General features: G+C 42.8%; 2 protein-coding genes across 2 annotated transcripts; both read left to right on the forward strand.

The window, feature by feature from the left end:
* Positions 1 to 1,924: 1,924 nt before the first annotated feature.
* On the forward strand, positions 1,925 to 7,467 carry clic3 (chloride intracellular channel 3; the record flags this gene model as incomplete). Its single annotated transcript, XM_080847790.1, has 6 exons — positions 1,925 to 1,960; positions 5,906 to 6,015; positions 6,352 to 6,477; positions 6,699 to 6,805; positions 7,001 to 7,176; positions 7,303 to 7,467. 6 exons carry the CDS (start codon positions 1,925 to 1,927, stop codon positions 7,465 to 7,467), a joined length of 720 nt encoding a protein of 239 aa, XP_080703916.1.
* Positions 7,468 to 13,803: 6,336 nt separating this feature from the next.
* On the forward strand, positions 13,804 to 57,565 carry LOC308372557 (patatin-like phospholipase domain-containing protein 7). The gene is made up of 35 exons (XM_080847748.1): positions 13,804 to 13,883; positions 14,636 to 14,734; positions 15,139 to 15,226; positions 15,466 to 15,548; positions 15,940 to 16,028; positions 16,414 to 16,554; positions 16,787 to 16,946; positions 17,432 to 17,512; positions 17,787 to 17,915; positions 18,768 to 18,848; positions 22,006 to 22,147; positions 22,355 to 22,435; positions 22,839 to 22,921; positions 23,118 to 23,270; positions 24,861 to 24,938; positions 25,219 to 25,424; positions 28,403 to 28,534; positions 28,881 to 29,004; positions 34,755 to 34,868; positions 35,451 to 35,517; positions 35,796 to 35,945; positions 39,193 to 39,256; positions 40,488 to 40,656; positions 42,196 to 42,378; positions 48,296 to 48,414; positions 49,723 to 49,879; positions 50,326 to 50,442; positions 50,636 to 50,705; positions 50,878 to 50,994; positions 51,616 to 51,764; positions 53,259 to 53,411; positions 53,706 to 53,822; positions 54,664 to 54,748; positions 54,938 to 55,050; positions 55,673 to 57,565. The coding sequence occupies exons 2-35, from the start codon at positions 14,636 to 14,638 to the stop codon at positions 55,820 to 55,822; spliced, it is 4,044 nt and encodes a 1,347-aa protein (XP_080703874.1). The 5' UTR covers positions 13,804 to 13,883; the 3' UTR covers positions 55,823 to 57,565.
* The last annotated feature ends 14,524 nt before the right edge of the window (positions 57,566 to 72,089 follow it).

Here is a 72,089-nt window from a genome sequence, read left to right on the forward strand (position 1 = left end):
CACCATTTAAAGAGTTTCAGACCTCTCTGGCAGCATCTGGTGTAAATGTACATGGGTCTACAATGTAGTTTGTTTAGAGGATGTCTCAGATGATCGGTTTGCTCAATTGACTAAATAATCACCCAAATAAGTTTCACTGAATCTGTTACCTGCTTGACTTTACCAATTCAGCTGGGGGTTCACTTACTTTTGAAATGGACTAATTCCATGTTTCATGTAGTTTTTCGGCTACTCAAACAATTTCCTCTAAACAAGTACATGCAAATGATAAACATAAACCTGACATTTCATCTATGGAAAATTGGTGATAAAAAAATGAAAAATCATGGTAAAACAACAGAAAACGCTTAAGTGCTCAAGGGGTTCACATACTTTCAAGTGGCACTGTACAACTCACAAACAATACATGAATACAAAACACCAGCGCTATGAAAAAGCTGCCACTTGCGTTGGCGCTAGAAAGATGAAAGATGAAAACCATTCTCCTTGCTTTTCCACTGGGAACTTCCCAGGTGGAGCAAACATTTATAGGAATAGCCCCCTAATCGGCCCTTTCAGACTTTCTGTTTCCATTGCGTGTGTAGCCTTATATTCTAACATTAGTAATGTAGTAGTACCTGCACACAGACTGGGTCATTATTGATAGTTGTCTTGAAGTGTGTGACATCATGAAGAACTCTCCCAAAAAAAAAAAATAATAATCCAAATAGTTCTTATTCACCTGTGGTACTTTGTGGACTTGAAGGCCCAATTCACAACTTAATCCCATACACTTTTTGTCAGATTAACTTTTTGTCTAATGAGGCGCTCAAACCTTCAAATCTGAAAAACTCCCATACATAACCAGGTCCTGGAAAGGATGAAAGGTAGCCTGTTCCTTTTTAAACAAACCAGAGAATGTATTGTAATAAATTGTATTACCACTAGAGGGCACTATTAGCCTAATACAGTGAACAACAGGTTATGCTGCCACTACTTTTAATTCTAACCCAGCCTGTTTCTCGAGATCACTCAATGCACAAACAACTAGATAATATTAAGCAATAAAGTAATTTTATTAAATAACAATTTCATTTTAAAAACAAAGATACAATGAGCAGCAAGTAGCACACAGTACCGTTCCACATATACTCAATAATACAAAATATATAAATATGTTCACACTCATGGACTCACAGACTTTGAGTCGGGTTCATACTAAATCTGTGAGGGTTAAGGGCTGTCCCACTGTCAAATCCTCAAGTGCATTGGGGCTCTCTGTCAAAAGTACTGTATATACATTATACACTAAGATATTCTGAAGTACCCCTCAGAGTGTTCTATCTATTGTTATAATTTATAATAATTATAAAAATAGAAATTATAAAAATAGAAGCATTTTCAGTAGTGGTCTCAGACCTTTGGACCACACATATGCGCTTACTTAACTACAAACAAAATAAGTGACACATGGATTTATCTTTAGTACATTGACATCTTGTTTTATCGTGCAAATTGTTTTCTGTCAAAGCGTCTGATTAATCACTCACAACCGATGTAAATGACACTACAAGAATGTGTTTGTGTGTGTATGCAAGGTTACACAAGTAGGACAGGTTTGCCCAGTGGATGCATGCTAAAGACAGCTGGGTGTGTCAAACAAGGAGGGCGTATGAAAGAAAGAAATCCAGAGAGAGAAAGAGAGGAAGACTGACAGAAAAGGAATAATTGATCACAAAGAACGAAAGGAGAAAAAACTACAGTGACATTAAAGTGGCCGGAGGAAGCCTTCATCCCAGTATCCACGCAGGTCACTGGTGTGCAGTAAATGCAGGGTATTGGCTGAAAGACTCTCGTTCTTGTTGGTGTGTGGAGGCTCTCTGTGAAGCGGACAGGTGATAAAACAAGCAGAAGTCGGAGGAAACGAAAAGGGGGAACAGAAGAAATGGCAGAATCACCCAAGATTGAACTTTTCATCAAGGTAACGAGTTAAGTGTAAAGGGCAAAACACTGACATTTGTTGTCATTTGTGGATAGCCTACTTAAGATTGCATTGCTTTCTAACATTCGACTCAAAATTGCTTTCAGCCTGTTTTTAAAGAGGTTAGACTTAGTTCTTAAAATGTTTCTTTGTACTGGCATCAACAATTACCTAATTGTTCATGCTGCCCTGTATAACATTTTACCTTAGCTGAATAGGAGGAACTTGGCAAGAACCTTGAGCTCAAAAGGAACAGGTCAAACCACCTTTTGTCCTTCCTTATTGCTGTATCAACCAAAAGAAAGTGCTAGTTTGCATTGGCCTACATGCCTGGATCATCCATTTAGACAAATATGAAATTGATTTGATTCTGATGGCATGGTGATCTGATGATCTTATGGCATGGTGTGTGTCAGTATTACACATGAAACAAACTACACATGCAGCATAGTTTGGTGGTGAGACATGACACACTGTTCCATCATTGTTCCTTGTCAAATCTAGTTTCAGTGTTATCAGATCCTCACTGTGCAGGAAACCCAAAGGGTGCGTGCCTGAAGAACTGTTCAGAGAAAGCATACAAAAGAAAGAACAGAACCAAAACAACTCTGACTCAATGCCAGGGAGCCCACTCTAGAAAACGGAATTGCAGAATTGCTCATTATATGTAGGCTATGAGCACAGAAACCGATCAGAAGGAGGCTCAACCCATCTGAGTTGATCTACGTGGCTTCCTCCCTCAGTGGAAATGCCTGTATTTCCTTGCATACCAGTGACACGTGAATAGCTTTTGGCGTCTGTGATGAAGTTCATAGCTACCTAAAGCTACCCAGGTATACATGAACGTTGTTGATCTGCATAATCCAGTGAAGGGTAGAGTAAACGTCTGTTTTAGCAAGCCAGAGGCAAACACAAATATTTAGATGTCTGTTATTGAAAAGGGATGCTTCAAGCAGTTTTATTTGGGTTTCAGGGGACCAAGAAGGACATCTCAGTTGTGGGGTTAATAGCTTGGCAGCTCATGCAGGCAGGTGCTTCGGAAAGAAGACAGATCAGAAATTAACAAAATCTCCAGCCTGAAATCTGTTTTGGAGCTGTAAACTTAATGACATTGCCGAACTGTGATGAAACACATCAATGCTGATGTTAATATTTACAATATAATTATATTATACAACATTTTGTAGTTGGGACGAAAGTAACAGTTTTTAATTTTGTATCATTTACAAATAGATTGTAGCCTATGAGACTAGAAATATTTTGTGATTAACAACCTGCATCTGTCCTCTGTCAAATACAGTTGCATTTACAGACCTGGAAAAAAAAAACATTTAGGCAGGCTATAATTACAGTTGAACAACTGCAATATTTTGCCCCTTCTCATTGGGATACATACACATGCAAAGTAACACACATGCGTACAAACATAGGCCTACAGTTAAAATCATGTGAACCCCCCACAATGCCAGCATTTTATAACAGATCACCATTCTTAAAGTGTATGGGCCCTATCTTGCACCCAGCGCAATTGACATTGTCACCGACGCATGTATCATTCCTATCTTGCACCCGGCGCACAGCGCGATTTTCCCTCCAGAGGCGCGCTTCGAAATGAACTTGCGTCGACATGGGCGGGGGCGGAACAGAGAAGGCGTTTCTCTGGCGCAAGTGGTATTTTGCAGTTTCAAAACAACGCCGTGCGCCGTGCGCCATTGACCAAAAAAAAGCTGGTCTAATGTGAGGCGCAATGTCTAAAGTCTGTAACGCATATTCAGAACGCTATTTTAAGGGCGCATGTGCTTGCCCGCACAGTATAGGACCTGTAGGCTACACTTTACTTCTGTCGTCTTCACGAGAGATTTACACCAATTGTTTGGCAAGACATATATAATTAAAAGGAAAATGAAGGATTTACCACATGAGGAAATCATTGTGATATCCGTATCCAAGACATTTAAAAACTAGGCATACATCTAGCGTACACAATTGACCCAAATGATTCAGGTTAATTGAAGCTGCGTGACATTTGATTTATTGTATGGCTTTGTTGCATTTATTTAATGCCAGTATTGTTATAAATCTTGTAAACTCATCTCTGTGTATGTGGACTTTATTTATGTACCTTGGGTTTGGTCAGCTGGTGCACTGGCTTGGGTGCCGATTTCCATGCCCCCAAATCCCTGCACGCTCTCAGGCGTGAGGGTAGACGTGGCGATGTCCTCTGCTGCCGTCAGATCCTGGGTCGAGGCAGATCCACCTCCCGTGAAGACACGAGAACGTGTGTTACCTTCCAGCTTGGATGTCCCACGTCTCCGGACGTCATTATAGCGTTTTCGGCAACGTTTTCGGGTGCCCCGTTGCAGAAACAATCACGGCAATATCTTGACATGCTTGCTTGACTGCTTACTTTTGGAGGGTTTCTCGCATCCCCATATATATCTATCTCCCGGCTTTTTACAAAGCCATACAATAAATCAAATGTCACGCAGCTTCAATTAACCTGAATCATTTGGGTCAATGTGTAGGCTACATGTATGCTTATTTTTAAAATATCTTGGATATGGATATCACAATGATTTCCTCAAGTGGTAAATACTTTATTTTCCTTGTAATTATATATGGCCAAAAAATGTGTGTAAATCTCACGTCGGTCTCCTCGGCTGTGAACTTCTCCGGTCTTCCACCAGGTAATTCCGCCATCAAAATAACAAGCCGCTATGGACTATGCGCTTCTCGCTCTTAAAGGGAATGTGAAATGACGCTCGGATTGGTTTATTGCATATTACGCCCAAACCACACCTATGGCATGAGTAACCTCCTTTGGACCAACCCTTTTGACACTTGCGCTGGACGCAAGTGTGTTTTTTCCGCCGTTAAAATAGCAACTGCGCCATAGAGCCGCCCACACAGCTACTTGCGCTTGGCGCCGTCCTACTTGCGTTTCTGATCGGCAAGATAGGGCCCTATGTCTGCAATTATCAATGACCCATACAACTTATCAGCAAGCTTGTAGCTGGTCATGGAAAGGATGCACTTTGGATGATTTTTTCTTCGATAGAACTGTAAGTCTTAGTCTCAATATTATTTAATTGTGTTTATTTGTCAAATGTTTCACAACCAAATAGGGAGCCCGTTGTGATCTTAGTCAATCTGTCGGTTATGGTCACTAAATCCCCCTACCTGATAGATAGTTATATCATACCACAACTGCTCTTCAATTTCTCACTTTCATAAAATACAGTATATTTCGTTATTTCTTCTATCATAGCCATTTGCCATTATAGCCTAGTTTGTATTCCATGTAAACAAGCATTCTATAAGAAAGTCTGGTATTGTGAATTACACGTAATGGACTAAATAATCATGAAGCTGAACCTTTACATGAAAAACCATCGTTAGTACTCAAAAAAATCAGATGAATTTTACATAGAACCAGTTGGGATCTTATGGTCATTGGCCGATTGAGACTCACCATTTACAAGAGTTTAGGCTCTCATGCCACCCCCAGCCCCAGCCCCTTGCCCACCTTTCAGCGTTTTTCAAAATGATGCAGTGGATCGAGTAGCTCAGAGCTGGGGGTTACACTTTAAACTTCTCACCAGAAGGTGACAGATTTTCATCAGACACTTGATGGAATTGATCTCATTCTGGCGATGTACTGAAACTGTGAATAAATACCTATATATGAATGAATATACTCAAGTAGGCTGGCAAAGTTGTATCTTCACACCAAATGTGGCATGAAGAAGCAACAACAGCTGTCATACCCTTTAAGTGCATTCAAGTTGTATGAAGGTTAAATTGCCACTATGAACTAAGCAAAGTTTTACTAACCATCTGGAAGTAAATTGCAACGATAAGCGAAATGTTTGTTATATGTTAGTACATGCAAATTAGCACGCGCCTTTTAACTCCTTTTCCTGGGCTTGCGTGTTTCTTTTGCAGGCGAGTGATGATGGGGAGGGAGTGGGAAACTGCCCATTCTGCCAGAGACTCTTCATGATCCTCTGGCTGAAAGGTGTTAATTTCACCCTCACCACTGTTGACATGAAGAGGTACGTACTGCTGTCACTGAGCAACACCCAGGCTGTCACATACTTTATCTTCAATCAATATATGGTTGTGCAGGATTGTATACTGAAGAGAAAACGTATTTGATGTATACTCAAATCTTACGTAAAACATTTTAAAGGTTCATCTTAACATCCTCAAAGATTCTGATATTTTTGTGTACTGTAGTCTGTTACAAAATAAGACCAAAATAAGAAGTTCTTAGTTATCCAGCATGTTGTATTATACCACTGATCACAAATGCTTACGCAATCTATTTTACATCTTATCAGCAACAGTACTTCCCTATGGAGTTTATAATAAGACTGATCTCATCTCAGGGCTCCAGAGGTGCTCAAAGATCTGGCTCCAGGATCCCAGCCCCCTTTTCTCATCTACAACGGAGAGGTACGCACTGACACCAACAAGATTGAAGAGTTTCTGGAGGACACACTGGCACCCCCTCAGTAAGTGAGGAGACATGCATGCATGCTGCCTCCCACACCTCACAGCATATTGTACAAGTCTGTCTAAAAGGATTTTCATTAAGTACAACACTAACACAGGCACAGATGACTTCCATGCCTTTTTAAACATTGGTCATCACGCACCTCTAAACTATATGAATAGGAATCTGAGTTATTTCGTGTTCTGTATCCTTCTGCTGACATCGTATTCTAATGGACAGATACCCCAAGCTGTGCTGCCGCTACAAGGAATCCAATGGTGCCGGAGATGATATCTTCCACAAGTTCTCTGCATACATCAAGAACCCTAATCCAGGACTCAATGACAGTAAGGGTCTTTCTGGGCCACTGATCTATGACAAGTGCGCCAAAAGTTAAAGATCAAAACACTTGATCACAAAGATAGTGGAACTTTCTGTATACCAGTCACAGTATTAATTTCAAAGAGTGGTCCTGAAAGAAAATGCATTGTGATGCTGAGATGTTCTGTGGTGCACCTGTGGTGTTCTGTGTTGTTCTTCAGTGTTGGAGAAGAAATTCCTGAAGAGTCTGATGAAGCTGGATCAGTACCTTCTGACTTCTGTCCCCTATGAGCTGGACCAGAACCCAGATTCATCTGTGTCAACTAGAGATTACCTGGATGGAAACTCTTTCAGTCTTGCTGATTGCAACTTGTTACCCAAGCTGCATATAGTAAAGGTTCCGTCACGCTGCTTTCAATTTTATTCTCTGAGCACAACCTAAGTTTAAATCTCTCTTTCATCAAATGCAAACTATATTAATGGTCTTACTCAATACCCATATGTACCTCTTCTTGTTTAATAGGTGGTGTGTAAAAAGTACCGGAGTTTTGAAATCCCTGCTGCCCTGGCTGGTTTGACTCGCTATCTGGAGAAGGCTTACAAACGGGATGAGTTTCGCCACACCTGTCCTAATGACTCAGAGATTTTGATGGCCTATCGCTCTGTGGCCAAATACCTCAACAAGTGAGTCAGGATCAGGGCATGGTCAGGGAGGAACAGGAAGACCTTGGAATGTACAGGACATCATAAGCAACAACAATAATAACAGTAATAATAATAGAGTATTGCAGTTTGATATTTTTGATTAAATCTGTAATTTAGTCTTCCCTGAGTGATATCTACACCAATACTGTTCTCATTAAATGTACGATACGAGCACAGTGTAATTAAGTAAAACGACTAACATTTTCATGGTGGTGCACTGAACTTTTATCACACTATGCAAATGTGTATCTTATTGTAGTGCCCCGTAGGCCATATACCTGCTACTACAGGGGATGGTCTGGGTTTCTTTTGTCAACCCAATAAATTAATTTAAATCTCACTGTTTGCTGTCTGTATTGTGTCCTATCTGTTTCTATAGTGGTGGCCAAAATTATTAAAACACTAGGCATATTTAAGAGGTTTCAGTTGTTTTTGTTGAATTGACCATTAAAATTAACAAATGAAATATCTTCAAAGTCATCATTATGCTCTATAAACCATAGAATAGAGCCATCATAAGTAGATTTAGGCCAAATTCCTTACAAAAACAAGCTAGGCTTATTTCACTGTCAATGTCACACAATCATGTTCCTTCGCAGAATAAGCCAAATTACGTGTGTAATCATTGTCAGGTGTGACTGTGGTTAAACTGATGGTGATGCAAGAGTCTTATGAAACAGCTGTGTGATTCTTTTGAATGTACAAGGCCTATCCTGCTCATTAAGTGATTGGTAACATCAGGGTTTTGTCTCTGAGGCCACGCCACCAATTGGTATAAATTCAAAGCCTCTAGAAGCAGTCTTGAAGCACATGTTGATCTTTGAACATGGCTTAGGTGAAGAATGAGCTAATGAGTGAGCAAAGGGTTCGAGAAAAAAAAGGCCCTTTTTGATGCTGGCTGGAGTTACCGCCGCATAGCCAAGGACTTGAGATGCAGTCCAAGCACTGTAAAGTACACTTAAGACCACCATGACACCAGAACCGAAAGGGGAGAGGTTGAAAAAAGAAACTTTCAGACAGACAAGTGAAGCATCTCAAAATGCGCAGTCTTAAGGACCGAAGAAAGACTTCACGAGAACTGTGTGACGAGATCAACACCACAATAACTAATGGTTCAATAGTGTCTTCAAGAACTGTGCGTCGGAAACTGTCAGAAGAAGGACTTTTTGGCTGAATAGCAGCACAGAAACATTACTGAAAGAGAAAAATAGAGTGAAACGCCTGAAATTTGCAAAAGAACATAACAAATGGACGATTGGAAGGAAGATTGGTATAAAGTGTTGTGGACTGAGTCCAGGTTTGAATAGTTTGGCAACAAGCGAAGAGTGTATGTTCGATGAAGTGAGGGGGAGAGATATAAAAATGAGTGTCTCTTCCAACAGTTAAACAAGGAGGGGGTAGTATTATGGTGTGGAATGCCATTTAATCCTCAGGAACAGGTGACTCTGGCGAAATTGATGGCATCATGGATAAGAAAGTATACCACAACATTCTGGTGAGGCACGGAGTACCTTCTGGGAGTCATCTTATTGGGCCTGGATTTATTTTCCGAGAAGACAATGACCCTTAACATTCTTCTAACTATTGTCAGTACTACCTGCAACAGAAGGAATCTGCTGGAACATTGAAAATGATGGACTGGCCCTCTCAAAGTCTGAACCTCAAACCCATCAAGCAAATATCGGGCGAGTTGGAAAATAAACTGGACAGATTGTACATTCAAAGGAAAGCCTTTGGCTTGAGTTGCAGAAGGCATTAGATAACATTAGTGATGAAATTCTCAAGAAATATATTGACTCTATGCCAGAGAGATGTGCTGCTGTAATTGCTGCAAAAGGTGGGCGTACCACATATTTAATAGTTTATATATAGTATTTAATAGTTTAAAGTGGATAAAAACAGTAGGATTCACTTCATCTGATATTTGTTGTGCTCAGAACAACCATCTGCATGTTTCATGAACATTATGAAATTAAACCATGCTTTGAGGACAAAAAAAGGTCAATATTCAAATATTCTAATAATTTTGGCCACCACTCCACAACTCATGTGAAGGATGAGGCTCGATCAGCAAATGAAAACTACAGATGCATTTCCGCAAGGAAGTATATGACTGCACAGCAGCAGCTAATTCTAAAGTTGACTCCCCTACCACCTGTTTAATGAGTAATAAATATAATTTAACAAGGCCCAGGACAGTGATTCTCCAACACCAATGACCCACTGACACACAGACAACACACACTCTGCTATTCAAAAAGTGTGGCGAGCCAGAAAGACTAGAGGCAGACACAAATACCTCACATTTAAAGGCAAGTCCTGTGTCACATTTACCACATGAACCTGGGAAAATGTTGCTTTATTAGTGCACCTCCTGGACCCCATACATACACCGTGCGACCCTGGGAGTGCCAAAGACACACACTGAACACGGGAACAGATAGCAGGTCTTATACTCAAACATGACACTCATGGTGGACAGGTGAGCTAACAGAGGTGGGGCAAGAATAAGACATTAAACATCAAATACACCCAGGCAAAATGACACCAGTCATGCATGCTAATATACAGCCGCGGAAAAAATTAAGAGACCACTTCAAAATTATCAGTTTCTCTGGTTTTACTATTTATTGGTATGTGTTAAAGTAAAATGTACATTTTTGTTTTATTCTATAACCTACTGGCAACATTCCTACCAAATTTCAAATAAAAATATTGTCATTTAGATCATTTATTTGCAGAAAAATGACAATTGGTCAAAATAGCAAAAAAGATGCAGTGTCTTCAGATCTCGAATAATGCAAAGAAAACAAGCTCATTTTCATTTTTAAACTACACAATACTAATGCTTTAACTTAGGAAGAGTTCAGAAATCAATATTTGGTGGAATAACCTTGATTTAAAATCACAACTTTCATGTGTCTTGGCATGCTCTCCACCAGTCTTTCACATTGCCGTCGGGTGACTTTATGCTACTCCTGGCGCAAGAATTCAAGCAGCTCGGCTTCTTTTCATGGCTTGTGACCATCCATCTTCCTCTTGATCACATTTCAGAGTTTTTTTTATGGGATTCAGGTCTCAAAATTGGGCTGGCAATGACAGGGTCCTGATCTGGTGGTACTCCATCCACACCTTTACTGGCCTGGCTGTGTGGCATGGAGCATTGCCCTGCTGGAAAAAACACTTCTCAGAGTTGGGGAACATTGTCAGAGCAAAAGGAAGCAAGTTTTTCTTCCGGGACACCGTTGTACTTTGCCTGGCTGAGGTTTGTAAAAGACCATAATGATTGAACCAAAGCTGACTGGAGGTCCCTAAGTTCGTCTTCTCTGATGAGTCCAATCTCACAGTAGGTGCAAGACTCTGTGGCTTGTAGGCCTCTCCAGGTCTCAGTCTAACCATCAGACGACCATGTGTTGGGCAAAGCTGAAAATTGGACTCATCAGAGAAGACGAACTTAGGGACCTCCAGTCCGCTTTGCTTCAATCCTTATGGTCTTTTACAAACCTCAGCCAGGCAAAGTACAACGTTGTCCCGGAAGAAAAACTTGCTTCCTTTTGCTCTGACAATGTTCCCCAACTCTGAGAAGTGTTTTTTCCAGCAGGGCAATGCTCCATGCCACACAGCCAGGCCAGTAAACGTGTGGATGGAGTACCACCAGATCAGGACCCTGTCATGGCCAGCCCAATTTCGAGACCTGAATCCCATAAAAAACCTCTGAAATGTGATCAAGAGGAAGATGGATGGTCACAAGCCACGAAAAGAAGCCGAGCTGCTTGAATTCTTGCGCCAGGAGTAGCATAAAGTCACTCAACGGCAATGTGAAAGACTGGTGGAGAGCATGCCAAGACACATGAAAGTTGTGATTTTAAATCAAGGTTATTCCACCAAATATTGATTTCTGAACTCTTCCTAAGTTAAAGCATTAGTATTGTGTAGTTTAAAAATGAATATGAGCTTGTTTTCTTTGCATTATTCGAGATCTGAAGACACTGCATCTTTTTTGCTATTTTGACCAATTGTCATTTTTCTGCAAATAAATGATCTAAATGACAATATTTTTATTTGAAATTTGGTAGGAATGTTGCCAGTAGGTTATAGAATAAAACAAAAATGTACATTTTACTTTAACACATACCAATAAATAGTAAAACCAGATAAACTGATAATTTTGAAGTGGTCTCTTAATTTTTTCCGCGGCTGTATGAGCTGGAGTGCAGTGCACTGGATCCACCGGTGCTACTCACATCAGGTAGACCCCATACTCACTGCTCATGGGCCAGGCCCCAGATGCCCCCAAGGCTCCTCCAGGCCTGTAGTAAGCCCACCGGCTTCAGGACCGGCACCATGCAGCTCATTATTTTGCCCACTGGTATTCCTTAGAAATTAGGCCTATTATTATTATTATTATCCAGATGTAAATTGCCCCAGTGACATCCCTCTGTGCTTTTGAGGGAAACCAAGGGGCACTATCAATAGCCATGCAACGTGATATTCGCTACATGCTGTACATCAACAGAGATTGCACAGAGGGAGGGTGGGAAGGAGCTACGTGACGGTCTTCGTGTTCTGGAGCCGTGGAAAGCACAAGCTGTAGCTGAAAGTGGGGAAAAAAGTGACCTTTTATGTCATTGATTAAAAGAAGCATGAAAACAGTGTATGACTTGGCATGAGTTATCACGCCAGCCGATAACCTCAGAAGGTGTACTAGAAGTTACGCGTCTGATGTGTGAAGTGTATTAAAACGAGGCGACTAGGATGGTCTAGGTAAGAAAATCACAAACATTTCCGCGATGATACAAACGACAAAATGTAATGCAGTAGTAGGCTACTAATTTTATTATCAGACATGTGTTGTAAGTGATGTGACCAGGGGTGAATAATTGCAATCTAACCAGCTATCTACCACACATACGACATACCTTGAAGATGGTTATTGTAATGCAGTGTTTTGTGGTCAGTTCTTATAACTTAATTCAGCTAAATTGCTTTGTGAAGTTGTATTACTTAGCAAACAATTGCCTTACTGTAACGTAGTTAAGCTAGCTGTGTCATGTAAGGTAAATGTTAACAAATTAGCAAGCATTTACACCTTTACACTGGTTTTACTCTCATTATTACTCTTGAAATTTGTTAACGATAATATTGCGACTTACGAGGGAATCAGGGAATGCAAAATAGCTCGCTTCAGGAAATTGCTTCTATGTCGTTTTCTCACTGGTTTCATGCTGTATGACTGCCAGTGTTGTGCAAGTTCAGACCTCTCATGAACTAGTTCAAAGTTCAGTTCAAGTAAACATGAATAGTTCATGTTCATAGTTCACCATTTAAATTCTGAACTAGTTCATAGTTAATTTCATAGTTTTGAGGTGGAAAGTAGGAGGACACAATTTGCACAGAAAGGTAAGATTTTTACTGTCGGAATCATGCATGTGTCTAAAAATCCCGCAAATAATAATAAGGTGCATTGGATGTAGTCGCTGAGTCTGCGTCTCTGCTTTCACTGCACTACTGACTACCACAATACCATGATTAACTTTGTTCTTTCACGCTCAATGTTTTAGAAATGGATTCAGAATGTACGGGTTTTTCCTGTGAAGGACTTTCGTGCCCGGCTCGAAACGTTTGCAGAGGTACGGTGTGTAGCCTTAAATACAAAAATTATAATAATTGTAAATGTTGAAACACAAGTCATCACTCATCATAGCTATACCTCATATCATTATAAGATTTAGATAACGTTGTGACAATATTTATGGAATTTAGAACGCTGTCACGACCGCCTCCCATGCAGGTTGTGCAGGTTGCGAGTTCGAATCCGGTGCGGGACTGTGCTTGTCTACGGCGCAACAGAGGTAATTCTAGTGCAGAACAAGCCAACTATTACAGTCAAAGTCAAAAGCCTTTGCTTACCTACTTCAGAGAAGCTAGTCTTAAGTCTGATAGCCTAAAAAAATCCAAACCCTTCGCTTTTTTAACTTCTCCAACCCCTTGATGTCAATTTCAGTAGGCTGCAGTTTTTGCTGTAACCATATCTATTTTTCCGATGCAGCATAAATATTTCTCACAGAGAGTCTGTAACCACTTGACGACACTCTCACCTTTGCTTTGTTAACTCACCATGATCAATGAACTGTTGATGAACTGTTCTACAGTATTATTCTGTGTATCCTACACTAGCCCGCAGCAAAAGCTTCTATCGTAACGAGGGATACCAACAAGCTTGACTCTGATAGGATAACGCGGCACCGTCAACAACCAATAGGCATGCAACGTGATAACTGCTACCTTCTACATACTGTACATCAACAAAGATTGCACAGTGGGAGTGTGGGAAGTAGCCACATAAAGTTCTTCATGGTCTGAAGCCGTAGAAAGAACCCTTAAATAAGGGTTTGTAAGGTAAGGCTCTGCACTAGATATAGCTGAAAGTGGACAACATGTGACGTCACTGATTAAAGGAAGCATGAAAACTGTCAATGTGACTTGAGTGTTATCACGCCAGGCTAGCTGATTAGCTCAGAGGGTGTACCGCTAAAAGTTGAGCGCCTGTTAGCTTTTAACGCTAACTAAGTTTTAAGGGTAATAAACCAAGATGCGATGGGGATGATCTAGGTCTGAAAAAGCAAATATGTATCCGCATGTGTATCAACATGTAACGCACTACTGATGTGATTCTCAAACAATGTGTTGTCTTTATAAGTGAAGTTACCAGGGGGTGAATAACTGCAATATGCCAGCTAACAATCGCTAGCTAGCCACCAATCATACATCCGTACCTAACGTTACCTTGAAGATTGTTATTATAATGCAGTGTTCTGTGGTCAATTCTTATATATTATTTTATCTAAATTACTGTGAGAAGGTTTCTTACTTATCAAACAGCTGCCTTACTGTAACGTTGTTAATCTAACTGTCATGTAATTTAACGTTAAATGTGAACCTTTTCACTCGTTTTACTCTCATTATTACTCCCTTGAAATGGGTTGTATTCCCTTTCCGAGGGAACAAGAAACTGTTGCGACTTGCGAGGGAATGCAACATTCCTAGACTCATCGGAAAAATATAGTTTCTTTGTCGTTTTTTCACTGGTTCCGTGCGATATGACTGCCACAATGCCATTAATAACTTATTCGTTCTTTCACACTTCTAAGATGTTTACAGAAATGGATTTTGATTTGGCGGGTTCTCCCGTGAAGGACTTCAAAGCCCGGTTGCAAAAGTTTGTGGAGGAACGGATGCAGACCACAATGGTACTGGCTCCTGTTGCTCTGGGCACAATTTTTTTGACTGTGTGTAGCCTAAAATATGAAACTATAATTATTGTAAATGTTTACATTTCTCACTGTAGCCTATATGTATTATACATGTGTTTACACCAGTCATCACTTTTTATATCATTATAAGATTTGGATAATGTTTTGATGGTAAGCAGTGATTTTATTTATTTAAATTTGTATTTTCTTCTCATATCTCCACCAAAACCAAACCCGTTCCAAACCTCAAAATCAAACCCAAATCTCACCCATTCTTCACTTGTCAGTTTTAGGCACTCCAAATAAAGTCTATTATCAATTACAATCACACCCAGTCTGTACTAGACTGAGGGTCTCATTTACTGATGGTATGGAGTGTGTCTGTGTCTGTGTCTTTACAGCTGACCGGTGTGCTCATTGGTGCAGTGGTGGCAGTTTCACTGATTGGCATCGCTGTGCTCTTCCTCTACCGGAGATACAAACTGGCGAGTCAGTGTCTTACTGCACAGCCCCAAATTAAATTGTAACATCTGACAAAAAATACATAGAAGATATTCTACATGTTTTTTAAAAGCATACTGACTTTGAAGTGTTCAATTGAGCCAAACAAATACTTGTGGACAACATGATGTGGATTCATCTGGAGTATTAAGTAGGATCATACCATGATTCAATGCGGTTTTATTGCTGCCTCCCCTATTCATGTTCTTGTTGGTGTGTTGAAATAGGTGGGCAGTCACCCGGAGCCCCTCGATACCGTTTCAGAAAAAGAGATAAGGTGATGTTTTACGGAAGGAAGATCATGAGGAAAGTAAGTCTCAAGCATCACCCCCACTAAATAATTCCTCAGCACTCCTTGATTTGGACTTCAGATATGTAGTGACTGTTGAATTCCTGGAGTTTAGACGTTAACCAATTTCAGCATACCAAGAAATGCAGTCCTGTGTCCTTATCCAGCCTCCCGTAGTGATGGGAGCTGGCTGCTTTGAAGTAAATGACCCCCTCCCCCCCTTTCCTACCCCCGAACCTGTAATTGTACTACCACATCCTTTGTAGCTCAACCTTTTTATGTTGTTTCCTGCAATTCAGTTACTTATCTTCATATTCTAGTCTGTCACTGTTTTTTCCTGTCCAGTCAGTGCCCAGTTCCTGTCAGGCCTTTCTCTCGTCAATCTGTATTGATCCTTATTATCCTCTTGCAGGTTCAGACTCTGTCCTCAACCCCAGGGTCAACCTCCATGTCTAAGCAGCGTCCACGCAAAAGGCCCAAAGTTCTAAGCATTGCCCGCAGGTATCCAGCCCAACCACCCTACCCAGTCACCCCCTCCCTCTCTGCCTTAATCTCTAACCTGAACCTTAAGTAACTTTTTGCACAGGAATTAAAAAAAAGAACTCAAAACAAAAAGAAAGGTGTAGTGTTCAGCATGATGTAATGAGTTTTGTGCTCAAACCTATCTGACCATATGTGCTGCCTTATGCTTATGCTGTGAGCACCCCATGTTTAAATTTCAGTGATAATCCCAGAGTGAGAGATTCTGTCCCTTTTAATAAAGCAAGCCTGTTTCTTACGATGCCAGTCTGTTTTTAAAGAGGATTGGTGTGTTTGACATGAAGGGAGCAGTCAAAATCTTGTGTGTTATATTCATGATTCGTTTACTTGTGTGTTTGTGCTTCAGGATCCTGCGCATCAAGAAGGATCCCCCCACCCTGCAGCCGAAGGAGCCCCCTCCTTCTCTGCTGGAGGCCGACCTCACAGAGTTTGACGTGCAGAACTCCAATCTGCCCTCGGAGGTGCTGTACATGCTCAAGAACGTCAGGTCAGAGCACACGCATGCACACGTCTCAATCACCCACTTACTGACTCTCCCACAACTTTTGAGCCTCCTTGATGCACACATTTAGAGACAGATTTACACACACACACACACACACACACATGCACAAAAAGATCCTTCTCCTTTGTTTTGATGGTTATGGTCTTCACACAGACCTTATCTGTGTGATGTATGGGGCTTCTTTGACATATATGTCTGTATGTGTGCGCTATAGAGTCCTGGGTCACTTTGAGAAGCCGTTGTTCCTGGAGCTGTGCAGACACATGGTGTTTGTTGAGCTGCAGGAGGGGGAAGGGCTTTTCCGCCCAGGTGACGACGACGACAGCATCTACGTGGTGCAGGACGGACGCCTGGAGCTGTGCATCCATGAGAATGTGAGAACACAAACATTGGCTGTAGAGAAACCCAGACACATGGCACATGCACATGTTAACAGCAGCGCGCACAGAAAATATACTCTCAACTGAAATTAAATTGACTTTTTGCCTTGTATTTTATATGACAAAGTATGGACACGGTATGGACGACATTGTAGTTGTATTTCCTACGTATTGGGATGTAGACAAGTCGTCTTCTGAGCGTCAGGCTCGCTGCACAGGTCTGAAGACTAGAACAATTAGAAATACAAAGCCTCTAGCCTTTAAACTCTCTGACTGTCTTAAGAGGGGAGAGAACTGACTGAATGTGATCGTGCTGATAATTTTGTTACATGTTGTCGGGTGCCTCGTCCATTTTCTTCAGCTGGCTATTGGCATTTGAGTTAGGATGTACCCATGGGTGTAAAGACAAAGTATCCGCAAACTGTTTGTTTTCGTGAGTTGATAAGAAATGCTGTGTGTGTGTGTTTGTGTGATTAAAGGATGGCACTGAGGCAGTGGTAAAGGATGTCCATCCAGGAGACAGTGTGCACAGTTTGCTCAGCATTCTTGACATCATCACTGTGAGTCGTTCTCTTTATTATTCTAGAAGCCTCTGTCTATCAGTCTTTTTCTCATTTCAAACTATTCACATAGCCTCACTCTTTCTTTGGATATTTAAATTAAAATGTTCTGTGTAGGCATGACAAGAATTGTTTCTAATAGTTTTGTGTGTCTAAAACTATTCCCTCACTCTTGTCTTTTGTTTTCTGGTTGGTTTGACCTCCTTTCCTCTGTCTCATTTTCCATTTGAGTGTAACCATGGTTTTATTTGTCATTTTCATGTAATTAAATCAGGGTTACCCAGCTCCGTATAAGACAGTGTCAGCCCGTGCCGCTTCTCGCTCCACTATCCTGCGTCTGCCAGCCTCCGCCTTCCAGTCTGTCTTCAAGAAGTACCCCGACACCCTTGTGCGGGTCATACAGGTATGTATACACACACACACGCACACAAACACACTCATACAGACAAACACACACACATGCACGCAAACACACTCATACAGACACATACACACACACGCATGCAAACTCACTCATACAGACGCATACACACACACACACTCATACAGACACACACACACACACACACACATGCAAACACACTCATATACACACATACAAACATCTAAGACGCTTTAATGAACTGAGATGCTGTCACTGCCAGTTTGTGTAATTGTTAATCAAATTGTGCCTGGGCAGCCAAAGCAACATTCAAAATGTACTATTGTGTCTTTTGGAGCATTATACTTCAGTGTTACCTCTACCCTGAGACCACAGCATTGAGGTCTTGGAGTGGGTTCCACAACGTACTCACAGGCCTGATATACAAGCACAATGCCCTGGCCGTGTTCCAGATATTCAACCAGACGGTGTTCTTTACTCTTATTACATTTATGTGTAATGTAAATGTAATACAATACAAACACAATTGAGATGTTGTCTTGTGTTTCCCACTAACTGACATGAGTCTTTCCAAGTCTCTAAAGAGGTCTGAATGTCTTTGGGAGTGGTTGTTAAAGAGGCGAAATCAACTGAGTTTGAAAGTCTGTGTTAATCCACTGTGAGATTTAGCTGGCAGCCACAGTAGGCATGCACAAGAATGTCTGGGAGGATTTCACTGTGTGTGTGTGTGTGTGTGTGTGTGTGTGTGTGTGTGTGTGTGTGTGTGTGTGTGTGTGTGTGTGTGTGTGTGTGTGTGTCTGTGTCTGTGTCTGTGTCTGTGTCTGTGTGTCTGTGCGTTCCTGTGTGCGTGCGTGTGTGTGTTCCTGTGTGTAGATCATCATGGTTCGACTGCAGAGGGTCACCTTCCTGGCACTGCACAACTACCTGGGCCTAACCACTGAGCTCTTCAATCCAGTGAGTTACACCACATACACACCAATACCAGAGACGTTTTAAGGGATGAAATTATTAACTGTCAGGGAAATGAATGGGGGGAATCCGTAACACCAAACATGTGTAATTGGATTTGCAACTTGAAGTCCTGCTCTGTATTATAAAGAGCCAATCACATTGTTGCAAATGGCAGAACTGACGTTTCGTCTCATTTGAACGTTCTGTTTATTTCCACCGTTTCCGCAGCAATAGCCACGCCCCAATTTGGTGCATGCTTAGTGAGATTCTTTTTTTTAAGCTGTATGTGAGCGGTCAGATTTAAATACAGTGTGATGTCCTTTTAATGTAATTTTGACCATCCTATGTGGAGTTATACATAGCGCCCCATTCATTAGGGCACTGATCTTGTTAGCCCAAAATAGCTACATGGTACCAAGATGGCTGCCAAGCCAGATATTCTTATAAGGACTTTGCCTATAAGGACTTTGCCGATACACCCAAGCACACTTCTGTGATCTTTCTGTGTCATTATACTTTTCCTGCTCACAAATATATGGATATATTCTGGATATATTCCAAGCTGCTCTTAATACATGTTTGTTACATAGATAGATAGTCACACAGCATACACAAACCAGACACACACACACACAGGTGTACACACAGATACATGTCTGTACACACACAAGTCTGTCTTTTTTTCTCCCCCTCACAGTTTTCTCTCTGTTTCCCTCTTCCATTGTCCCCCCCTCTCCCTTTCCCTTTCTTTCACTGTGCTCCGCTCTCCCACATATAAACACAAACTGATTTCATGCAACATTAAGCGCTGCATCATAATCACTTCAAGGTAAGTGAAACGAAGGACAGGAAGAGTGTGTGTGTCTGGGTTTTGGGGGTAGGGGTGGGTGGGGTTTCTGTGTTTTCTCTCCATCAGCATTGTTTATGATGCTTACAGAATAGTTTAGAGGACTGCAAGGCCCACAGGCCTGAAATGCCATCAGATCTAAAGCAGCATGCTGTCGTTCACATACACATACACAGCTATGCAGTAAGTTAGACTCCATAGCAAACATACATTCACAACCAATAGTGGTTCAGGAGGTAGAGGAATCGTTCAGCAATAAGATGGGTTGCAGTTTGATCCCCACTCCTCCTCACCAACTATCGAAGTGTCCTTGAGCAAGACACTGAACCCCCAACTGCAATGTGCAGGTTGGCACTTTAGGTATTAGGCTCCACCGTCGGTCTGTGAATGGGTACGGTCTGAGGCATTTATTTTAGTTTTGAGTGCTCTATTGAGTAGTTAAGCGCCATATAAATGCAGTCCATTTACAGCCACATTTAACGCGTAAAACAGTAAGGTTGACTGAACTAGCTTCTGTAGTGAACCGACTGCATTTAGTGAGAAGTTAGTGGACTTATACAACCTCTATTTTTCACTACTGTTCAAAAGTTTGGGGTCACCCAGACAATTTCATGTTTTCCATGAAAACTCACACTTGTATTTATCAAATGAGTTGCAAAATTAATAGAAAATATAGTCAAGACATTGACAAGGTTGGAAATAATGATTTTTATTTGAAATATTAATTTTGTTCTTCAAACTTTGCTTTCGTCAAAAAAGGGTCAATTTGCAGTAATTACAGCATTGGAGACCTTTGGCATTCTAGCTATTCATTTGTTGAGGTAATCTGTAGAAATTTCACCCCACGCTTCCTGAAGCACCTCCCACAAGTTGGATTGGCTTGATGGGCACTTCTTGCGTACCATACGGCCAAGCTGCTCCCACAACAGCTCAATGGGGTTGAGATCTGGTGACTGCACTGGCCACCCCATTACAGGCAGCATACGAGCTGCCTGATTCTTCCCTATATAGTTCTTGCATAATTTGGAGATGCGCTTTGGGTCATTGTCCTGTTGTAGGAGGAAATTGGCTCCAATCAAGCGCTCTACACAGGGTATGGCATGGCGTTGCCAAATGGAGTGATAGCCTTCCCTAAAATTTAAAATCCCTTTTACTTGTACAAATCTCTTACTTTACCAGCACCAAAGCAGCACCAGACCATCACATTACCTCCACCATGCTTGACAGATGGCTTCAGGCACTCTTCCAGCATCTTTTCACCTGTTCTGCGTTTCACAAATGTTCTTCTGTATGATCCAAACAACTCAAACTTTAAATTCGTCCAGAACACTATTTTCCAATCTTCCTCTGTCCAATGTCTGTGTTCTTTTGCCCATATCAATCTTTTCTTTTTATTGGCCAGTCTCATTTATAGCTTTTTCTTTGCCACTCTGCCTTTAAGGCCAGCATCCCAGAGTCGCCTCTTCACTGTAGAAGGTGACACTGGCGTTTTGCGGGTAGCATTTAAAAAGCTGCCAGTTGAGGACCTGTGAGGCGTCTATTTCTTAAACTATACACTCTAATATACTTGTCTTCTTGCTGAGTTGTGCACCGGGCATCCCACTTCTCTTTCTACTCTGGTTAGAGCCCGTTTCTGCTTTAGTACGGAGTAGTACACACCGTTGTAGGAAAAGTTCAGTTTCTTCGCAATTTCTCGCATGGAATAGCCTTAATGTCTAAGAACAAGAATAGACTGGCGAGTTTCACATGAAAGTTATCTTTTTTGAGCCATTTTGAGAGTATAACCGAACCCACAAATGTGATTCTCCAGATACTCAACTAACTCAAATGAAGGCCAGTTTTATAGCTTCTCTCACCAGCAAAACAGTTTCCAGCTGTGCTAACATAATTGCACAAGGGTTTTCAAGGGTTTTGTAGTCATCCATGAGTCTTCTAAGGCGATAACACTGGAGTGATAGTTGCTGGAAATGGGCCTCTATACACCTATGTAGATATTTCATTAAAAACCAGGTATTTTCACCTAGATTAGTCATTTACCACATTAACAATGTATAGAGTGTATTTCTGAGTAATTTAATGTCATCTTCTTTGAAAAACAGTGCTTTTCTTTGAAAAATAAGGACATTTCTAAGTGACCCCAAACTTTTGAACGGTAGTGTATATAGTCGCATTGTCTTCTTAAGTGGATAGAAAATGCATGGATAGCCCATAAGTGTAAGAGACCCCGTTTTTAAAATGTGATTGTCCGACTTTGGCTTTGTAAACCTCTATGGGACTGAAAGACTGAAAAGGTCTTTGCTTGTGGCTTTATAGGAGAGACAGGCGGTCCCCCTGACGGCAGTGGCCAGTGTCCTTGGAGAGAGCAGTCCTGCCAGGTTGCCACGCCGACCACATTTCCAGCCCTCTCAGGATGACGAAAGTGTGGCAGGGTTGTCAGAGTCGCCATCAGACACAGGTCAGAAGTACACACACATGCATGCACACAAACACACACACGCACAAGCCATTCATTATGATAATTATCATTACATTTATGCATTTTCAAACTTCATTCAATCAAACTCGTATGAAGGTTATGTAAACTTCATGGCCGTGAAGCGTTAATGTATGTACGTTTACTTTTGTGTATACATTTGCTTTTGGGTGTGGATTCCTTGTTCAGATTCAGGTAAAGCTGGAGGAGTGGGAGATAACTCGAGCAACAGTCTTCGGAAGGGCCGCTCACTATCCACAGAAGGCACAGGTATGCTGCACGAAGCACACAAACACACTTAAGACTGGCTGACTTACAGGTAAGGCCACAGGCACAAAGATGCACATTGCGATAAGTGTGAGTAATGCCCCTGTGACACTTGTTGTGGCCGTGCAGGCCGGCCCAGTTCAGCTGCCACTGTCTGGGAATGAAGGCTTTCTCTGAGCACTGCAGTGTTGTTGGGTGGGGACCCTTACATACTAGCCTGTCATGCTCACATTTCCAAAGAGCTTTCTGTCTTTCTCTGTGCATTCCTACTGCTAATTCTACTATTAGCAAATAAGCCTTGCACACACGTTATGCACGTCCATGTAAATTAATTGATTGAATGCGGTGCATTCAGCTCAAACAGAACAGCTGTTTTGTCTCCATCTGTCTCTCTCTCCCCCCATAGTGCAAGGGAATGACTTGAACATGGCCTACGAACGAGCTCGTGTGAACATGGAGGAGGCCCCATCAAGCCCAATTATTCATAAGGTAACCTTATGCCATCTACTGCTTTTTGTTGTTGTTTTTGTTATATGTTTATTTTTTGTCCAGTTGTTTTTAGTTTCAAGACATTAGACTGATTTGGTTTTGTCTTGTATGTATGTATTGTATTTTATAGTATAATTGTATATTGAACTTTGAAAAGTCTTCCTCTGTCTTCCTGTCCTCGTTCTCTGTCCCTCAGTCCATCCTGAAGAAGAGCGTGACCATGCAACACACCCCGTCAGCCGTGTTCCACTACACAGACAGCAGCGGGTGCTCAGACGTCCACCCCAGCAAGGTGGGCGCTATCTTCCAGGCGGCCAAGAAAGACCTGCTGGGCATCATCCAGCTGCAGGTGAGCCTCACAGGCCCCGTCCCACAGCTCAGTTTCCTCTCCTCCTCTACCTCACTCCCTCACTTCTCTCCTCCTCCACCTCACTCCCCCACTTCTCTCCTCCTCCACCTCACTCCCTCACTTCTCCTCCTCCACCTCACTCCTCTCCTCCTCCACCCCACTCCCCCTCTTCTGTCCTTTCTCCACCTCACTCCCCCACTCCTCTCCTCCTTCCCCCCACTCCCCTACTCCTCTCCTCCTTCAGCCTACTCACCCACTTCTGTCCTTCCTTCCCCCCACACCCCCACTTCTGTCCTCCTTCATTGGCCAACTCCTCTCCAGAGTTAGAGTTTTGAGATTCATTAGATTTTATTTTGTCTTTCAGTTTTGGTTTTTCTAGTTCAGTTCAGATTTAGATAGTTTTAAGATGGCAAAAGTAGTTTACGTTTATTTTTATTCTGAGGAATTGACTAGTTTTAGTGTTAGTTTCAGTTTTTCAGCCATTATGAAGAAAGTCTTGATTTATAGAAGCGGAAATAGGTAGGATGAAAAAATGTGTGACATGAAATATGATTTAATTTATTTATTCCAGGTCCTTTTTTACTACGCCAGTGTCTCTCAACAAGTCAAACAGAACAGGATAGAATGCTATAGCAACCACCAAGCAAATCAAGGGGGATAACGAAAACTGATCTGATTTTACCTGCAATTCTATTTCGTTTGAGTGTGTGTGGCATTGGTCATCGTATTTTTGATTTAGTTGTCGTGTTTTTGAAAACTTTTAAAAGTTTGATTTCCCTAATCGAAATGATTCTTTCACTGCTAGTTTTAGTTTTCGTCTGAGTTGGTTAACTCTTCTCTTTTGTTCTTCCTTTGCTCTACATACAACCCCCTAGGCTCATTGATCAGGTTCTTCTGAATGTCTAGATTTGCCTTGTTTTCTGTGTATTCTAGTCTCCTGGCTAGCCCTTCCAATATGAAGAATAAATGTAGGTGAAATTCAGGAAGCATGTTCAGACATTCCAGGGGACAAACTAAACTGTACTGATCCATATCAGTCAGGCAGGTGGTTGCCACTAGTGGAAGAACACATGTAACATGCAGTATTTCTGATTGTCAGTTCAGTCTTAAAGGAGTGGACAGGAGCTCCCTTTGTCACAAACAAGTCATGTATTTGTTTCCCTTATTTAATCATATTTCATCATCAAAAACAAGTTGGATTTGTTCTTGAGGAATACGACATATGATAGAAAAAGTGATCCTATCAATGTCATTTTAGGTGTGTTACAAAAGCTATGTGAATTATGTTTGGTGAGGGAGCCAAGCCAACAAAACTCTCCAAACAAGGAAGTCTTTCACATTCTTCACATTCCTTGCTTTAAAATGCTTTTACACTCTTGCTAGACAGCGCACTCTAGTGGTCAGATCCCATATTGTGTACCTTGAAACACTTTCTCAGATGCTTCCCAAATACAAATAATACACATTTAAGTCGTTGAATGCAGGAATCACAGTGCCACAGTTCACATGGGGAAACTCATCCTTTGTGTGTGTTTTGTGTGTGTGTGTGTGTGTGTGTGTGTGTGTGTGTGTGTCTGTTTTGTGTTTCAGGAGCCAAGTCTGCTAGAAGGAAGGGTCACTCTGCATCAGGTCAAAGCGGGGTCTGTCGTCGCACGTCAGGGAGACCAGGTGAGGTGACCAAAGAATAACAGACAACTTAAGAATCATCTTGTGGTATATTCGTCCCTCTTTAATCATAGAGCAACCCATATACACAACAGTGAGGTGAAATTAATTACTGATCAAAACAAACAGCAACTATTGTGTCTTTTTGTAATGAAATATTTTACATTTTGTAGATCCTTTTGGGGAAAGAAATTGAAATTTAGATCACCAATTCATCTTTTTCAAATTCATTACCTTACATTTTTTGTGAAATGTCCTTGTTTGTGTGTGTGTAATCCTTAAGGATGTAAGTGTGCAGTTTGTCATCTCGGGGGTGCTGCACGTGTACCAGCGCATGATTGACCGCGAGGAGGACACGTGCCTGTTCGTCACCCACCCGGGCGAGCTGGTGGGGCAGCTGGCCGTGCTCACGGGGGAGCCCCTCATCTTCACCGTCAGGGCACACCGCGACTGCAGCTTCCTCTCCATATCCAAAACCCACTTCTACGAGTGAGTACGCGCGCACAGACACACACACACACACACACACACACACACACACACACATATATATATATATATATATATATATATATATATATATATATATATATATATATATACAGCCGCGGAAAAAATTAAGAGACCACTTCAAAATTATCAGTTTCTCTGGTTTTACTATTTATTGGTATGTGTTAAAGTAAAATGTACATTTTAGTTTTATTCTATAACCTACTGGCAACATTCCTACCAAATTTCAAATAAAAATATTGTCATTTAGATCATTTATTTGCAGAAAAATGACAATTGGTCAAAATAGCAAAAAAGATGCAGTGTCTTCAGATCTCGAATAATGCAAAGAAAACAAGCTCATATTCATTTTTAAACTACGCAATACTAATGCTTACACTTAGGAAGAGTTCAGAAATCAATATTTGGTGGAATAACCTTGATTTAAAATCACAACTTTCATGTGTCTTGGCATGCTCTCCACCAGTCTTTCACATTGCCGTTGGGTGACTTTATGCTACTCCTGGCGCAAGAATTCAAGCAGCTCGGCTTCTTTTCATGGCTTGTGACCATCCATCTTCCTCTTGATCACATTTCAGAGGTTTTTTATGGAATTCAGGTCTCGAAATTGGGCTGGCCATGACAGGGTCCTGATCTGGTGGTACTCCATCCACACCTTTACTGGCCTGGCTGTGTGGCATGGAGCATTGCCCTGCTGGAAAAAACACTTCTCAGAGTTGGGGAACATTGTCAGAGCAAAAGGAAGCAAGTTTTTCTTCCGGGACAACATTGTACTTTGCCTGGCTGAGGTTTGTAAAAGACCATAAGGATTGAAAAAGCGGACTGGAGGTTCTTCTAAGTTCGCCTTCTCTGATGAGTCCGATTTCACAGTAGGTGCAAGACTCTCTGGCTTGTAGGCCTCTCCAGGTCTCCGTCTAACCATCAGACGACCATGTGTTGGGCAAAGCTGAAAATTGGACTCATCAGAGAAGACGAACTAGAAGACCCTCCAGTCCGCTTTTTTCAATCCATATGGTCTTTTACAAACCTCAGCCAGGCAAAGTACAATGTTGTCCCGGAAGAAAAACTTGCTTCCTTTTGCTCTGACAATGTTCCCCAACTCTGAGAAATGTTTTTTCCAGCAGGGCAATGCTCCATGCCACACAGCCAGGCCAGTAAAGGTGTGGATGGAGTACCACCAGATCAGGAACCCTGTCATGGCCAGCCCAATTTCGAGACCTGAATCCCATAAAAAACCTCTGAAATGTGATCAAGAGGAAGATGGATGGTCACAAGCCATGACAAGAAGCCGAGCTGCTTGAATTCTTGCGCCAGGAGTAGCATAAAGTCACCCAACGGCAATGTGAAAGACTGGTGGAGAGCATGCCAAGACACATGAAAGTTGTGATTTTAAATCAAGGTTATTCCACCAAATATTGATTTCTGAACTCTTCCTAAGTGTAAGCATTAGTATTGTGTAGTTTAAAAATGAATATGAGCTTGTTTTCTTTGCATTATTTGAGATCTGAAGACACTGCATCTTTTTTGCTATTTTGACCAATTGTCATTTTTCTGCAAATAAATGATCTAAATGACAATATTTTTATTTGAAATTTGGTAGGAATGTTGCCAGTAGGTTATAGAATAAAACTAAAATGTACATTTTACTTTAACACATACCAATAAATAGTAAAACCAGAGAAACTGATAATTTTGAAGTGGTCTCTTAATTTTTTCCGCGGCTGTATATATATATATACACACACACGCACACACAAACACATACACACACACACACACACACACAGGAGATATAAATAAATAAACACACATATTACACCACTAGAATTCCAAACGCTGCTTTCATCCCATCCCCAAATCCAGTTCTGCAGTTGGGTAAGCATGCAGGACCTGCATTAAACAAACGGTGGTGTGTAGGCACGTCTGCACACATGAACACACACTCAAAAAGACACCTTCAACACTAAACAAATCTTTCTGTAGTGTGGTGGCGGTTGGCTAACCAGATTTAGATCTCAGGGGGAGTCTTGTTTCATTAACCTGCGCTATGAGCGCTGCCACTATTTGTTTCTATTACACTTAAACGTCACATTGATGTCGTTGATATGGATTACACAGGGGGTTGCCAGTGTTGCCTTGTTTATTGGTTAAATATTGCTTTCATTGTAGTCTTTCTCTCAGCTGAAGGAATAACTGCAGAAAGGTATATCAACACAGTATTTGCCTGTAGCTGGTGGTGTATAGATTTCGGGTGTTATTCACCATAAACATTACTAGGTTGATTTATAATATAGAATGTGTATAGTCATGTATCTGGCCATACAATACGCCTACTGATACAGGGGTTATGATTCAATATAATGCTATATATTGCGATACTGCAAGATGATGTATTACGATTTGTATTTATTTATTTATTTAATTTTAGGAAAACTGTCATATCATAAGAGAAACCATATGCATAAAATCTGCAATCAGAACAGTGGGATCTGCGTTTGCATTGAATCAATTAGTAATTCAAAAATAAATTCAGTGTTTTTGAGAATCAAAACAATATCACAAATCATAGTATTACAATATTCAGGTGTATGTGTATTTTTTAACTGCCCTAATAGAATATGGAATGTTGTGCAGATTGAGCAGCACCTAACGTTGCACCAAGCAGGCGACAGCAGGTTGTGAAGGTCATCAGATCATTTGTAGTGATTCATCTGTGTCCATGGTGGCTAGAGAACATATTAGCAAAGCAGAAGCAGAGCAGGAAAAGTGAGCACTATAGTGAGAGGACACTGGATTGTAACAATGACACAATGACCCTTCTGAATCTTTATTCATTTGAAGCCATAACACTATCTCTCCATCAGGGAAGAAAGGAACTTAAGTTCCAAACTTGCTTTAGTTATTTAAGTGTGTGTGTACGTGTGTGTGTGTGTGTGTGTGTGTGTGTGTGTGTTCAGGATCATGCGTGCTGTGCCCACTGTGGTTCTGAATGTGGCTCACACAGTGGTGCGCCGGATGTCCTCCTTCGTGCGGCAGATCGACTTTGCCCTGGACTGGATGGCCGTGGAGGCGGGACGAGCCGTTTACAGGTCAGTCTCTTTCTTTCTCTCTTTCTTTTTCTCCACACACTGTCTTTCTCTGTATACCCGTCTTATCCAGGCTGGCAAGGCTGCTTTTCTATTTGTTTATTGTCTCCCTTTTAAAGGTATTTATGTATAACTGCCTGAACGTTTCTTTGTAGAAAGTGAACAAACGTTGACATGTCATGACCAGTTACAGCAGTGGTCCACAGGTCATGTCATGCCTATGATGACATTCGTTCACTCGTATCTCCCTCATAATTTACCTACTCCTTCTAATGTGTCCATCTTTCCTTTTATCTCTCTCTCTCTCTCTCTCTTTCTCTCTCTTTTTCTGTGTCTTTTGCTCTAACAGACAGGATGATAAGTCTGACAGCACATTCATCGTGTTGAGTGGGCGTCTGCGCTCCGTCATCCTGAAGGAGGACGGCAAGAAGGAGCTGACGGGGGAGTACGGCCGCGGTGACCTCATTGGCGTGGTGAGCTCTGCTGCCCCCTGCTGATGGGCTCTGGGATTAATCCTCCACATGTAAAGCCTGATTTATGGTCAGAGGTGCAAGCGCAAGCGCAAGCGCAAGAGGCCCTTGCGCGTCTTTTCACATCTTGCGTGCGTCGGCCCCTTTTTCTAGACTTGCGCCATGTTACGCAAGCCTATTGTTCTGGCTGTGAATTGCTTGCGCTTACGTGCTTACGCGTTGCGTCTGAAACTGAGCATATATCGGCCTTAAAGAGGCAAAATTAAGATAAGGAACAGAAAGTAAATCCTGTTGTGAGAAGCAGAGGACAGCCAAATGATTGCTAGCCAGACTGTGTTTGTGTGTGTCTGTGTGTGTGTCTGTGTCTGTGTGTCTGTGTGTGTGTGTGTGTGTGTGTGTGTGTGTGTGTGTGTGTGTGTGTGTGTGTGTGAAGAACTATTATATTAAATGCATCTATCCCTCTGAACACAAACACTAATGCAAAGACAAATACTTAGGTTGTTGCCAGCCTCTAAGTGGTTATTTAAGAAAACCTGGCTTCATCATATCCTGCTCCATTAGCCAAAGCTGCTGTCCGTATGGTGGCATCTCTCTATTGATCCCATGACCTCGGCCGTAACCTTGGGACCGGCAAACTCTTAGCGGTAGCTGCTGTCCTGTTGGAGCTCACCTCTGAGCAACTGCACAGAGGACCCTTACGTAAAATGTTCGGATTCAGCCCCTGCTCTCTGACAGCCACTTCTCCACAGTGGTGGGGTGACAGGCATCGATTTGCTTGTTTATCTATCTGTTTATCTCTCTATCTATGCATCTGTCTATTTGGCTGTCTGGTTGGTTACTCAGTAGTACTGCGATTAACAAAAAATTGTGCTGAAAATTGAGGATAAAACATTTAGCACCGTAAGGCAGCTATAATGTGGAGATGGGCTCAGGGTCTAAAAAAAATTTTTTTTGTTATTATCCCCCCACCACCCCCCCTCAATTGGGGGGCCCTGCTACTTATTATTATTATATTATATATATATATATATATTTTTTTTTTATCATAATTTTTTTTTTTTTTTTCATCCTTTCACTATTTTACCTTATTGATAGTTGGGCAATTGTTTATACACATAGACATATAGAGACAAAGCCACACATGCACATATATATATATATATTTATAAGAAAATATATATTAAAATAACAATAATAATAATAACAAAATTAAAAAATGTCAAAAATAAAGAATGGGAGGGATGCATTGTCTGCAGAGTCACCATACAAGGACACAACTGAGGGGGGCAAAAACCCAAACAAAAAAACATAACAAGAAGAAACCAAGGAAACTAAACCAAACTAGACAAACATACACATACAAATAGTGACAAAAACACAACAAACAGAAGTATTAACAGAACTAAGGAAAACGTGTGCGTATGAACCCAAAGGAAGACAACTAAATTAATACATAAGTAAATACAAAAAAATTAAAAAAGTATCACGCCCATCTTTTATTACTAGATATTTTTGATTTAATTGCTCAGGGTTAGGCATGACCGCTAGTATTCTGTCAGTTAATGTTAATGCTGTCTAATGATTTTCAGCTTTCAGAAATGATCAACAGTGGCGTTGTAAGGACATTCTTTCACATAAATATATCTATATATACAAACATAATGAACCGGTATGACTGAGGGGCCACATCCTGGTCTGTTCTAGAGTCATAGATATACAGGTGCATCTCAATAAATTAGAATATCATCAAAAAGTGGATTTATTTTAGTAATTCTATTCAAAAAGTGAAACTCATATATTGTATAGATTGTTTACACACAGACTGATCTATTTCAAGTGTTTATTTCTTTTAATTTAGATTTTTATAACTGACAGCTAATGAAAACCCAAAATTCAGTATCTCAGAAAATTCGAATATTGTGAAAAAGTTCAATATTGAAGACGCATGGTGTCACACTCTATTCATCTAATTAACTCAAAACACCGGCAAAGGCTTCCTGAGCCTTTAAATGGTCTCTCAGTCTAGTTCAGTAGGCTACACAATCATGGGGAAGACTGCTGACTTGACAGTTGTCCAGAAGACGATCATTGACACCCTGCACAAGGAGGGTAGGACACAAAAGGTCATTGCTAAAGAAGCTGGCTGTTCACAGGGTGCTGTATCCAAGCACATTAATGGGAAGTTGAATGGAAGGAAAAAATGTGGTAGAAAAAGGTGCACAAGCAACAGGGATAACCACATCTTTGAGAGGATTGTGAAACAAAGCCCATTCCAGGGAGATTCACAAGGAGTGGACTGCAGCTGGAGTCAGTGCTTCAAGAGCCTACACACACAGACGTATCCAGCACATGGGCTTCAACTGTCGCATTCCTGTGTCAAGCCACTCCTGAACCGGAGACAACGTGAGAGGCGTCTCACCTGGGCTATGGACAAAAAGGACTGCACTGTTGCTCAGTGGTCCAAAGTTCTCTTTCAGATGAAAGTACATTTTGCATTTCATTTGGAAATCAAGGTCCCAGAGTCTGGAGGAAGAGAGGAGAGGCACAGGATCCAAGTTGCTTGAGGTCCAGTGTAAAGTTTCCACAGTGAGCGATGGTTTGGGGTGTCATGTCATTTGCTGGTGTTAGTCCATTGTGTTTTCTCAGGTCCAAGGTCAGCACAGCCGTCTACCAATAAGTTTTAGAGCACTTCAAGCTTCCCTCTGCTGACCATCCTATGGAGATGCAGATTTCATTTTCCATCAGGACTTGGCACCTGCACACACTTCCAAAGGTACCAGTACCTGGTTTAAGGACCTGGGTATCCCTGTGCTTGATTGGCCAGCAAACTTGCCTGACCTAAAACCCATAGATTCTATAGGGTATTGTGAAAAGGAAGATGCGAGACAACAGACCCAACAACGCAGAAGAGCTGAAGGCCACTATCAGAGCAACCTGGTCGTCCATAACACCTCAGCAGTGCCACAGACTGATTGCCTTCATGCAGTGGTGGTCCGTCAGGGCCTTCAAGGCCTTCTCTGCTGGCCTAAATATCATCAGAAAATAAATGTAATAAAATAAATTTAATTTTAATATTTTCTTTCCATAAATATGTATTCAATTATTCTCTATAGTCCATTATCTTCATTTCATAACTTCCAGCGTTGTTAATTTATGTTAGAGCTTTCATCCAATCATATTTCAGCTATCGTGTGTTGCCACGCTCCGCGAAATCTTCCCTGAGGCCTTCAGAATTCACATTGAAGGCCCGTGTACATCTGATTGGTTATCACAACTGGCTGTTTCATTTAATTTAAGTTGAATGAACTGAAACAGACAGTTGTGACAACCAATCAGATTTCGAGTTGGCGACACTGGGCCTTCTAGAAGGCCCGGAAGATTTCTTTCCTCGCGTTGAACGTGACACGTAAACGTCCTTTGATTGGATACTGAGGCAGACCGGTGCAGTGCTTCAGTGCTCAGTTTAGCTGGCTAATGCGAAAACGACGTACATGCTTATGCTAGTTGTTTCAATTGGTAAGACTAAATATAATTACCTTAACCAACTCATATAAACTAGTTTACACCAACTTGATAATTCCAGTTTTTGATACAATTACAACGCCATTTTCAAGACGGAACTTTCAAGAAAAACTGGATATCGTGAGGATGGGAAGTTAAATGAACCTGCTTTGCAGGTGGGACAATGCGATGTTTAGTGGACAAACTTGTTAAAGCTTTCGGTGGACTTAATAAAACTTTGTAGACTAATCCCTGAAAATCGCCTTTTATTTTTAAGTTGTGACAGTAATATCCAAGCGATCATATAACTGAGAGTTTACTACTCTAAATGTATTGTTAATACGGGTGTATTGATTTTAAATGCTCCGGAAATATTAATAAAGTCTGTTGTACTCGACTATGTTAAGGTACTCACTGCCTTTCTGTATAAATATAATGGTTCTAGAGCCATGGCGTCATAATGATGGTATTAGGAGGCGGATTCACTCAGTTTAACATCGTGTAGGACACACAGTTTCTTTTTGAGATCAGTGGTAGGACATCGCTGAAGGCCCAGTCGTGAAATGCACGGACCGCCACTGCCTTCATGCCACGCCGCATTGCTGCAGCAATTCATGCCATAGGAGCCCCGACAAGAAATCAGTGCCGTACATGTTCATACTTTTCAGTAGTCCAACATTTCTGTGTTAAAAATCCTTTTTTTTTTTGGTCTTCAGTAATATTCTAATTTTCTGATATACTGAATTTTGGGTTTTCAATCATTGAATTTAAAAGAAATAATCACTTGAAATCTATCAGTCTGTGTGTAATGAACCTATATAAAATATGAGATTCACTTTTTGAATATAATTACTGAAATAAATCAACTTTTTGATGATATTCTAATTTATTGAGATGCACCTGTAGAGCTTTAGGTTTCACGTAGCGTTAAAGCAAAACTAAACAAGAAAAATCAAACCAGACTGCATGACGTTTTTAAACAAAAGGATGTCCAGTAAATGTTTCATTTGCAGAACTGTGACCCATCCATTTCCACTTGATTGGTCATATTAAGACTTCTTGAGAGTTTGGGTCATATACGAACCGTAGAGCATCACCTTGCTCTGGCTAATCTCAGTGATCTTTAATGGAGCCAGTGTGGTTGTTGCGCACCTTGAATATGCCCGTGCCGGAGGGGCTTGTGTCAATGGCACGCTGCACTGCCGCCCGGCCCTCGTCTGCCGTGATGTCACACAGGTTAGGTAAGCGTCCGCTCCCACAGGGCTCCGCACCTGCTCCTCCACGCTTGCTCCGGCTGACGTCTCCTGCGTAACCATGGTGACACCCACACTACTAAGAAAAACTGCCTGTGCCGATGCCATGGTTACGGGGCTCAGGAGATGGGGAGACTTAGACACTGTGACTTACCTTGTGAGTGGTTGTGTGTGTGTGTGTGTGAGAGAGAGAGAGAGAGAGAGAGAGTGTTCATGTAGATGAGACCATGGAAATGAAGGGATCTTGTGATGCAGCAGCGGTGCTAAAATAGCCTGGCTAACGTCATTTCTGACAGACGTCCTGCTAGAAGGCTTCACATGCAAAGTCTGTGTCTCCCAAAGGCCACACTGAATGGAAATGAGCCTGCCAATCAGAGTCTGCAAACATGGTTGTTTCGTCCACAGAGGCTTTCGAAGTCAGAATAAATTGTGATCAAATATCATACATGTGTGATGAATGGAGGAACAGATTGAAGCTAAGCTAAACTGACAGAAGCTAAAAGGCTTGTTTAGTAGGAGGTGGAGTTCTTTCGGGCAAATAAATAATAAATAAACACATCACAGTGAAACTAGAATGTGTGTGGTATATTGTCACTGATTCTTTTTAAGGTTGCTTTAAATAGTGTAGACGGGCAAGCTTGTGTATTTATTTCTTTGTCCTTGTCCCATGTCCCTGCATGTGCACCTGTGTGTGTGTGTGTGTGTGTGTGTGGTGTGTGTGTGTGTGTGTGTGTGTGTGTGTGTGTGTGTGTGTGTGTGTGTGTGTGTGTGTGGTGTGTGTGTGTGTGCTTTCATGGTATCGTGACCATATCGTCTGTGTGTGTGTGCTTTCATGGTATCGTGACCATACTGTGTGTGTGTGTGTGTGTGTGTGTGTGTGTGTGTGTGTGTGTGTGTGTGTGTGTGTGTGTGTGTGTGTGTGTGTGTGTGTGTGTGTGTGTGTGTGTGTGTGTGTGTGTGTGTGTGTGTGTGTGTGTGTGTGTGTGTGTGTGTGTGCAGGTAGAGGCCCTGACTCATCAGAACAGAGCCACCACCGTGCATGCTGTGCGGGACTCAGAGCTGGCCAAGCTACCAGAAGGAGCCCTGAGCTCCATCAAGAGAAAGTTTCCTCAGGTGAGTCACCTCTAAAGCCCCTCTGCGCCAAAACTCCCTCTCACTGCAGCGCAGAAGAAGCTCTCTCTTTGAGACCAGGCTACATTTTGCCATTTTATTAAATAAAACCATGAACTTTAAATAATAATATAATATTTGTTTATTTTATTAATTTGGGAAGTAGGATTTAAAGGTATTTATTAGCAGAAATTAAATGTAGTATTCATAATTGTGTTTTCATTAGTGTAGCAGCAGACAAACCCTAACACTGACTTTAGAGAGGGCCTTTTGCATTTTTATGGCAACTGACGGCCACTGTAGATTATCCTACACGGGTGACCGAGGGGGATTCAGTTGGTTGCAACCTGCAACCTCACTACTAGATGATGCTAAATCCTACACAATGCACCTTTAATCAAAACAACCCCTCTGAAGTTTGATATGACCTGGTATGCACAATACAAACAAGATTTAGGAATATTCATAAAAATGGAGGTGTCTGTTTTTGCAAATGAACTCTCTTCATGTGGCTATGGTAATAATTGGTTGCCTTTCGTAAGTGAGCATATTGGGTGACACTGTTTTGATCCATCTGTGTTACAGGTAGTTACTCGCCTCATCCATCTATTAGGGCAGAAGATCCTTCAGCAAGTTAATGGGCCCTTATCATGTACGTGTGTGTGTTTGTGTGTGTGTGTGTCCTCATTCATAGAAGTACATTCTTGAGCTGCTGTCTACAGCTTTGCAGTTTATGTGTCTGGCTTAGTGCACAGTGATTTAATTGCCATAGTAATGTCATACCTGGCCATTTGCATGACCTCACTTATACAGACATCCTTTTTCATAGGGAAATAATTCCCCATGTACCTGTGTGAGTTTATGCTGACTAGAAAACTAGGAATACCAGGACTAGTCTCCGTCTTGAAATGTCCTCTGCTCTCCTTCCAGCTCGCAGCCTGGCTCTGCACACTCCGGGGAGCAAGTGGGACGCTGGGAACCCAGCCTCCAACCTGTCCACGGTGACGGTGCTGCCAGTGTCTGAGGAGGTGCCACTCACTGCCTTCACTCTGGAGCTGCAGCATGCCCTCATCTCCATTGGTGGGTACAGATGAGGCCACCTCCAGACTGACACTAAAACACAGCAATGTGCTTGTATCACGTTTTATTGGTACCCCCCAATGGGATACATGCGTTATACCAGGGGTGGGCAATTATTTTTCCCAGGGGGCCAAATGAGCAACTGAAAATATTTTGGAGGGCCGGGCCAAAATGCCGAACTCAATTGTGCATTATATACATTTTCTTTCTATATAAAAATCAGTAAATGGCAAATGTGACCGCTGGTAAGAGTGTATGTTATTATTTGGCAATTCAAATGTGATGTTAGCTTTCAAAAATATAATTTATTCAAATTGAATTTCCAAAATGATAAACAAAATGTGAAACATTTGACTCATTTTCAGTCACATTAATAACAAAGGGCATTTTGAGTTTCATATACTTATGAAACAAGGATTTTCTTAGCTTTCTAAAGACATCACATCATCTTTGTAGCCAAAATCAACAAGACAACAAGTCACTGAACTGGGTAACTGTAAAGAAAAGTGTCCAAGTTTTGTTGCCTTTTTGACTTTATATGCCTATATCAGTGGTCCCCAAACGTTTTAGGAGAGATCATCAACCTTTGCCTTGGTGAAGGCATGATCTACCTATTGAGGCGTTGAGAGAAAAAGACTGTCCAGACTCCAAACTGCACTTACAGCTTATCTTTGTATTAGGCCTAGTTGTAATTTAATTAAATCAAACAATTTGGTCCAGCTTTCAAATTGATGTGACCAAGACAACCAAAACACATTTAACCAGGGGTTCTCAATTATATCAATTATCAATCCATCTCAAACTATAATTTTTCTAAATTATTTCCACAGCCCATATAGAACCACAGACAGCAAATATTGTATTAGTTTAACGCTGAAACTATGTGTCAGATTTCATCTTCATATCCAATTTGAAATCTCTATCTGTCTGCAATATCGCTCACGGCCACTACGCAACTTCGGCGCTCTCACACTTGCCATGCATACACAGTATTAGAAAGCACAAGCAGCATCTACCGTTTGGGCAAACCTGGATACTGGGCTGTTAACAATGTGTTTTTCGTGTGGAAGTTTCTAGAAATCTGGCACCTTATTCAATTTCAAGTTCAATTTAAGAATCCTCCTGAGAACACTTCAGCTGTCTTCAGAGATATTTTCTGACCATGGTCTTCCTAAGTCTGTAAGAAAACAGTTCGAAAATGAAAATGAATTTTTAATTTTTTTTTTTTTTGAAAAAAAAAAAAAAATTCGAATTATCATGAAATCGTTCACGGGCCGGTCAATGCCCAGGTCTGCGTTATACAGTGACAAGTTCCATGACACTGCTTTTGCATTGTCCAGCTTTACTAAATCCTGTATATCCACATCCTTGCTCTAGCTGCTTGTGTTTAACATAGATGTTTCATAAACTCAAGACCCCTAATGAAAAATCTAGACTCTAGGCCCTAATGAAAACTCTAGACAAGCAACCCTGTAAGCAGTAGAGCACTTGAGACAACAGATATATTGAAAATTCGGTGATAAAAATAAAGTGATGGGTGCATTGCACTGTGCCAGTACTGCTGGTAGCAGTGGTACATATTTGACACACTCTCTACAGTTGTGTAATTTTCTAATTGTGTTATACAGTTTTATATTACTTACAACCTGCATTTATATAAAAGCTTTTAACTATATCAATTCTTTGACCTAGAGGCAGGGAGAAGTATCAGTGAAAGGCACAAGAGGGTGCTCTAGCTGCTCTTGAAATCTGATATATAATACAAAATCTTTCCATGAGTTATAATGATCTGTGAGTTTGCGGTTTACACTTGCTACCATTTGTTCCACTATCAGTGTTTGAAGACGACTGATATGATGACCTTATTTCTCACCAGCCAACAAATTTCCTTTCTGCTCAGCACCTGGAATAGCATAAAAGTGGTTTCCCATTTACAGCATTAGAAAGATTAGGGAAGATCTGGTCTGATACACTTTCCATGTGTAACACTAATCTGATATTTGCAATGCAGTTTCTCCGTCAGTGTGTATGCAATCATGTCCTTGTGGTAATGTGCGTGTCTGTCTCCAGAAGCTTAGAGCCAGGTATCCTGATGTCGGGCAGACCTTCTGTTCAGTGCCACATTGCTACCTCCCTCACGTCTTTGAAGGCTGAGACTGGCAGGATAAAAGAAAAACAAGTTAGGGCATGGGTACACGTCAGTCCATTTTAATCATCTTTTGTGAGGCCTGCACATCTCTGGGAACCATACACAGGACTGGGTTATCTATTCAGTACGTCCAGTACTCAGTCCGTCATCTGGACTGGACGCACCAGTAGTGTTGCAGTCATACCTGGGAGACCAACGCTTAAAAAAAAAAAAAATCCTATCGATATTTGAACAATACTTAAATAATTAATTCAATTCAATTCAATTTTATTTGTATAGCGCCATAACAATACAATTGCCTCTCGGCGCTTAACAGAGCCCAGAGCCTGAACCCCCTTAGTGCATGCACAACGGCAACAGGGGCAAGGAAAAACTCCCTGTTAGGCAGGAAGAAACCTTAAGCAGAACCACGGCACATAAGGGGGGACCCATCTGCTTGAGGTCGGCCGGGTGGAGACAGGAAGGTGGGACGGGGGGAAGGGGAAGGGTTGTGTGGCAGAAGGGGAAAGGAAGCAACAGGGGCAATACACAGCCAGCATTTGGTCACTGGACATATGTATACATACATCTGGTGGTAAATACATGATACAGACAAGACCAGATTACTGTGCCAATAGGGTTACTGTTACAGGGGTAAGGGATGTAGGGACAGAGAAACATTTCGGTGGAGGCAATAATGTATATTGTATATAAATGCTAGCATAGGGTATTGGGTAGAGTAGGTGTACGGCAATGCAGTGGCGGTGGGTGCGGTTGGTCGGTTAATAAACAGCCATGCCCACCACTCCACCCAAAGTTCCATATAGGCGTTAGCGTGAGCTAACCTCTACTGTATTTAGCCTCTTCAGTTTGGCTGCAGTATTGGAGACCATCATCTCATCATCTCATACTGATGTGCTCAAATAAGTCTGTATACACTCCAGTCCTCCTCGTCATTATGGGAATTGCATAATTGATGCATGGTAATTAGACTAAATCAAACAAGCCGAGATTATTTTTAGCCTTGAAAGAAGAGCTTTGAATGTTGGTGTTTGTGAGACACATACACACCAGAAGTAAAGTTTTGTGATGTGTGTATGTGATGGTGTTTGTTTACAGGACCCACACTCCTGTTGACAAGTGACATCATCAAGCAGCGCCTTGGGTCTGCAGCCCTGGACAGGTGTGTATTTTCAAAGGATTATTCCAGCAACTTCTTCCAGTGCAGCTAAAGAGGAGAGAGAGAGAGAGACAGGGAGAGAGAGAGAGAGAGGAAGAGAGAGAGAGAGAGAGAGAGAGGGAGAGAGAAAGACAGGGGGAGAGAGAACGAGAGGGGGAGTGTATCTGTGTGTGTGTTTACCAACTAGCTGTGCAACATGCAAATGTTCTGTTTAGGTATGTAAATGTAAATACTGCAGTCTTTGCTGTGTGCATCCAATAATGAACAACAACAACAACAACTACTCCGAGTGAGACCACCACACACACACTTGCACACACATGCGCACACACACACACACACATTCAAGTGTCCGTTTCAAGCAGGGAGATGAAAGCTGATTTTCTGAGTGATGTGGGAAATGAACAACACCATTAACTACACGCACGCACACACACACACACACACACACACACACACACACACACACACACACACACACGCAGCCTGTCTCTTTTACAGTGATTATTCAGCCGAAATGTGGGGTGTCAGAATGAAACACGGAACTGATAATGAAACGACTACAGCGCTTCTCTTTACTGAAGGTGACCCTCTGTGGTTCTCTGTCATGGGGGGGGAAAAAACATAATCATCTTTTAAACATTAATTGGTTCCAACAAAGCTGGGCAGTGGAATTAATCACGACCATCAGGCGAGCTCAGCTGGTGTGTCCTTCCACCTGCAGCACAGCACTGGTGCTCTCTGACGGTACTGTCATGATCCACCACTGATGGAGAACCAAAATGATTGTTCAGTATTGAACTGGAAGACACCGTTACAAATACATACATACATATATGATAAAAGGTGAACGTGATTCCCCGCAATTGGCACTGGGCCTCAGTCTGATGGTTCTGCTTGTCCACATTGCCTTGTTTTGCTTGGGTAATTAGTGGATGAAAGCATAGACATCCTATTACGTAATAGGATGTCTATGGATGAAAGTACCAAAAGTGTCTTAGTTTTAGAATTTAGTCTTTCATTTTTGTTAAGCTTTCATTATAATGCCCTGTCAGAACAGGTATTAGAAGGGGATAAAAAAAAAAGGCTGAAAGCTCCAGTCTCTGCTGCGTGCCTCCCTGAGATGGAAACCACACTGTCTATTCATCATAATCATCATCATCATCATCATCATCATCATCTCTATCACCATCATCAAGGTCCTTTGACCCCTCTTCCCTGTGTCTGTCCCCAGCGTCCATGAGTACCGCCTATCCAGCTGGCTGGGCCAGCAGGAGGACATCCACCGCATCGTGCTCTACCAGGCCGACTCCACCCTCACGCCCTGGACCCAGCGCTGCATCCGCCAGGCCGATTGCATCATCATCGTGGGCCTGGGGGAGCAGGAGCCCACCGTGGGAGAGGTAGGTCAGAGGGCACTGCCCCACCTCAGGTTGTTGACTTTGTGGTGAGGAGCCACTTGTTTGATTGGTTGAGGCATTTCTGTATTTTTTGGCATTCAGTTGCATTTTCAGCTTTTCACATATATAGTCTACAGGACTACCCCTTTGTGTAGCCTGAATGTTCTGAAGAAGAATTACATTTTACATTTTCTCCTCAGTTGGACAGTGATGCCTGCATAGTTGCATCACATTTTTATCAGTTGAACTACCGTATATACAACTTCTGATTTCACGAAAACACAACTGTTGTGAAGATACATTTTGTGGTATCCTCTTGTGTGTTCTTCTTGACCTGTTAACTAAGCTCAGTGTATTTGACATTGATATTTCTCCCTGCCTATATGTGTGGCCAATCCTTGGTTCCCTGGAAGTATTCCCATCCCTTCCCACAGGACAAAGCTCCAGCATCGCTGGGAGAACATCTCATTACTCTGAATGGGATCTGGGCACAGAAGCTCACAGGGCTTCTCTGTAGGCTCGGCCAAGACAGCAGCACACATGTGGCGAGCCCCCTGGGGGACAACCCAGTGTGTTTGTGGGAGGATTAGGATGCAGGATGGGGGTATCATGTGTTTGCACTGGGCTAGAGGGGGCTAGTGCCCAGAGCTCTTACTGCTGAGCCTTACAGCAGAAGCCATGAATCAGCCAGCCACTGGGGGAAAGGATTGAGAAACAAACTGTGTGTTTGCAGAGGAGTGAGCATGTGTGTGTGTGCTTCTTTAACCACACTGGAGATACAACATGAGGCCAGATCGATACGTGTTCCAATCCCCAAATGAGCTTGTAGTGGATCTTCTCTTCCCCCTACATCACATTCATACACACATTTTGTAGTGAGTGTAAGCATTCTCTATGATCAGGTGAGGGCTGCTGTCTGTAAAAGCTGAAACTTCTTTGGCGTCCATTTAGTCAACATGAGCTGTATGCCTTCAGAGGCCATCTGATTAGATGCTGTATGTGTGGGATACAGGCACAGGTAATGATCAGCTAGGTATGTCCTTCAGGATGGCTGCATGTCTGTTGGATTTAGCACATTTCCTGAAGGACAATGTCTCCTGTACCAACAGGTAAATGTGCCAAAGGGAGGTCGGTTTAAATGTATTGAAGTACTTTAATTTAGCACTTTGGCTGCTTGTCACTTGTCTTGTCTGCCCTTGCCATCTGTGCAGTCAGCAGAAACAAATGAACTCATCTCTCTGGCTCCCTGTCTGCGTACCATACTGCCCATATCACCTCTACCCTTTGGTTTCTTCTGTCTGTCGCTCTGTTTTTGACCATTCCCCTCTCTCTGTCCCTCTGTTTCTGACCATTCCCCTCTTTCTGTCGCTCTGTTTCTGACCGTTCCCCTCTCTCTGTCCCTCTGTTTCTGACCATTCCCCCTTTCTATTCCTCCATTTCTTTTCCTCTCATCCCTCTTTCTCTCATCCCTCTCCCTCTCTCATCCCTTTTTCTCTCATCCATCTCTTGCCTCATCCCTCTCTCTCTCTCTCTGATCCTCAGCTGGAGCGAATGCTGGAGGGCAGTGCGGTCCGAGCCCAGAAGCAGCTGGTGCTGCTGCACCGGGAGGACGGGCCTCCACCCAAGGGCACCGTGGAGTGGCTCAACATGAGGAGCTGGATCTCCAGACACCTGCACATCTCCTGCCCACGCCGTGTCTTCACCAAGAGAAGCCTGCCTAAGCTGGTATGGGCACAGACAAACATAAAACACACAAACACACACACACACACACACACACACACACACACACCTAGATGTACTAAAGTTTTTGTGCCCCATTTCTTGCACAGCTGTAAAGCATTCTGCCCCAGAAGCATGTCAGGTTATGCATCAAATGGGTGCATAGGGCAGCAAGTGCAGTATGAAAAAAGTATGAATAATGTGCACATCGTACAAAAAATGCTGAATGAATAAGATTGTACACAGATGTGCATGAATGCAAAACGTAAAAAGTAGAGATAATTTATGTGTGGTTGGTCACAAGCGTAATTACAGTATACAGCGTAAATTAATTCACCCCCTTTTGCACTTTATTAGGAACACTCTAGTTATACTGGGTAGGGCCTCTCTTTGCTCTAGAAACAGCATGAATTCTTCATGGCATAGATTCCACAGGATTTTGGAAACAGTCTTTTGAGATTGTGGTCCCTGTTGACGTGATGGCATCACGCAATTTCTGCAGATTTGTCATCTGCACATCCATGCTGCGAGTCTCCCGTTCTACCATATCCCAAAGGTGCTCTGGGATTCAGATCCTGTGACTGGGAACGTGTTTGAGGCGACTTTTGCTTTGAGACATGCTTAATTATCATGCTGGAAGTAAGCATGAGAGGAGGGGTGAATGGTGGCTAGCACTAATACCCAAATCCTGGAATTCAAATTATGATTGATTCCACAAGCCTGGACTGTTGAAGCATAGCAGGTTGGTCAGATTTATGCAGTTGGCACCAAACTCTGACCCTACAATCAGTGCGCCTCAGCAGAAATCGAAAGCGACGTTTTTCCAGTTTTCAAGTGTCCACTTTTGGTGAGCCTGTGCCCACTGCAGCCTCAGCTCTCTGTTCTTGGGTGACAGAAGTGGAACTCGATGTGGTCTTCTGCTGCTGGAGCCCCCCCGCCTCAAGGTTCAGCAGGTTGCTTTTCTGCTCACCACAATTGAACAGAGAGGTAATCCTGTCTGTTAGCTCCAACCAGTCTGGCCATAATCCGTCGACTGAAATACCATAACAGAAACACTCAAACCAGCCAGTCTGGCACTAACAATCCTACCACGGAGATTCATTGAAAATCACTGTGAATATTTACTTAAGCTCATGACTCGTAGCTGCATGATTGTGTGCATAACAGGATTGGCTGATTACATATTTGCATGAATAACTAGGTGAGCAGGACCCTAATAAAGTGCTCATTGAGTCTTACTTAAGACCACCATGGAAAGATAAATGATCAATTACTGTGAAATAAATACGTTTAACAATTCAAGCCTTATAGCCTTAACTAAAGTCTGCAAATACATAGCATCAATTGGTATTTCTTAGTACTGCCCTTAGCCCTTCTTGGCATCAAGTGTGGAAGTTTATGACAGTCATGTCTATCCTGTTCCTCTTCCTTGCGTGCAAACGTGCAAAGCGAACCAGGGTGAGGGCGAGAGTCCCATGTTCTTTTCCAACATTTTGCAGTACATCTTGGAGTTCATGATGCCATCAATGAAGTACAGTCTTAAGTCATATCTTAACACTTTTAAGAGTTGTGAGTCAGAATCATTATTCTCATGTATATTATATGTATGTGTTTCTTATAATTAGATCATATAAGGATGTTTTCACCACTGTGTTCTTTGGATGCTCCAGTTTTGGATGTTGTCATTTCCAAAAAGAGTGACTTTGATCTCTACTACTACTTCACTAAATCCCCCCAAATCTTCCCCTTTGTTACTATGGACCTTGGCAAAGTCTATACAGCTGTTTGTGTGCTTAGGCTCCAGTGGTGGCCTCTGCATGGTTTCCAGCCATGTATTCTACTTCTATGTAGGAAGAATCTAACCGTGTGAGAGACTTTTGGTCTGGTTTGCACAGCTTTGGTCAGTTCTGAGTGGGGCTGGGGAAAACAATTGATGCGTCTTGATGCTGATGTGAAAGATTCTGCATCGCTGCAGGGAAATCAAATCATTGTTTATAAAAAAAAAAAAAAAAAATGTCAATTAAATAATATGCTTGCCAGCTCAATGAATTTAAACAACTCATTCAATCCCATTTAACTGTGATATGCAGTTGTAATGATGACTGAAAAGTTCATTTACAGATAGCACTTGCAATACACGCTACGTGTAACATTACACCTACCTTGCGCATCGTTTCCACACAGTTTTGTTTGGTGTTCGTAATCCCGTATAATAATATGCCCTCTAGTGTTCAATGCAAGGAAAAGCATTTCTTTACCATTTTGTAACCATGAGTGAAAAGCTAGAGTTTTGCAGCGGTGAAGCAACCTCGATTTAAATGTCAAGTGAGCGGCAATATAATGGAGGGAAATCACAGCGGTAGAATGAGCGATAAAGTTTTTATATAAAAACTTATAAAGATGATCTGTATTTCTTGAGGTTATTCGTTAATGTCAATAGTAAAAGCCAATTAAACACTGCCTCTACTTATGCAAGAGGTTGCCTGATTATGTAAAGCCTTTCTTTAAAATATATTTATTTCTTTTTAAAAATATGATTACACTGTTCCTCAACATCAACATAGTCAAGCAACAGAATTGAAAGAAAATAGCCGTGTGATGAATCAAGAAACATTATAATACATTTGTTACCCTTTGAACCATAATTAAATTGTGAGGCAAGTGAGCTGAACATTTGAGGGAGCTTATCAAAAGGCCGTACTTCTCTGTATCACTTCTCTGAATCTCTGTATCATTTTTGCTGTGGTGTTCTGACACTTGATATCCTCTTGCACCCTTGTTCTCTTTTGTGTAGAGAGATCATTTTTCTTTCCCAACTCCAGACAACCCTCTCCTTGGGCGTTGCTAGACCCCTTTTACTCGGGCACATGCCCCAGTATTGGTCTGCTGTGCCCCAGTAAAATCTCTTGTCGTGTATTAACAAGCTCCTATATTTAGTAGTGGTTAATTATGACTGCCACTGCATGCAGGCAGGTGGTCGTATATTGTTTGTCAAAGTTCTTCCTCCTCCTCCTCCTCCTCCTCCTCTGCGCTTTGGTTTTTCACTATTCTTTGGTCGTCAGTAGCAACTTCTTACACTTCCCCAATCCACATGTAACTTGGTATGGTTGGAGCCCCTCATGGCTGATATGGAATAGGTTTGTGTCCCTAGGTGTGCATTTCCCTTCGTGCTAGCGCCCCCTGGAGTGGGGTAGAGTCAAAGCAATTTTTTTAGACAATAGCTCCAAAACGGTTTGCCCAAAATTATCACATTTTTATGGCAAGATGGCCTCTAGGAGGCGCATTACCCTAGGTCATTACGATTCTTTTGTGAAGTGGCGCCATCCAGTAAATAATGTTTAAAGAAAAAATCGAGCACTTCACCAGCCAATATCTTGTGAGGTAAAGCCATCATGTAATTTTTAATCTGAATAATCCTGTTAGTCTATTGTTTTCAGAAACGTAATCATTCAAGGTAACACACGTTTCTCCTTGTTATTATTTGCATATGCAGGATATGACTGTTATGCCTAAAAGCATACCAGTTTCACCAGCAGCAGTAGTATGGCGGTGGCAGTGGCAGTGGGCTAAGCCAGGGAAGTTCACATAGCACACTGAAAAACTAATTTCATACACACAGCACAGCAGGCATTCAAGGTAATCGTTGTGTGATTTGAGTAATGTGAGGCCTGTGCCCAGTAGAGTTTATGTCTAGCAATGCCCCAGACTTTCTCCCACTGACTGTGGGACTTCCTCCCCTTGGTTCTTCCTGTCTGTCACTCTACTTTCACCAGTTCCCACTTCTGCTTTTGTGTGTCCCTCTGTTTCCCTCTCTCTGTGTCTGTCTCTGTCTCCCTTCCTCCCCCTTTCAACCCATTGCCATTGCTGTCAGCATTAAATCTGAGAGTGATTCAATACGTTAACTGCCAGTTTTAATGGTCAGGCAGTCGCACCTGTATGTGCCCTTCAACAGATGAATGTAATGATCAAAAGCCCTTTTATTTTTTGGTGACTCAGTGGAGGATGTACTCATTTTTGCAACGTATCCCTTTGTCACTTTGGTATGGACATTAGTCATTGGAAGTGGATCCATTGGTCATTGGTAGTGGATCAACCATTGTTGCATTGTGGATCATTGGAACGTCCTATAGAACCCCCAAATATATCCTTTTTGTTGAGAGGTTTCAGAGGGGTGCACTCATTCATGATGTATACTGTAGGTGTAGGAGTGGTTTTGGAGATGAAACATCCTCTGATGATGTTTTAAGTAGTCTGACTGTCAGATGATTGTAATTTCTGCATTCATCAAAATATTGATGATGGATGTCCAGATGTTCCTCAAACTAGTACATCAATCTGTGAACCATATCAGGTGAACATATTAATATTATATATATTGTGAGCTACCTGCCATGAATCTGTGAACCATATCAGGCGAACATATTAATATTATATTGTGAGCTACCTGCCATGAATCTAAATAACAACCACATAACACTTGGGCTCGGTCCATGACTGATCGATTCTTAATAATACTGAGAAATACTGACTGTGTAATATTCCGTCTTATTCACTGACAAATGATTGGTGCTGCCAATAAGGTGACTAAGTCTGTTTCTGTTGTTTTGTCTGTTTTTTTTGTCTCATAAAATGAATCATTATTGTCAATTAAGATTACTGCCTAGTTTAACCACCAGGTATGCACATCTGGTATACAGCTGTTTTTCCCACTTTTATTGACCAAAATTGATCAACGGAAACTCAACTGGAGATACAACTCACACATAGATAATCTACACTCACACACAGATACTCTACATTCACACACAGATACTCTACACTCACACATAGATACTCTACACTCACACACAGATAATCTACACTCACACATAGATAATATACACTCACACACATATAATCTACACTCACACACAGATACTCTACACTTACACATAGATAATCTACACTCACACACAGATACACTACACTCACACATAGATAATCTACACTCACACACAGATACTCTACACTCACAAACAGATACTCTACACTCACACACAGATACTCTACACTCACACATAGATAATCTACACTCACACACAGATACACTACACTCACACACAGATAATCTACACTCACACATAGATAATCTACACTCACACACAGATAATCTACACTCACACATAGATAATCTGCTTTTACACATGGATAATCTACATTTACACATGGATAATCTACACTCACACATAGATAATCTACATTTACACATAGATAATCTACATTTACACATGGATAATCTACACTCACACATAGATAATCTACATTTACACATGGATAATCTACACTCACACCAATCCAGCGCCCAGTTGTATGAGCTCAAGCTCAAAGTCTAATTAGCCTTTTAACGACACTGCTAATAGCACACACCTCATGCGTCACACGGACACCTCGCTGCTATCTTGTCAGGCCTCCACCTTTAACCCACAAACCCACAACTAATTACCACCCACCGTAACTATAAAAAGCCTGTTTAGCCAGCTGACAGACTTTCCTTTCTGCCTGTATTTAATGATTTGCAAACCTGATTAACATGTTCTCAGTCTGTCCACCTCTGCACACAGCTCAGCAGGCAAGGATTTAAAAGAATGATTTACTGCGGTAGCCTAAGATTTACTGCGGGAGACTAAGATGTAGTGTGGTACCCTAAGTACTTCTAGGTCTTACTGGACCACTTCACTGCCCAAATGAACTCCTTTATTGGACTGATGCTGAATTAAATGCAATTGCTGATTTTCACTAGATTCATTGGTCGTGCGTGTGTTTGTCTGTGTGTGTCTGTGTGTGTCTCTTTGTGTCTCTGTGTGTCTCTATGTCTGTGTGTGTCTCTGTCTTTGTCTGTGTCTATCCCTGTGTGTGTGTGTCTGCTATACTCACTCACCAGAGAGAGATGTACGAGCGTGTGTTCCAGAAGCCGGCAGACCGCCACTCCGATTTCTCACGCCTGGCTCGTGTGCTCACAGGCAACGCCATTGCACTGGTGCTGGGGGGAGGTGGGGCCAGGTACACACACACACACACACACACGCACACGCACACACACACACACACGCACACGCACACGCACACGCACACACACACACACACACACACACACACACACACACACGTGCACACATAAGTACACCCACACATACACGCACACACGCACACACACACACATACACACATACACACACAAACACACACACACACAACCATAAATACAAACATATAAATGTATGCAATCATACACATTTCTTCAACCAGTATTCAGTCATACTCACAGTGATATGCCCACCCACACTTTAGTACACACTTATATTTTGACATATGCACACACTCACACCCCCCTAATTATACACTGACTGACTCACCAATAATACCACAAGCCTGGTGTAAAAATACAATTGAGGTAATATAAGGCAATATGTTGTTGAGATGGTAAATGTTATTTTTGAGCCATTACTCATTCTGCTTCAGGCCTCCTCCCACACAGACTGTCATGGCTTCTTCTCACCTTCTCCTTAGGCATCCTCTCTGCCTCCTCTCTTCAGTCATCTTCTCTGCCTCCTCTTTTCACCCCTCTCTCTCTCTCTCTCTCTCTCTCTCTCTCTCAGTCCTCTTCATCCCTCGTTCCTACCGCACTTGTCTTCCTGACAGCATTCTGTCTGTCTGTCACACCTCTGTCAGGTTCAGGAGGTGCTGAAAGGTTGGTTTCAGATTTTCCTCTCCTTCTCTGTGCCGTTGACCCATGGTGTTCTTTTCTTTCCTTCCACTCCACTCTCACCCCTTATATTTTGTTCTCTTCATTTTAGTTTTTCCCCTCGCATCTATCTGTCTCTCTTCTCTTTCGCTATCTTTGTCTTCCATTTTCATGCCTTGACGTGTAGCTCAGCTTAGGAAGTGTCTTACTCTGGTTCCAGTACCTCATGTGTGAGTGAGTAGAATGTGAAGAGAAGTTTACCTCTTAGACCTCTAAGGAATTTTGTAGAACCCAATAATGTAATCATTTCCTGATAATGTAAAGAATGTCTTAACCGATAATTAAATAACTTCCAATAGTTTACTAATGTATTACATTGTTGGTACTGATATTATTGCATTATACAGTTAACTTTATTGGGCAAAACCCAGTAATGTAATAATTTCTTCCACTTTTATTAAAAGCCCCCCCCCCCCCCCCCCCCATTATTAGATTATTGGGTTCTACACATGTCAAACCTCCTCAAAAGGGCCTGCCAGGCTTCAGACTGTGCGAGTGTGAGTGACCACCCAGAGAGAGTATATTCCTCTCTTTCTCATCCTCTCTTTCCCATCTGCCCCTCTCAGGGGATGCTCTCAGGTGGGTATCCTCCGTGCCCTGAGTGAGGCTGGCATCCCAGTGGACCTGGTGGGCGGCACGTCCATCGGCTCAATACTGGGGGCACTGTACGCTGAGGACCGCAGCCACAGCCGTATGCGCATACGGGCACGAGAGTGGGCCATGGTGAGACGCCTCACACACACACTCACACACACACTCACAGTCACAGTGGAAATCCATAGACATCCACCCACACACATATCACAAAACAAAAACAAAAAAATAAATGTTAAATATCTAAACCCACACATAGATATATTTGACTACATTGTATATGTTTTTACATCGAAAGTAAATCAACACCCACTCAACATATATAATTTCAACCAAAAGAGATGCCATGCTCATGCGCCTGCTTTCTAAAATGAGAATGCCCAGCCAAGGACTCGCTCTTCTGACAGGACACCTGTGATTTCATTGTCTTTCATAATGAATCACCCAGCAGCTTTCCTTGTGAACCCCACAGTTTTTAATGCTTTTGGAGGTCATTTATGAAATTGCCTCCCCGCCGGCTCATCAGCCTCAAGGCCGACGCTGACCTGTGTGCATGACCCCATGTCTCTGTCCAGGAAATGACTTCCGTGTTCAAGAAAGTGCTGGACCTGACCTACCCCACCACCTCCATGTTCTCCGGAGCCGCCTTCAACTCCAGCATCAGCAACGTCTTCAAAGGAAAGCAGATCGAGGTCAGCCCCCCTCCCCTCTCTCCTACATTCTCTCTCTCTCTCCCTTGTTCCCCCAATCTCACTCAGCAGAGTGGAATAGAGAGGGGATAGAGATACTCTCCCTCTCCTCCATGGCTTCAGAGGCCGGAGTGTTGTGGATGGAGGGGTTGTTAACAGTGGCACAAGGTGGTTAATGTGTCTGGTTGTTCCACAGGATCTGTGGATCCCCTACTTCAACATCACCACAGACATCACCAACTCAACCATGAGAGTGCACACGGACGGTGAGCTTTACACTGATAATATGCCTGTCTATCAGGCCTGACATTTAAGGCCCACCTTTTCCTCTCTACTCCTTTCCCTCTTGTCTAGGTTTTCTTTTTCATTCTTTCTTTTTCTCTCTGTCGGTCTATTTAACTCTCTCTCTCTTTCTCTCTTTCTCTCTCTCTCCCTCAGGCTCTCTGTGGAGGTACGTGCGCGCCAGCATGTCTCTGTCTGGCTATCTGCCCCCGCTGTGTGACCCCAAAGACGGTCACTTGCTGATGGATGGCGGCTACATCAACAACCTGCCAGGTGCCTTATACAGCCAATAACCCCCAATACTGCCGCGCCTAGCATCACAGCGGTTATTGCTTCAGCCATAACACAACAGCAGCGCATCGATGTGTTAATAATGTTAATAAAACACGCACATATACACATTCTGACACCTGCATTATACAGATAAAGCAGTTTGGGATTTGGAAATGCAGTATCGTAAAGTGATGTTCAGTGAGGGCTTAATAAATGAAAAAGAAATGGGTTTCATGAAGGCGTGGCGCTCCGTATTTATGTATTCTGGTCTGATGGCTGATTATCTTCCATTATAATGTGGCCATTGTTCACAGGCTGCACATCTGAATGTGGCCCTCCAACAGTAGGAAACTTAATGGTCTTTCCAGCTAGTTTAGTTTAACTGCTATACATTGCTATAAGGTAGCCATATGATGCATTGCAAAATACTTCATGCAAATTCAACTTCTTCTGATTTAAATATCACATTTCAGCCATTTCCGAGATGATCCATACATATTGTGATCTATTATGTGTTTTTTGCCAAAGGAATTCAACCAAAAATTACCAAAGTCATTTTTCATTTGGCATTTGTTATCTTGGTCTTTGTTTCAATGGATCCTCTCTCTGCCCCTCTGACAGCTGACGTGGCACGCTCCATGGGGGCTAAGGTAGTGATTGCCATAGACGTGGGCAGCACAGATGAGACCAACCTCACCAACTACGGGGATGCACTCTCAGGGTGGTGGCTGCTATGGAAACGCCTCAATCCCCTTGCGGAGAAAGTCAAGGTAATGGACATGATGTGTAGGAGGGGTGCCTGTGTGTGTGCACGTGTGTGTATTTGTGTGTTTGTGTGCGTGTGTGAGTGCATTTGCACGTGTGTGTGTGCGTGTGCATATGCGTGTGTGTGTGTGTGTGTGTGTGTGTGTGTGTGTGTGTGTGTGTGTGTGTGTGCGCGTGCTGTTACGCACTATTACGCACTGAGTTGACTTAATTAAAGATGGTCGTACACCAAAAATAACTCACTGTACATCTGGTGTGCATTTCTTAGAGGGAACTGGCCTATACTATACAGGTTGTGTAATGGGTATGCAGTTTTCTATACACTGTTATGGTTATTATGCTGAAGACAGCTGGATACCATAGCTCTTCATGTTCTAGGGCATAGTCTAGGCAGTGTCAGCAAAACACAATTTTTTTTTTGCAAATATAGTGAAACCTTCTGATTTGACACAATAAGACTACCAGATTTCCTGACTTTAATTTATAAAGCAAACCCGTGTATTGATCTCAGCTTATTTGAGCGTAATGTCATGATATATAGTTGTGGTGCCTGCATTACAAGCCATTTCAAAGTTGTATGAAGAAGGGATGGGCATTTCAAGCAAAGATACTACTGGTTATTTACTACTGGTTATCTAAGCTTAAGATAGCTAGGATGGGTAAAAGCTACCCTCCTTCTGGGTGCCTGTACAGCTTCATATTAACACATTCATATTCACTTTATATTAAAATAAGTTCATATTACACATGCTAGCTACTACGAGCTGTTAAGATGGTTCCCTAGACTAGAGACAGGTTAACTGGCATGAGACATTGCACACCTCTTGCGGAGTATATAAATATATTTAAATAATCTACTATTTTATTTGGTGTAGTGATTTGTTGCGCCTCAAAGACAATTGACAATGCAAATGTCCTTCAATACAGACATAGCAATGCATTTCATGCATGTGGTTATATATGTGCAAGAGTGTTTAGTGCATTTCATGCATGTGGTTATATATGTGCAAGAGTGTTCAGTGCATTTCATGCATGTGGTTATATATGTTCAAGTGTGTTCAGTGCATTTCATGCATGTGGTTATATATGTGCAAGAGTGTTCATTGCATTTCATGCATATGGCTATATATGTGCAAGTATGTTCAGTGCATTTCATGCATATGGCTATATATGTGCAAGTATGTTCAGTGCATTTCATGCATATGGCTATATATGTGCAAGTATGTTCAGTGCATTTCATGCATATGGCTATATATGTGCAAGTATGTTCAGTGCATTTCATGCATATGGCTATATATGTGCAAGTATGTTCAGTGCATTTCATGCATATGGCTATATATGTGCAAGTATGTTCAGTGCATTTCATGCATATGGCTATATATGTGCAAGTGTGTTCAGTGCATTTCATGCATATGGCTATATATGTGCAAGTATGTTCAGTGCATGTCATCTTAAAGTGCACGTTGTGTCCCTGAGCTTCCTGCATGTCTGCTGTGCAGGTGCTGAACATGGGGGAGATCCAGTCTCGGCTGGCCTACGTGTGCTGTGTGCGGCAGCTGGAGTCGGTGAAGAACAGCGACTACTGCGAGTACATCCGTCCCCCCATCGACCGCTACCGCACGCTGGAGTTTGGGAAATTCGACGAGATTGCTGTGAGTCTGTCCTTGCCCTCCGTGTGTCCCAGTCACTGTCCTCGTGGTGAACCCGTCGGGCTGAAACAGTGCTCCATGTTCCGCCTTCTGTCTGTTGATTACAGAGCTTAAGTGAATGGAAATGTCCAGCTAAATGGATCAGAAGCCTTGAGAATGAATGCCCCACTCACATGAAACATTCTGTGCGTGTGTGCGCGTGTGTGTGTGCGTGTGCGTGTGCGTGTGCGTGTGCGTGTGCGTGTGCGTGTACGTGTGCGTGTACGTGTGCGTGTACGTGTGTGTGTGTGTTCTCAGGAGGTGGGCTACCAGCACGGGAAGACAGTGTTTGACGTGTGGTCCCGCAGTGGGGTGGTGGAGAAGATGATGAAGGACCGACACCAGGAGGAGTTCCACAACACCAAGAGCAACAGTGTGAGACACCCACACACAACATACAAATATGACATAGCCACAGCACTCCAGCCAGGCCAGACATTACACTTGTTTCCCCCCCAAGTTATTTTGGTTAGGTTAAAATGTAGTGGCTAGTCCTGCTTTGGTGACTGCCATTTAGGTCTTGTCCTAGTGAAACGAATCTACACTTATCAAGCTGCCATTCTCAGCCCCTGTACCCTACCCTCAGGAACAAAAAAAAACCTTTGAACAGTTCTTTCCATAGTCCTACCATCAAGATTATGGCCGTTGCTTAATAACCCATATCAAGTTAGTCCGTGGCAGGACTGGAGGGAATCTAACCAGTTAAACCAATAAAAAAACCATTCCATAGTATGGGGTGGGTTAGCTCGTAGCTGTACATCTTGTCAGATAGCAATCAGGGATCTGCACTGTACTTTTTTTACTCTGGGATATTATCTATCTATTTATTAACAGCTATTTATTATTATTTAGCTGTGGCAATTAGTGTGCACAGCAACTTAAGTGTTTTAGCTGTCTCGTCTGTCTCGTTGTTTTTGTGACAATGGCAATAAAGTACTTCGAACTTGAATTTGAACTGTAGATGGTCAGACTCACCCTTGATCTCCAGATGCGTCTTAAGCAGCCTGGCGTACTCCACTTTGGACGACTCCACACACACACACACACACACACACACACACAACAGAGTGAGAGTGAAAAGAATAGAAAGAGTTTGGGTGACCTGCCTGTCAGAAGTGTGAGTGTAAACCTGTCTGACTGAAGCTGTTGAGTGTAAACCTGGCTGAAGCTGTTGACTGTAAGCCTGGCTGGTTGTTTTTGTCTGGCATCTGCACAGGTGGTCACCTGTCCTAATGCCTCCTTCACTGACCTGGCGGAGATTGTCTCGCGCATCGAGCCTGTCAAGTCAACTCTGGTGGACGGTAAGAGGCAAACAAAAGATCCTTCCTTTGCTTTCAGTGCCCTAATCACTGTGTTGTCATTCATGTGTGCTCTCCTTACTTCTCTCTCGCTCTCTCACTCTCTCCCTCCCTCCTTCCCTCTCTCTGTCTCTCTCTATCTCCTTCTCTCTCTCTCACGCTCCACCCCCACCCCCCCCCCCCCCCCCCCAGAGGAATCCGACTACCACACTGACTATGAGGAGGAGATAGTGGAGAGCGCTCTCTCAGACCTGGAGCTCACTGGTCGCTACGGCGACCACACAGAAGAGGAACTTGCAGACACAGTAAGGCAGCCATTCCCATGCCATGGCCTCAATAACTGGTAGTGTTTACCCCTTCTACAGTGAAGTAGCATTTGGATGTACCCAGTGGATTTCCCTCTGTCTGCCATTAGCTGTGTTTGGCCTGTTCTTGGTACGCGGCACATGTAGAGTAATTAGCCTGGGGCAGGTGTGTTTTATCTTTACCTTCTCACTTGACCTATGAAGAGCTCAACCACATTTAATTCCAGCTGGGGCCAATTAGTAGTTTAGGCAGGAAGGGGGCGTTAAATTGATTACATGCCAGATTTATATATTTTGCTTAGTCAGTGCTGGAAAAAGATACGTTAAGGCTAACAGTAGCATAATTTGTAATGCTGTTTAGGTACACACACACATAGACATGTTTTTAAGGCATAACTACATGGTCGCATTATTCAGAGATATCCAAACTGTCCTTAAACTTGTGTGTGGTGTTAGTGGGCAAGCTGTTTTTTAAAGGGCCTTGCGCTTCCCAGTGTGGGCAGGATTGTATCTGCAGCCAGCAGTATTGCATTGAGGTTGCGCCATCTGGCATGTGTCTCTGTGACACTGGTCTGGGCTCGATGGCCCTTAACAGCCCATCTGCATCTCTCCTCTTCCTCAGGATGAAGAGTTGGAGCCACTCCGGCAGCACCAGTCTTCGCCCCCTGTGGAGGACGTGGGGCCCTCCTCACCCCTCCTCAGCCCCGGCACCAACATCTCCCCCAGCCTCCGGGCCAGGAAGGGCCACGTGTCCACACCAGCTAGTCCCTGACCATACACTGTCTCTCTCTCATTCTCACACACACACACACACACACACACACACACACACACACACACACACACACACTTGACAAAAAACGTGCGCATACTCAAATAAGAAAACATACTTGTATGTATGTTGTCAGGAATACTTTCAGCCTGAGCCTTAGACACACACACAGTGAGTCGGAATGAATTCTCCTTACTTATTTGTGACTATGTGCCTCTCTATACCAGATGTACATGAGAAGACCTTTTATGGCACAATCAAGGGCATACAAACTGGATCCACATTCCTATGCAGCTTCCTCAGTCCAAATGAGAAGGGAAGCCTCATTGCCTATGCGAACCCCCTAACCTCGCTTCATAGGCTAGTCCAGTCCAGTCCAGTCGTGTGGGGCTCAGCAGGGGCTAGTGGTGTGTGGATGTCAGTGGTCTTCCATAGGAGGATGGTTCAAGTCACACTTTTACTCCGTTTAGAGTTAGTTAGGACGTAATACTATCCTTACCGTTCTGTATGATAGGGTTAGGTATAGATGGAGTTTTTATTTGTTTACTGGTTTGTTTATTTGTTTGTTAATTTTTTGATCCAGTTTCTGAAGAAATCAAGAGTGTTGATTTTCCCAATCACCTAATAATTAAGGGAAATAACAAATCACTAACTAATGCAACGAGATAGTCAAGAAGATGCCTTCTCAGATTTTTTTATACAAAAGGCTTGAATATTTAGATTTTTTTTTATGTATGCAACAAATATATGCAAAGACACATCCAGTGGAGCTGGACAGTACATTTCAGTGAACAGTACATGGAGCTGACTAATGAAGAATGATTTAATACCTCTAATCTCTGACACACAGACACACACTAACACACACATACACGATGTTCTCACTTATAAGCCTATCAATGCAACAATTGTTTGACCAAGGATACCATGTGTTCCCCGGGCCTCAGAAACAATGCAATCTAGCTAGCACAGAGAAGTGCCTTTGCATTTACCCACTAACCGTGTTAACAAGTGATATTGCTCTTAACATTTACGAATCATAGATGTTTTAGGCGTCAGATGTTTCACATGTCCACCATACAATGAAAGAATTAGAAAGTGTCCGATTATTATGACAGACTAAAAGGCTTTTGATGTGTACGATAACGCGTCAGGCATGTTGGTGAATTGTCATGGAGCTTTGGCTAGCAAAACCAAAAAGAGTTTAGAAAGCCTGTTTGGAAAACTGCCATGTGGCGTTGCCAAGAACATTGTTTCAGCCCGCCCTTCAATGCCTGTGTCCAATCCAGCTAAGACTGAATGTCTCTCTGTCCCTGCACATTCAGGGAGTTTTGACTGTTTAGTGGTGACATTTTTTACTATGACATCACTCTGGAGCGTCTCTGGACTTTAATCATCTTTCTACACACTGAGCAAACACTGTTCACTCCAATCTAGACCTCGTCTGGTCTAGGCACTGTGGTCTACACAAGACTGCAGAGAAACTCCATAAGTATCGGTGGTCTGGATAGAATCACTTTGAAAGGGCTTGAAATAATAATGTTGTGCATTGGGGTTGTAATCCTGATTCCCGTTGTTTGGAAATAAGGCATGATGATTGATTGTTTAAGAAACGTAGCGTGAATGCTGAACGCCATGAAGAGTTTGTTTGGGAAGCACTTGATGTATAAAGGAGAAGAGTAATTGAGTTGTAAAAAATACGACATAATGTGGTGTTTTTTTATTGTTTACTACCTAACAGTTGAAGGGCAAAAACCTTTCCCCTGTACATCATTATTTACTAATAAACTATATGTTATATATGCACCTGCTTCTTCATGCTTCTTGTCCTACTTGTACAGGCAGGCCTTTGAGTTGAGCTGAATGAATGTGTCACATATTTCAGTTTGGTCAGGAAGTGATGATATTTCGATTTCTGACAGCTCTGCTCATGCGATCTTTCTGTTCTCTGAGGCACCATCAGAAGGAGAGAAGCTTTTCATTAATGACCACAGCAGCCTCCCAATCACATCCTGTTGGGATGGAGCTCCTGGACACAGAGTGCTACTGGACACGAAGTGTACAAGGTTTGGTTTTGGATGTGTGTGTGATTTAAAAAAAAAAAGATATATATACAGTCATAGACAAAAATATTGGCACCCCAGCACTTCTATCAGATAATGCAACACTACTCCCAGAAAATTGTTGCAATTTCAAATGCTTTTGTATTCACATGTTTGTTTATTTATTTATTTATTTATTTATTTATTTATTTAGTTTGCATTGGAAAAACACAAAAAATCTGAGAAATAATGTCAAATCTGACTTTATTTCACACAAAACTCAAAAAATGGACTGGACAAAATTATTGGCACCCTCAACTTAATAATGGGTAGAACACCCTTAAAAATAAAGAAATAAAAATATCTGAAATGAATTGCTTCCGGTAACCATGAATGTGGTGTCTTACACCTCTTTACTGGAATTTTGGACCACTCTTCTTTTGCCAACTGCTCCAGGTCTCACATTTGAAGGGTGCCTTCTCCCAACTACTGATTTGAGATCATGCCACAGTTGTGCCATGGGATTAAGATCTGTACTCATCTCGGACACTTCAGAACTCTCAGTGCTTTGTCTTAACCATTTGTGGGTGCTTTTTGAAGTGTGCTATGGGTCATTGTCCTGCTGGAAGACCCATGTCCTCTGACGGAGACCCAGCTTTCTGAGACTTGGCCCTACATTGCACCCAAAAATGATTTGGTAGTCCTCAGATTTCCTGATGCCATGCACACAGTCAAGGCATTGGGTTCCAGAAGCAGCAAAGCAGCCCCAAAACATCGGTCCAGCTCCACCATATTTGCCTGTAGGGACCGTGTTCTTTTCTTTGAAGGCCTCATTTCATTGTCTGTAAACTGCTATACCAAAAAGCTCTACTTTAGTCTCATCTGTCCACAGGACGTTCTCCCAGAATGATTTTGGCTTCCCCAGGAAGGTTTAGGCAAACTCCAGTCTTGCTTTTTTATGTCTGTGTCAGCAGTGGGGACCTCCGACGGATAGTGCAAGCTGACACCGTTGTACCCTGTGTCTGCAGGGTAGCTTGAATTTATTTGGAAGTTGTTCTAAGCTTTTTATCCACTATTCAAACAATCCTTTGTTGCATTCTGTCATACATTTTTCTCTTCCTTCCACAACTTCTTGATGACACTCCTCACAGTGGACACAGGAGCATTAAAATATCTGGAGATGGACCTGTAGCCTTGAGATTGTTCATGCTTTCCTACAATTTTGGTTCTCAAATCCTCCAACAATTCTTTGCTCTTCTTTCTTTTCTCCATGCAAAGTGCGGTATACACAGACACACAACACAAAGTTTGAGTCAACTTTGCTCCATTTTAACTGGTTGCAAATGTGATTTCTATATTACCAGCATCTGTAGCACAGGTGAGTTTAAATAAAGATTAAAGAAGCATTACATGATTGAAATACAATTATTTCTTACAATTTTGAAAGGGTGCCAATAATTTTGTCCAGTCTACTTTTGGAGATTTGTGAAGAATAATGTCAGAATTGCGTTTTTTTTCTCTGCTTTTTTGTGTTGTTCTAATGCAAACAATAGAACAACATGTGAATACCAAAGCATTTGTAATTGCAATTTTTGTCTGGGAGAATTGGTACATTATCTGACAGAAGTACAGGGGTGCCAATATTTTTGTCCACATTTTACTACGCCCCAATCTCTGACAGGATGTGATTTGTTGGAGCAATGCTACCAAAGTCATTTCTCAAGACAAGATAAATTACCTCACCATGATGTTGGCTTTTTCAAATGCCTTATCACTGTCATGGAAAGCAGAGGGATGTATTTTTTTTATTCAGATGAGGTCTAGGTTTTGTGCTGGCATGAATCTCAGAGCCAGCCACTGCCACTCCAGCACTCCACTGCAGTCTGACCTGAGAGCTAATGTGAGCTAATGACTCATTATGAAGATTAATGGAAAGCGAACGGGACTGAGTAGCACCATGAAGTCTAATGCGACCAACAGCCCTCAATCAATGTCAGCTTCTTGTGCCTACTGGGTCTATCTTGAGCCAACGGCCAGTCTGAGCTCCAAGACTGTACCTTGTTCCTTCTGAAGTAAAGTCAGGATGCAGGTTTTATCTAGGCTTAATCCACTTGAGAAGATAAAGACTGCTGAGAGATTCCTGATTCTGAGACTGATTAGTCTGCTGTGTTTAAGAGGGGACACGCTGTAATGTAGCAACGCTTTGCTGGTGCATCTCTTCCATCCACTCTCCATCTCGCTCTTCCTCCTCACTTAAGGGACGCATACAGTGTGTGTCTGTGAAGGGGACAGATTCTGTGTGTGTTGCCATATTTGCCCTACATAACATCGTATTGTTTCTCCAGTCAACGCTGTTGTGACTGTAGCCAATATGTGTAAAAGGATGCAGTGAAGGCATTTGCCTCCTCTTCAGTCAGGAGCCATATGTCATACATGTGATGATATCTTAGGCAGTATGTGGCGTGTTGCAGATTCACACAGTGACACACACACACTCATCCATCATTCTCCAGGCATATGTGTAGTGACTCTTCATCTTTCATATCCTTATCTTTAAATGATAAATGGCTACAGATGACGCATCAGTAAGGTGGAAACAAAATGTACTCTGTAGCTCACTTACCCGAACAGAAACTAGGCCAAATCCTAAACCACCGGGCAGAGTTAAGAGGTCTACTTTAAGCTGTGTGCAACCCCCCCCCCCCCCCCCCCCCCCCCCAAACAAAGAAAAAACCCAAATACTCCATCTTTCCCCATCCCCAGCATTTTCTTCATATTTGCGCCGTATGCTCTTATGATAGCACAGTTAAGAGCTGATTAAAGGCCAATTTCATGGGTTGTTTTACCCTGGGGCTCTTTATCTTACCTGGAATAAAATGGCAGAAGCCGTTTGCATTTTTAATAAGAAAGAGACTATTTTAAGTTCTCTAGAGTGCTCTTCTGCTTAGTGCTTAATATCTGATGATCCCAGATGATGGCGCTTTCAAACCTATCAATCATGTTACTCAAGACATAGTGCTTCCTATACACTACCAATAGGGGAGTTTTCGTGCTATTTGTTCATTTTTATTCAGTCATTTTTATGCTGTTATATATTCAAAATACCTTCACTTTTTCTCCCACAGTAAACTTGCATACTTATTTCAGCGTGTCACTGAGATTCATATGTTAAAATATTGTATCATGACCATAAATATTCATCACTTTTTTATGAGTCGTCAGAATCCTGACAGGACTTATTCCAGAGTCTAAAAATATATGGCTTATCCCACCCGCTGCCTGCCTGTTTTAGCAGCAGTCTCAGGTTAGAGTGGCATGCCTAGTCCTCCCACCCACTGCCTGCTCCCTCACCAGCCATGAGGTGGATGAGGAGGCGGCACCCCTTGAGGTGGATGAGGAGGGGGCACCCCTTGAGGTGGATGAGGAGGGGGGATTTTAACCTGAGCTCGAGCTGGCACGAGTAGTTTTTGTGAAGCCCGGCTTTGAGATGGCACCGCTGCTTTATTGTTATTTGCTCGTGGATGCTGTGCTTGTGGTGTGCTGAGCCCACCTCCAGCAGCAGGGGTATTTAAAGCATGGACAAACAAACACAGGCGTATTGAATGCGGTTTGTTTGCTGTGTCTGTCCACGTGAGTGGTTATGCCAATTTATAAGGATTGCTGTACAAAATTCCACTTCCAGTTTAAGGATTACATCATCGGTCTGAAATTGAGTGTTGGAAGTAGATTAAAGTCAGACCTCTTCAGAGACCTGTTCACAAACCTTAAGGGCCAGCACTTGATATTTGAGCCTCTTTCCACTTTAGAGTCAAGTGTTGTGACTGCCTCTGATCAAAGTCATAACATCCATAAACATTACTGAGAAAAACAAGGACCAGTTTCTGACCAAAGATGGGAAAACTGAATATATTGTTTCTGTGCCTGTGCCTTCTTTTTATATTTCATTTTGCACATTATTTGAATGTTATTCTGGTCCCCTTGGAAGACACAGCAGCAGTTTGAACGCTCGGGGGCTTGGCTTTGTTACCGGAGCATGAGCCCAAACGTGACAGCGCAACGATGATGCAGCAGAATACCCATAATAAGTTCCAGCAGTCACCACTAGGGGGACCAGATGATATGTAGCTGGGGCACAAAAGAAAGGGGGGGGGGGGGGAGGAGAGATAAATGAATGAATGAAGGGAGAAAGGGGAAGACAAATGGTCATAAGGGACATGCACAACCTGGTCCCCCTGGTGTCAGTGATTGAGAGGCTTGGTCCCTGCATGGGGAGCTCCTGTAGAGACACCCCCTGTCTCGACTCCCTCCCTCACAGGAGAGCCAGCTCTGCTTTCACTAATAAGCCCACTAATTGCAGCAACAGGAACACTTGGGTCAGGGTGAGATAGAATAACAGAAAGTGGTAAGGAGTGAGGAGGAGAGAGGGCAAATGGTTGGACTGAGTGATGAAGAGCTGCATGTTGGGAAGGAGGATGCAAATTTGGATGGGAACAGAGCAGTTAGACACACTGGATTATTTATAGGTTGGCTGGGTGTATCTGTGAGATGTACAGTAGGGATAAACGTGTAGGTTTGCCCAGGGAGGTACATCTGGTTAAGACTGGATTTGACCAGTGGAGATAAGGGGGAGAGAGAAGGAAGGATCCCCTTAGGATGCCACTGACGGGTTTCTGTTAAACCCTAACGCTCATATCTCATCCTCCCCATGACGTCGACCTCTTTTTTATTTATGTGCGCACACCCTCCCCGGATACCTTGCACTGAACCCCCACCACCAGCCCTACCTCTCCATGTCCCTCATTCATCTCTTGATTTTCAAATGGAACAAAACAGGTAAGTGGGTCACTTCGCTGCTGGTTTCGGATCTCCCTCCAGCTCTGACGCATTAACTGCCCCCCACACACACGCACGGACACACACATGCAGACTTACACACACACACCCTCACGGACGCACGCACACAGACTTACACAGAAACACACACACACACCCCTGCTTCAGCAGCTCACTATATCTGACCACCTTTATTAGATGTAATAAAAACTCCAGAGGCCGTATACAGGACATTGGTGTGTGTAAGGAATACAGAATAGCCTCTACAGGCTGTCTCAGAGTAAGGGCACTGAAGCCAACTGGCAGGAAATGATTGAAGGTTTCTATTGTGCTGCTGCTTGTATAGTCAGGAATCATTTTGGAAAACATTGGAGGAAGTCAAAGACGGCGAGATGGTATAAGTGACAAGAAGCTTTGGGTCAAATCACAATTCCTTAACACTGAAAACGACAAATCTGAAATTATTTTGTGCCAGGTTTTTTTCTGTTGTGATTATTACTTGTTATCTGACTATCACCATTCTGTATCTTGTTTGTGTTGTTTCCATTTCCATGTGTTGAATTTCACCTCTTGATTGCCATTTGTGTTTGTCAAGATAAAACTAGATATTATTATAATAGTTTGTAACAGTTAGAGGAGGATTGCATTCAAAAAAGTCTGAAATTTGCAATAGGGTTGAATAAGGGTTGTCTAATGTTTTTGTGTTTGAGACGGAACATATGTTTGAGTGAGACACTTCTGTCCTGTTCGAGCTGATCCAGTAAGAAGGCGTGAAAAGCTGAAGATGAGAAAGAGCTTGACTCATCACTGAACAGGCCTAGTCTAGTCTGGATCATTCCGTGCCAGGGCTGGCTTCCGCCTCCTCTCCCTGCTGGACCCTCTTGCCTAGACAGCAAAACTGCTGCTCAGTGCCAGGAGACTGAAATATAGCCTCCTCGTGGATGTGAGTATACCAAGGCGTCTGTCATCACTGTAAAGACCGCAAGACACCTGTCAAGCAGCAGATACTAGACCTCTAGAGTCTAGACACTGTGAATGACTTTCTCGGGATTATTCTTGGAGCTCAAGAGATACGCTTCTTCAGGAGATTTAAATGAAGGTCTCGTCTTGATCCTCACTTGATCACTTTGCTGTCCAGGAAATGTTTTCAAAGCTTTCACTTGGCCTCATGCTTTCATAAGTATGTTGCTCGCCCCCTTTGAGAAGGAAACACAGGGGAAAAGACAGATTGTCAGGCCTCGTCTTCAGTGTGACGAAAATCTTTTGTGTAAAAATCAGGCCATGGAACATCCCTTGTATTTGCTCCCCACTTTGATATTCTGTAATAGTGTTATTCTCTCTCTCTCTCTCTCTCTCTCTCTCTCCCCTCATCTCCCTTTTTCCATGTGCCAGTAAGCGGTGTCTGGAAGTGGTGGCTTTCTCTCTTGCCAGCGCTGCAGCCAACCCACTGAATGGACCCAGTCACTGGGAGGTTCTGATAGGACCAGTTCAGCCCGCTGGCTCCAGTCCGCCATACAAGCAGAAGGTTCATCCTCCTTCCACCGCACAGCAGGGTCTGATTGGCACCATGTGTCTGTGTGCCATGGTGCAAAAGGCAGAGTGTGAGAGAGGCTGGAAGGTTTTTATTACAGCTGATGGAGACATTAGAATGAATATCTGGTGGTGTATATGCTAATTAACTGTTGAAAGTCGGCATGACAATCAATGCCTGGTCACAAGTTATTTATTTATTTTTTTATCTTTCCAGTTCAGCTGTCCTTATCTGTGGTTGGCTTTATTAAAAAAAAAAAAAAAAAAAAAAAAGCAATTTTCTAACAGTATGGCATCCAAAGTGTTTTACAGAATGATAAAATCACAGGGAAACAAATTCAAATACAATATAATGCACCAAAACCAAAAGAGTGCAGAGTTGTTTCGGTTTAAGATTTCCCTGACAAACTGACAACTCCTCCCTTGATGAGGAGAGGGTCTACTTTTAATTAGCATAACACATTAGATGGAAACGTGCGCAGACTCACCTCTTCTTCATCTGAATGTTCATGAATGCTTAAAATATGTGAATGAGTTGCATGGAAACACAGCTACTGACCCACTGATATTCTGGCACACATAGGCAGATGCAACACACAATTTAATTAAATTACATAAAATGTTTAATTTAAATATGAATCAGTCAATGTTCAAAAGGTGTTGACGGTCTCCACTTATTGTGCGCAATCTACCTTCACAAAAATCGATGACTTCCTTCCTCAATGGACGTCTGTCTTTGCCTTCTTTCCACTGCAATCAAGACTTTTGATTAGTGGTACTTCGCTGGTGGAAGGACCTAGCTAGAGCTATCTAATCAAGTGTCAGCCATGATAGCATTCATTCAAAGAGTATCACAAAAAGGACTCACCCGTCATTCTAATGCCTTTGTACAATTCTAACATTATTATAGTTGATTATATAATATGATATTATGTAAGGGATAATGTATAGTCGTCTATAGACGAGACGAACAGGACCCTGACGCAGAGCCTAGTCCAAGTTTACATCTTTCCATTTTCTTCACTAGCAACAAAATATGTAACATTGTTGTGTTTTCTCTTGCTTTTTTTTGCTTTTGCCATTGAGCCTTCTTTCATCTGGGTGACAGGCTTCCTTTCAGTTGCCTCGCACCTGTCCTTGAGGACATTAGATGTGTCTGTGACAGAGAAAGCAGAGTGGACCCCCCTTACTGCCTGCATCGGGACATGAGATGAAGTCTGGAAAATGGCTTGAAAGTCCCAACACCTCCAGCTCGCTGACCTTTGGTGCCAATGCAGAGGATTGGGACTGGCTGTATTTAGGGACAGAGCCAGCAGCTGCTACATGACGCCTCCTATTAGCATCCAGCCCAGCCGTGCAGAGGAGAGCCTCACCTCTGGGTAACAGCCCTGCCAGACAGCTCCAGTGCTGAGGTGGCTGAGCAGGGGAGAGCATCACCTCTGGGTAACAGCCCTGCCAGACAGCTCCAGTGCTGGGGCAGCAGTGCATACAGGAGTTGTCCAATCACATGAGAGGGCTATTAGCTCATCTTGACGGTGATGCATCAGAAAATATTCAGATTGAAGCCTGAGAAATCTTGATACTTGATACTCTTTATACTCTCTGGCAAGACCTTCCACCACGGATGTGCACAGGAGTGGGCTAAGGTTGCTCGGGCAACTGACCGTTTGCCCTCCTCGACTGAAGTTGCCCCTCCAAAGGAAATATATATTTGCCATCAGGGGACGGGGGTGTGGCAGCAACGATTAGTGAGAGTTTAAAATGATATTGGCAAAATTTGCGATCAGATTACGGGGGCATGGCAGCAGCGGTTAGTGAGAGTTTAAAATGATATTGGCAAAATTTGCGATCAGGGGACGGGGGCGTGGCAAAATTATGTGTTGCCCCTTTTTCCCAGGGCAGAGCAACTGCCCTTCAAAATTCCTGTGCACGTCCTCCATATGTAATTTTGTAAGCAACTGCTTCAAATTTTTGCCATTTTTTGTGTTGAGGTCTCTAGTCCAGGTCTACTAAATTACCTGTTTTGGAACTACAGATGTTAAATTAGGGTTTTGTGTGCCTTTAATGCGAGGTAGGAGGCCATCAACCTAAATCAAAATAGATCCGAATTTGATCTGACTTTCAAAAACCCCTATCAATCAATTACAATATACTTTAATTGGCTTTGATGCCAAGTGAACACTGACTCTGGCAGCTACCCCAGGGTATTAAAATAGCTGGATTTATCTCCACTAGCTGAAAAGAATAGCTAAAAGGAGATACGTCAGCTTGAGGAATCACTCAAGTGGTGAAGGATTCACTGCCAATGCATTGACACTGTCTTTTCTTCTTTAGCTCAGCTTGCATGGCGAGGGCCAGATCCCTAGTCTAATCTCCATCAGCTTCAATAAAACCTTCAGGCTCTCTGTCTCTTTCAGCCCCCAGCACAGTGGCACACAGTCAAACGCTGTCAATCAGGCTCTGATGTGTAAGGAAACATCCTAGCATCTGCACTGCTGCAAGGAACCAAAGGGCTGGGTGAGTTCTATCAGAGCTCCTCAGCTGCATGGGTTCTATTCACTGGACTCCAGCGCTGGCAATAGAGATATCCACTTAAAGTGTAGAACAAGAGAGAATGGATGTATAACAGCATTAGAAAGCAACTGACAAGGGAGCAGTTGAAATCCAACTTAGCATGACCCAATTTCTGGAAAACAAAAGCTTTTTGGTACAGATTGGGAACATAAATCTATTTTTGAACAGAACGAAATAATCATCTGAATAACAATGTCAATGTAAAGTCAAGGAGTGTGTAAAATGAACAGGGTTTACCAAGGAATGGCAGTCACCTTCAATGTTTCACTGAAATGACCCCCTCACTGTCAAATGTACAGTGCAATACAATAGCATATCTGAGGTTTTATTAAGTCATACCTAAATAGATTTTCAAATGGAGGGATAAGCAAGGTTTTAAAAAGTTCATTGTCTTCATCTGCTGATGTTTGAGTTCCTGCCTGTTGTAAATTGTTGATCACAGTTTCCCCTCTTTTGTGTCAACACTACCAACACTTGGCAGCTCGCTCTTCCCTAGCAAACAGTATTAAGCCTTTGATACTTATGTCAGACATCTTTGTGTGACTGACACAACATTACATTTACATTTACATTTAGTCATTTAGCAGACGCTTTTGTCCAAAGCGACGTACAAGGGAGAACAATCAAGCTAAGAGCATTAAAAAACCTGGTGTAACAATAAATATTGCTTATAAAACGACATAGAAAGAATAAAAAAAAGAAGTGCGGGCCTGTTGCTGCTTAAGTGCAGGTTGAGCCAAGGTGCCAGTTTAGGAAGAGAGGTGCTCTTTGAAGAGTTGGGTCTTCAAGAGTTTCTTAAAGGTAGGGAGGGACGCTCCTGCTCTGGTAGTGCTAGGCAGGTCGTTCCACCACGTGGAACTACAACTGAGAATAGTCTGGATTGCCTTGCTTGCACTGGGGGCAGTGCCAGACGACGCTCACTGGATGAGCGCAGCGTCCTGGGTGTGACATTTGCCCTTACAAGAGCATTTAGGTAGGTGGGAGCAGACCCAGTAAGCACTTTGTAGGCAAGCATAAGTGACTTGAATTTGATGCGAGCAGCTACTGGCAGCCAGTGGAGCTCAGTGAGTAGCGGGGTGACATGTGCCCTCTTTGGTTGGTTGAACACCAGGCGCGCCGCTGCGTTCTGGATCATCTGTAGTGGTTTTACCACGCATGCCGGCAGGCCCGTTAGGAGGGCGTTGCAGTAGTCGAGGCGGGAACCCACCAAGGTTTGCACCAGGAGCTGGGTGGCATACTGGGTTAGGTACGGCCTGATTTTGCGGATGTTGTAAAGCGCAAAGCGGCATGACCTCGTGACAGAGGCAATGTGGGCTGTGAAGGTTAGTTGGTCGTCAATAATGACCCAGAGGTTTCTTGCTGTTTTGGATGGAGCCAGAGATAAAGAGTCAGTCTTGATGTTGATGTTGTGGTGGATGAACTGTTTGGCTGGGAAGACCATCAGTTCTGTTTTGGCCAGGTTCAGCTGAAGGTGGTGGTTTTTCATCCATGTGGATATATCAGCAAGACAGTCTGAGATCCTTGCCGAAACAGTGTTGTCCTCAGGAGGGAAGGACAGAACCAGTTGAGTATCATCGGCATAACAGTGGTAGGAAAAACCATGCGAGCGGATGATGGGGCCCAGCGAGGTGGTGTAGATGGCAAAGAGAAGTGGTCCCATTACAGACCCCTGGGGCACCCCAGTGGTGAGGTGGTGGGGTACAGATAGATGACCTTGCCATGACACCTTGAATGAGCGCCCAGAGAGGTACGATTCAAACCAGGAGTGCGCCTTGCCTGAGATGCCCATACTTGATAGTATGGACAGAAGAATGCGGTGGTTGACTGTATCAAACGCAGCTGATAGGTCAAGCAGGACAAGAACTGAGGATTGAGCTGCTGCTCTAGCTGTTTTTAAAGCCTCTGTCACAGATAGCAGGGCTGTTTCGGTGGAGTGACCGCTTTTGAATCCAGACTGGTTTGGATCGAGGAGATTGTTTGTTGACAGGAACTCTGTGACCTGTTTGGAGGCTGCCCTCTCAAGTGTTTTAGATAGGAGAGTGAGAAGTGAGACCGGTCGGTAGTTTTCCACCTGAGTGGGATCGAGAGACGGCTTTTTGAGCAGTGGCGTCACCCGAGCCACCTTGAATGAAGAAGGAAATGTTGCAGAATTAAAAGAGGCATTAATCACCTGTGTTATTGCCGGTAGGACGGCAGGGGAAATGGCTTGAAGGATGTTGGATGGGATAGGGTCCAGCGGGCATGTAGTTGGACGGCTACCTGCTAGGATTTTGGAGACCTCACTCTCAGTGAGGGGGGTGAAGGAGGGAAAAGATGAGTTATTGATGGTAGCGCCCTTAGGGGGGGAAGACAGTTGGTCGAATTGTTTCCCAATGGCTGCCACTTTCTCTGTGAAGAAGGAAGCAAAGTTATCGGCTGTGAGGTTAGTAGCTGGGGGAGGAGGAGGAGGGTAGAGCAGAGTTTTGAAGGTGGAAAATAGTTTCCGAGCATCAGTTGCACTGTTGATTTTGTCATTGAAAAAAGTTTTCTTAGCAGCAGTGATGCTGGTTGAGAAGGAGGCCAGCAGTGTCTGGTAGCTTGCAAGATCGTCCTGTGCTGCAGATTTGTGCCACTTTCTCTCAGCCGCTCTGAGATTGGAGCGCTGCGTTCGGAGGGTATCACTCAGCCATGAATGAGACTGGGTAGCTCGCGCAGGTCTGGTAGAAAGTGGACACAAACTGTCCAAGCATGAGCTTAGAGTGGAGCAGAGAGATTCTGTGGCGTCATTGACACCTAGTGAGGAGAAGGTGGATAAAGGTGGAAGAGTAGAGGAAACCAGGGAGGAAAAGTGAGTGGGGGAGAGGTTGCGGAGGTTGCGCCGGAACGAGACCATAGGAGGAGGGACAGAGGGTTGCTCAATGAGTCGAACATCAAAGCGAATGAAGAAGTGGTCTGAGAGATGGAGAGGGGTTACGGTTAGGTTTTCCGTGGTGCAGTTCCGAGCAAGGATGAGGTCGAGCTCTTTCCCTGCTTTGTGAGTTGGGGGAGTGGGTACCTGTTGTAGGTAGAAACGAGTGGACCAGGGTCCAGAAGTCAGCCGAGTTGGGGTTGTCTAGGTGGATGTTCATGTCGCCAAGGATGAGTATTGGACACTCATGGTCAGGGATGGATGACAGCAGGGTGTCCAGCTCATGGACGAAATCGCCCAGTTGTCCTGGTGGCCGGTAGATAACAATCACATATGTTTTAACAGGAGCAGTTACCATAATTGCATGATATTCAAACGAGGCATACCTGTTTGAAGACAGCAGTGGAGTAAATTTCCAGTTTTCCGAGATCAACAGCCCCGTCCCACCTCCACGACCAGATGGCTGAGATGTATGGGAGAAGGCGTAGTTAGTGGGGAAAGCTGCCGGGACAGCAGTGTCTTCAGGTTTGATCCAAGTCTCAGTGAGAGCTAAGAGCCCTAGTGAGAGGTGATTGGCATAACCTGAAATGAAGTTGGCTTTGTTGCCTGCAGACTGGCAGTTCCACAGGCCAACAGAGAAGGAGGTTACAGCAGATGAGGTTTGTTGAAAATGTCTTCACACGAAAAGGGCTCAACACGAGGGCTGACACTTACGCTGACGCTTCAGTATCAGTCCTATTGAAATAGCAGATTCACTGATTGCGTCCGGCTGAAGACCCGCCCAGCAGTTGCAGAGACAAAGGAGACTAATTACCTTCAGGTGTGTCCTAGCAATTCAGAAAGTGACTGAGTGAAACTAGATTGATTGCCCTCAGGAAGTTGCCTGATTGCCTATCCAATGAGTATTCAAGCAGTATTCACAGTAGTATTAGTTTTAAAATAGTAAAAACCAAGCCAGTACATACAGATACACACAGCAGCAGTCAAGAGGCACTCAGCTTGTATGACTCAATGAAGAAGTCTATCAAACATTGGGTTTTTGTGTCAAGGTTTTGTGTAGTTATTTTTGTTCACACTATTACTCTGGTCTTAAAATGTCAGAGCCTGCAGCATACTTATGATCAGGTCATTCTGTGGAGGTGGTTTTGTATGAAATCAGATCAATGCCATAAATATTTTGTATCTGTAATATAGATTTTGTATCTGTGAAACCATCTACAAAACCTATAGTAAGTAAAAAGGCCTATATTAGGAGTTGTTAATAAGGTCATTGTAAAACGCACATTCTAAAACTGATTGTTCAAATCCTTGATTGTGATTGGCTAAAAGCCGTTGTAAAATCCAGCACAACCTTACAATTTGACCTCATAACATTCTATGATAACATTCCATATTACTGCGCAGCGTATTCATATAGCGCATTTCATACACAGTCGCTGCGTTCCGATACTTAGAGAGCACTCTTGACTCTCAAAAAAACATTGATTTTCGATGATTCGGGACACTCTATTCAGACAGGATGTAGCGTCATCACACTGTGTGTATATATCTGCTCGCACTAGCACGCTCTGTCAGACGACAGTATGTGGTGTCATCACGCTGTGGGTTAGCAAGCACGTTGTTAGCAAGCGAACAATCATCATCAGCTACTGACAGCGACATGGCTAACGTATACCTCCCTAACGAATTCAGACAATTCTTTGTTAATCAATCACGGCATAATTGCCCCCGCTCGTCAAGCGAAAAGTGTCCGATTGAAAGTGCACCAACGGGCTATTCCTAGGTGGTGGAATAGCCCTTTGTAACGAGCGCCTGGAGCCTGCCACCTGCCACTGCTCGCCAAGTGAAAAGTGTCCCAATTTAGTGCCTCTTCGTCGGTCTAACTACAGTCCCGGTTGGGGGGATAGCCAGCTGCTTAGCATAACTGCCATTCAGAACCAATAGTAATGCTACCTAGCTAGGTATGCTAACTGTCGGTATACATCGTTAAAAACCACCAAAATACTCATGTCACTGGCTTTAATTTGAGAATGGCATTTTAGTAGTACATTTAATATCAGTACAGTTGTTTAATTACTGCTGATATTTACATTTACGGTCTGTAGCCTTGTGGTCTACTGACTCTGCTACCGTAGCCACCGTAACGAAAAGCTCCGGTTAGGGAATGGCGCACAGAGTTATGGGTAATACATTCCGCCATTAGGGCATCAAGGAAGCTCAGACGCTCTCTTGAAAAACGACCGTTATGTGACGTATTTCAAGCTCTCTGACTAAAGCGGAACTGAAGGTTTAAGAACATTGGGACAGTCCTTGGAAGGAAGGAGGAATTTTAAGCGCTTCGGAATGGGGCCAGTGTTCCATCTGGCTGTTGCGTTGCTTCAAGGGTTGCGTGGCAATGATT

Source organism: Sprattus sprattus (assembly GCF_963457725.1).
Source record: "Sprattus sprattus genome assembly, chromosome: 11".
NCBI lineage: Eukaryota > Metazoa > Chordata > Actinopteri > Clupeiformes > Clupeidae > Sprattus > Sprattus sprattus.

Excerpts from the sequence above, each read along its gene's own strand:
- LOC308372557 (XM_080847748.1), top strand. The coding sequence starts at position 14,636 with ATGTTTACAGAAATGGATTTTGATTTGGCGGGTTCTCCCGTGAAGGAC. Across the intron at positions 15,227-15,465 it reads CCGGAGATACAAACTGGCGA|GTGGGCAGTCACCCGGAGCC; the intron begins GTCAGTGTCTTA and ends GTGTTGAAATAG. Across the intron at positions 35,518-35,795 it reads AGTTAATGGGCCCTTATCAT|CTCGCAGCCTGGCTCTGCAC; the intron begins GTACGTGTGTGT and ends CTCTCCTTCCAG.